General features: G+C 33.4%; 3 protein-coding genes across 3 annotated transcripts; all 3 read right to left on the bottom strand.

Moving 5' to 3' along the window:
* Positions 1–3,776: 3,776 nt before the first annotated feature.
* Positions 3,777–8,063, bottom strand: LOC133291676 (sugar transport protein 5-like). The gene is made up of 4 exons (XM_061489980.1): positions 7,931–8,063; positions 7,203–7,522; positions 4,322–4,951; positions 3,777–4,220 (listed from the first exon to the last, which is right to left on the bottom strand). Exons 1-4 carry the CDS (start codon positions 8,061–8,063, stop codon positions 3,777–3,779), a joined length of 1,527 nt encoding a protein of 508 aa, XP_061345964.1.
* An 11,030-nt stretch (positions 8,064–19,093) lies between these two features.
* On the bottom strand, positions 19,094–21,892 carry LOC133291655 (sugar transport protein 5-like). The gene is made up of 4 exons (XM_061489955.1): positions 21,760–21,892; positions 20,867–21,186; positions 19,653–20,282; positions 19,094–19,528 (listed from the first exon to the last, which is right to left on the bottom strand). The coding sequence occupies exons 1-4, from the start codon at positions 21,890–21,892 to the stop codon at positions 19,094–19,096; spliced, it is 1,518 nt and encodes a 505-aa protein (XP_061345939.1).
* Positions 21,893–53,722: 31,830 nt separating this feature from the next.
* Positions 53,723–58,081, bottom strand: LOC133291653 (putative pumilio homolog 7, chloroplastic). Its single transcript, XM_061489954.1, has 5 exons — positions 56,727–58,081; positions 56,462–56,624; positions 55,168–55,331; positions 53,917–54,172; positions 53,723–53,827 (listed from the first exon to the last, which is right to left on the bottom strand). Exons 1-5 carry the CDS (start codon positions 58,079–58,081, stop codon positions 53,723–53,725), a joined length of 2,043 nt encoding a protein of 680 aa, XP_061345938.1.
* Positions 58,082–72,089: the final 14,008 nt, after the last annotated feature.

The raw sequence follows: 72,089 nt of genomic DNA, 5'->3' as shown, positions 1-72,089 counted from the left end.
CTACTTGAGGGAAAAAAGCAATAATAATAATAATAATCCCAACGGTATTAGCTGGATCCTAACAGAAAACAAATAAACAAGTTATTTTATGAGCATACAATAAATGGCCGGATCTCTTGTTGAAGGGGATAACAAAAAACGGTTGCTTTAAATGTCATGATTTTTTTTTTCTTTTGGAATAGATAACAAACGAGATACCAACATCTGAACACTTAAACAGGGAAGGAAGACCCTGTCATCTAGCAATCAACTTATCGATGCATTTTGAGTTAAAATTTGAGTCTCAAAACTCAATTAGACAGATAAATCTCATCATTATTTCGATTGATTAGGCCCGGCCCAACTAATTTAATTCGACAAATCCAACTAAAACAGAATGCCAAGCCTACCCATGTGTAATATTCAAAATAAAAATAAAAAATGTGGTTATGTGTGTGCATGCGCTCACACACACATATATATAAAATAATAATATGGTAAGACCACGTGTAGTAGTAAGAGATAAGGATACTTAAGATTATTTTACCTATGTAATGATTAGCTAATTATGCTTTAGTTAGTTTTGTTAAAACTTAATTATATGTAATTATTAGATAGATTTTTAGTCATTTTATATATATATATATATATATATATATATATATACTTGACGAAGAAAGAAAGGAAATAGAGAAGAGAGAAAGAAAATTGAAAAGAGAGAAAGGAAATCGAGGAAAGAAAAGAAAAGAGACGAGAAAGGAGAGAGAAGGAGGTGAAGGCAAAAGAAGAAAGGAGAAAGACAGAAAGAAATAAAAAGAGAAAGAAAAAAGAAAATGGAGGAAATAAAAAAGAAGGAAATATTGGGAGAGAATTTCATTCTCCTATTTTCATTCTTCTTCACCTATTCTATATTTTAAGTTAACATTTTGAAGTTATTTCTTTAAAAACTGAGAATGTGTTTTTACTCTAGCAAACCATTTTTTTTTATGAATTTCTTCTATTCTCTTGTGTATCTTCTGTCTTTGGTTTTGTAGATTAATGAATATGCTCATATTGAATATAAGAATTATATTGACAAGACTATAGAACTAATGAATTCCTTTGGTACCAATTGAATATTGATAGAATATGTAATTTTTAACTAAATGATATTCTGATGTGAATTTACCCATAAATATTTCACATACAGAGACGTACAAAGGTTTGGGCTTTAGTAGTTTCGATTAAAGGTTATATGTTCATTTCTATGTTTGTTACTTACGTTATTATTTATTTATCATAAATATATTGAGTGATTGATATTTTTCGCTAAAACGGCTGCACTGGTTATAATTTGAAAACTCCAATATTATTGAGATTTATCTCACATGTGTTTATGTTTATGCTAACATTTCCAGAAAATAAGCATACCAGTATGTGTACTTTAGGAGTAGGATGAAACACCACGATTAAAGATTTTGAGTACCGTACAGAGTTCAGAGCGAATTTGTGTACCCGTAGAGTGACTTTAGTTTTCAACCCCGATATAGTAGAAATATTTTCTTTCAATTTAGATGATGATGTAATTTAGTTAATTCCAGATGTACTAGTGGACTTGACTTATTGTTTAATATATAATCAAATTTTAAGAGTATTTCTTTTATATCCACTACTTTAGAATCTCGTTTTCTTTATTGTTTTATAATTCTCATTCTTTATTTAAAATAAGATTTAAGAAATAATATAATATCATATATGCTAGCCAGTTATAGAGAATGTTACAGAATCATTTGCTCGTGAACAATTCAAAATAATTAGTTTAAAGATGGAGATTCGGTCCAAAATTATTATTGGTAACAAAACAACTTGCATCCTAATCCAATACGAGAAATTGGGAGTGGACAATATATTTAGTTACATACAATTTCCTCCCCTACTGCTCACCAGCACATTCTATATTAACCTCAGAGCCAGCCAGCCAGATTATGACTCACGAGCTTATTGTTCTTTACTTATTTATGTTTTATTTTGTCATTTTTAATACGCTATGGCTCGAATTCTTATTATTATGTATTTGTTAAGTTTTATAAATGAAAAGATGAAGTTTGATGAGTTAATTATTATGCTCCGGAGATCATTCCGTTGATTTTTTTTAATATTAAATAATGTGTAAATACGTAAGTTAAAAAAGCATAAATGATTTATAGGAGAATCTGACCTCCGTCACACTTTTTTTTTTTGGTTGTTTAAAATCATAGGGAAAAAAAAATCTTATTGCCATCTTTTTCATAAAAAAATTACGAATATATATTAAAAAGATGAAATATAAAAATTATTAATGAGCCTTATTTCTCAACTTAATATTCCATACTTTAGAAAATATTTTGTAAGATGTCATGTTTAAGTTTCTCTCACTCCATAAATGGGATCATCTTTTCACAATGTGACCTCCGAAAAAATTTAATATGCTCCAGGCTCATTATTTATTCAGTGGTATTTTTATTTTAAATGAATTTTTTTTTCTATTTCTATCCCTATTTTTTTGATTTTTTCCTCTTCAATTCGTCTTTTTTTTTTTTTTTTTTTTTCTATTCTGGAGAGAAACTACCATGGACCAAGCCCAAAAAAACCTTCTCGTGACCTGGATAGGCAGTTGAGAGTTCTGTTGGCGAATCTACATGCCACCTGCATAACCGGTCATGCAAACTTAGCCAGCGCGACTTGTTGAAAGTATTTCATGCAATCAGCGGATGTAAACAGGTTATGTGGTCAATTAAAATTTAAAGCATATGGCCTGATTTACAAAAGGTCAGATTTAATCGTATTATATTTAGTAAAATAGAATAGGTTCAAATTTTTAAAAAATTTATTTAGAATAAGCTTAGAGATTGACTATATTATATTATTTATTTTAAATAAAATTAATAAAATTATTATTCAAATATTTTTGAATAAAAAATAATGTTTCAATTATTTTTCTGACTCAAGCTATGTTAGATTCATATAACGGGAGAGTCACATAAAGACATTGAGTTCATGAGTTCCCTCACTTATATATAATTTACTTAGCTCATTATCAACTAATGTGAGATTCATCACACTTGAATATCTCAACACCAAACTGGTATCCCATATGGAACTGGACAATGTTATTTAAACGTGTTTAGTTACATTTCACATACTGGTTACGGGGTGGGATCTGATTTATCTGAATAACATGTAGGTCGATTTTTAATTTATAAAAAAAAAATTTAACTTTCATTTTAAAATTTACCAATATAATTTTAAACTGTAGACCCTCCGGCATAAAAAGTTCAACTCCTCATTTAGATTTTGATGAAATCGTATGTATGCATAATAATGAAGTTAAATTCGATTGACACAAACTTATACATAATATTGGAAATTATGAAAGGGAATTACTTTTCTTATGTTACATAAAATGTTTTTTATCTCCTACACTCACATTTTTCAAATGGATCCCACAAGATTTTTTTTATTTTACTTTCAACTTTTTTCTCTCTCCTAATTTTTGTTTGAGCATGAGATAATACTTCTCTTATGAGAAGTATTACCCATTATGAAATGCTTATAAACCTGTACCAATAAGGATTCAGTGCAGTAAAGAAAATCAGATGCAAAATTAATAAATACTACAAAATTCCTTGATCAGTGGAGCAGTGCCATTCACATATATATATACTCTATGATATGATCGGACAAGCGTTTATTGTGATAGAGCTTTAGGAAGGGAAGAGCCAATAAATTTCATCTGAATCTCACTTACAAACAACAATATACCTAAAGTGATATTTACTTCATGGAAGATTATGTTGGTCAATTTCTCCTTTAACAACAAACCTGCGCCAAAACCAGTGTTTGCCCCATATGGTGTACATAGACTCCAAAGCAATTCCTTTGGTCTCGGGCAAGAAAAATATAACAAAGACGGTCATCACTGCAATCCAAACCGCATAGAACAAGAAGGCGGCGAACTTAAAGTGACATAGCATTGTCAAGAATGTCTGTGATAAAATAAATATGGTTATCAACTGCACAGCAACAGCTATGCTTTGTCCAGTTGTTCTGATTTTTAAGGGGAAAATTTCACTTGGAATTAGCCACGTAAGAGGACCCCATGACCAACCAAAACCTGCTGCGTAGAAACACAGTAGCACCAATACCAGCACAGCATTGCCCTTCGATAGGTGCTTCGTACCATGAACACCAGTTTCCACTGCTAGCAAAACTGACACCGCAATCTTTATAATGGTGATACAAATAGTTATTAGTACAAGCCATGTGTACGTATAAGATATGCAAATAAATTTTATATAATATATATATATAGTTGCTTAATTACCTGACATAAAAACATCAGAATGCCACCCGTAATGAACAAGATTCTTCGACCAAACCGATCAACAAAAGCAGTGGATACGAGGATAGAACCAAGGTTGACGAGTCCAAGTATAACGGCAGAAAGTAAAGCTGCATCGTGTCCTAAACCCACAGACTGAAAGATGTTGGGTGAATAGAATGCGACTATGCTGATCCCTGTAAGTGTTTGAAAGAATGGGATTGCAAATGCCATGACCAAGTGAGGTCGATACTGCCTCTTGAATATGGTCTTAAAGGGCTCCTCCTCCACAGATTTTGCAATTTCTGACAATCTAATGAGTTCTTCTAACTCAGGTTCAACATCGATGGTGGATCCTCTGACTTTGTGCAAGGCTTTTCTAGCTTGGTCTATGTTGCCACGTTCCACCAAGCTGCTGGGAGTGTCAGTTATAAGAAAGGTTCCAAATGTCATTACTGCTGCAGGCACCACGGCAAGGCCAAGGGAGAGTCGCCAACCCCAAGTGTGCTTGGCTGTGCCATAGTTTATGCAGCTTGCAGCAACCACTCCAACTCCTATGAAGAATTGGAACCCCGTGTTGAATGCGCCTCGCCATTTGGGTGGAGCGATTTCAGAAAGGTACAACGGCGCAGCCTTTTTCAAATGCAACATGCCAACGTCATACGGTTAATTAACAATACCAATACTAATACTAATCTGTTCGGTCGTCATTTAGGCTGCTTAAAACTGATCAAACAAAGTTGGGTACTTGGGTTGGTACGGTTTTTTAGGGCTTTTTGACCTTAGTAGGTTGATTTTTATAAGGTTTTACCGGAATAATTTCTTGATCAAAAGTATTACCTATATAATGCATAACGACGCGATACCATGGGAATCACGTTAGGACGTGGCACTTTAGCAACCGCGTTCTTTGCATTTGTTCCTGACGACTGGAACGTGATACCCTGGCAATCACGTCCTATTCCCAAGACTACTGGAACGTGATACCCTGGCAATCACGTCCTATTCCCAAGACGCGGTACACTCTCAGCCGCGTGTCATTGCGTCTCATCCCAAAAAAAATTCAATAGAAAGCGGTAGTGTATATGCCGCGTTCCAAGTTACAAGTCAAGTCGGAGTCAAGTACATATATATGTTTCACCTAAAATGTAGGCATATTGATATATTCATTGTAAAAGAGTCCATAAAATCCAATAAATCAAATAGTACCCAATCTTATACCCCTGTTTTGTGTTTGGTCTGCTTTCCCGATTTCCCACATGTGAAAGAAACAATTTAATCCAAAATTTTAACGTGATGAGTGAGAGTTTTTTTTAATGATTTATATTAAGGTAAACAAAAAAAATAGAATCTATGCAAAATTCATACTTCAAACCCAAAGGGCTTTCGTATGAGTGAGTGTGTAAGTGAATAACTTGTTGCTTTTATTGGATTTTTGGAACTCTTTTACCGTGAATATATCAATATGTCTAAATTTTAGGTGAAATATATATATATATGTTTGACTCTGACTTGACTTGTAACCTGGAACGCGACTTATACACTACCGCTTCCTGTTGAATTCTTTTTGGGATGGGACGCACTGACACGCGGCTGAGAGTGTACCGCGTCTTGAGAATAGGACGTGATTGCCAAGGTATCACGTTCCAGTAGTCTTGGGAATAGGACGTGATTGCCAGGGTATCACGTTCCAGTCGTCAGGAACAAATGCAAAGGACGCGGTTGCTAAAGTGTCATGTCTTAACGTGATTCCCATGATACCACGTCGTTATGCATTATATAGGTAATATTTTTGATCAAGAAATTATTCCGGTAAAACCTTATCAAAATCAACCTACTAAAGTCAAAAAGCCGTTTTTTAGGCTTACCATGTTCACATTGACTTTTCTTATTTTGACTTTCTTGTTTTGCTTAGTAATTTACCATGCATTGTATATGTAGGGGGTATAAAATATAAATCAACTAGGTGGTCTATCGTGCCTACAACCGCGCCTGCTTCATGTCAGTCCTAGACAATAAACTATATGTATACTCTTAGAATGTCTAACTTACAATTCTATAGGTCCGGTTATATGATATTATTTATTTCAATTAAAATAAAATAAAATAAACAGTTAAATAAGTTAATTAAAAAATAATATTACTTTATTTATTTCATATAAATTTTAATATGAATTAAAGGTTTAATAGATTTAAATAAGCTAACAAGTTTAAGTTAATTTTTTTTTTTTTTTACAAGAATCAAAATATTTTATATATCTGTAACCTATTTAAATTGAAGCTTTGCTCGCCGGCTTGAACTAAACTATTTACACATATGATTCTATGCTCTGATGCTAATAGTACAATAGAAGGTGGGATTCAATCAGACTTTTTTTTTGGATGTTAACTTGGAAGGTGATGCAGCTAGTCTAAATATAATATATAGTTCGTACATGTATCGATATTATTACATTTGGATGATGGTGCAAGCTGCATTAGCCATTTTGTATCAATATAAAAAGGAAAATCAACATTTAAATATAATTCTTTTGAATTAATTATGCATATCTTTTCTCATAATTTTAAATATTTTTTAGTTTATATTTAAATATTCTACTCAAAATGTACTCTTTCTACTTCATTTATAATTTTATGTTTTTTACATTTATCTAAATTTAAAAATATCCGCTTTAAATACTAGTTAAAATTCAAAATAAATATAGAACAACGGCGAGCGTTTGCTAAATTTGATAGGGTATGAAGCACGCGTGCAATGTGGGAGGAATTGGATCCCCTCCCAATCCACGACCAATGTGACCAAATACCAAAAGAAAAAAAGAAACACTGAACGCTACATAAATTAATAACAAGTAGAGGTATGATTTAGATTGCGTTGACTCACTTGATTAGTGAAACCGACCCCAAGGCCAAGAAGGATGCGGCCCAAGATGAGCATAGCAATATTTTCAGATCCTCCATTAATGGCACCACCGGCAAAGAAGATGGTACCACCCAACATGATGGTGTTTCTCCTACCCAACGCCGCCGTGACTCGGCTAGCTGCGAGAGATGAGACTAACCCAGCTAGATAGAGGGAAGATGTGAATAATGTCAGCACTTGACTGTCATACACACAGTACATGTTGACTTCGGTACCAGCAGCCTTTCTCAGTATTTCTGGGAAGAATTTCTTAAGAAACGGTACCATCGTTGTCACACCTCCTGTCATTTTATAACATTTTCATTAAAAAAAATGGGAGACCTTTACATATCCAATTTAATTACCACCTTCAATAATCCTTAAATTTATGCAAGTAATTGTTTTCATAAAATCGTAAATTGCAATTATAAACAAAATGGCATGTTAAAGGTCATTGCAAACTTGGAAATGTAAACAGAACAAGCATCACATTTATGCAAATATCTAAAACTACTATATTTTTTATGTACCCTGTTCTTTATTTTTTATGCACCGGAGTTAAGTCATCGTTAAGCAATCAAAGCAGAAGCTTATTGAAAGCAAATATCATGCTCTAATTAGATGCTTTTAGAAAGGTTAAGAACAAAAGATAAGAAGAAGAACAAAAAGGAGGAAAGAATTTGTACGAACAGGAAAAAAAAGGAAAAGACCTGAAACTCCGAGATCATATCCAAAAATGAGTCCACTGGATGCAGCAACGATGCAACTGAGCACAACTGAGATTGTTATTTTGCCATTGTAGCCAATGGCTGGGGCATCAATGGAGAATCCCCCACCGGCCATTTCAAACCTTATCTGTGGATCTTCTCCTCAGGTTCGAAGCAGCAGTTCTGCTATACTTTATATGTAGCTAATTAACTCTATCTCTGTGTAAAGACGCTCATAATAAGAGCGAGACAACTAATTTATAGGTCAAGGGGTTGTGTGGACTTTGTCTTTTGCAAATGGCCCCATACTTTCTTAAAAGAAAAAAAAATGTCATTATATAAGCTGATTATCTTGTTAATCGTGCACGGCATCATGAGTTGAATTTGTTTTAGTACTTGTTAACTATGACACATTCTTTTAGCTAAACTTGACTATACTATTTCAGTACAGCACATATATGCAATGCAATGCTATAATAATTGCTCAATCTTTACTTTTTTATTTTTATTTTTTTAAATTGTTCCAAAAGTATCCTCGGCCGAAAGCCAAGACTAATTCTCTCGAGGCAGAGAGATCACGTGATCGTAGGTATAGTCTCTTCCAACAAAATTTTTTTTATACACGCGGTTAGGGATCAAACTCCTGTCAGCATACTTAAATGATGAGCTATCTACCAACTGTGCTGGGCTTTTTTGGTATCTTTACTGAAAAAATATACTCTTATGTTATAGGAGAGTATTTGTATCTCCTACATATATATCGATTTTCGTATTATTTTTTTATCTTTTTTCTTTTTCTATAAGTGGATGGGTCCCACACATAATTGTCTCTATAACCTGAGAGAGTTTCCTCCTATTGCATAGATTAATAAAGCCCCTTTTTTTTTTTTTTTGATAACAATAAAGCCCATTTTTACTTCTTCCAATATCAGTTTTTAGGCTATAACTAATTAACACTTCATTTAATAATCACGTGATGTAGAAATCCTCTCTTTCACAATGCAAGGATGTTTTAAAAATCAAACCAATATTAAACAACAAAACTTTTGGTACATATTACTGATCAGTTGAATACCAGCAAGAACTACTTTAATTTTACCAGACGATCCCTGAGACTAGAACGATTTGTAAACAAAACAGCAATAAATGCAAACCAGTAAGTCGCGGTTTTAAAATTAAATTTAGCTAACTTTTAACTAGCAGTTCACTTTATACACATTCGTGACTAAAATTAATTTTACAAAATAAAAAAATATTAAAAATCAAGTTTACGTACACTCAATCACTTGGTAGGTTTGTAAAGCTAATTAAATCATTGAATATATGGGCGATTCAATGTGGGATTCAATTTTAAAACATTGCAATGCATTTATAAGGATAAAGCCTTCTGTTACATTGTGAACATGTTAATTCTTCTACACCAAAATATGCTTTAATTAAGTACAACATTAATGCTTTATGTTTTTGGGAAACCTACCAAGTTTGATTAATCTTTTATTGTTTGGTGTATGTCTGATAATATTATTCTTCCATTTCCATAATGTATTGCAAATGGATCAAAATTATGGGTCAACTCATTATACTTATCAATTAATGATACTAAACTTTTTTGTTTAGTCAGTAACGTATTATCATTTTGTGTTTACAATATTAACGTGAACAACAGCCAATCCTGATCACATTCCATGCGTTCATTATTTTACAAAACTAGAATTGAAATGAAAACTCCCTTGATTGGTCTTTACAAGAGTTTGTCTCTTTTGCAGATTGGATGGCATCTTTTGCCTACTCCTTTAATTGGTCTTTACAAGAGTTTAGCTCGCCTCCTTCTAGTTGTCGTGACAAACTTAAAAGGGACTATGTAGGAGTAGTTTGGTCTAGGACGCGTTCCTAGTTCTTTTTTGTTTTTTCTGTTTTCTGTATGCTTTTCTAAAAAAAAATGAAAACTCCCTCTTCCAGGCCTGATACATGCAGTAACAGGGGACCATCAGTTGCCCTTTTTTATGTTTTTGATAAAATTTATTATTTATTTTTTAAACCTTATGCTTTGATTTATCGCCTTTTTTAGTTCTTTATTGAATTCATAAATTCGTTTACAAAATATTTGGTGATCAATGCATTAATTTTTTTAAAATAAAAACTTCGCTATAATTCCTTTTTTTTTTTTTTTGGAGTTACCCAACCCTAATTATCTCTTTGAGACGAGTTGGCTCCCTCCGGTATCCCCACGAGTTTCGATTCTTTGAACCGGTTATGGGACTAATCCGGAGTGCAGGGGAACAGTGATGGCTAAAGGTTCAGCCCCCTCCCCAAGAATGCATTCAGCGAGAATCGAACACATATCCAACCCCACTAACTCAGCGCCAAGTTATCAACTGAGCTGCACCATTGGGTCGCTATAATTCTTTAAAATTATAAATATCGATTATATATTAATTTTTAATTATTGGACTCGTTTGTCCAACATCAAAATAATATATTTTTAGACTAATGAGTTTGTCGTCTAGTGTGCCGTCTTGAAGGACAGCGTGGAGGCTGTGACCGCGTCTTCAGGGCTTTGAGAAGCGAGGACTTTGGTATCATAATCGCATGTGCAGAGCGGGTTTGTTTTTTAAGGTTGACATTTAGCATATCATTCTTCTAATATCTTTTAAGTTTTTGGATTAAATTATGGAAAATAATTATCTCATGATACATCAGATAATTATCTCATGCAACAGAAATAAAGTAGTGAAGTCTAGTAATTTTTTTTAAACTAATGGACCTCATTATTTTGTCTCTGTTGTATGAGATAATTATCCCATGCTACATGAAATAAATAGATGCCCTAAATTATTTGCTCTTCATGGTATAGAAATTTTGTGACTAAATGCTTTTTAGGTTGAATGGATTGTTTTGTATGCTAACATATTTTATGATGCATCATGAGATAATACGAGTCTTCTTTGAATTCCAGAAGAACTACGATTTCAACTAACATGGTCTATTTTAAAATTCAGATGAACCATGAGTCGATTTTTTTTTTCTAAGGGATTAAATTGGGCCCATGATTTTTTTGAGGACCCAAAAGGTACTTTACCCTTCTTTCTCCCAAAAATTTATGTTCGCACTTGCACACATTTGCAATAACGTAGGTCTGCTAGTAGATTAATTTATCTCCTTCGACTATTGTTGTCAAAAACTAGTATAAAAACGTAAAAATTTATGTTTTTACTGAAGTGATACATGTTAAAACGCTAGGAAAAACTCTTATCAGTAAAAATTGCTAAAAACTCTGTGTAAAATTGCAAAAGCACAGGTTTCTATGTTTTTACTTAAACCAAAAAACTTAATCGGGTCATATCCACACAAAAAAAAAAGCTGAATCGAGTCAGCATTTAACCAATGACCCTTTTTTTATATAAAAAAAACACTATTTTCAATTCCCCCAAATCAAAATGCACAACATCTTCTTCTAGCTATCTGGAAAAAAAAACCCTAGCGCGAGCTCATTGTTGCAGAGAAAGAAGAAGGTGAAGTCACTGGTAAAAAATTGAGTACAAGTTGAGGTGGATTTTGAATCAATTTATTACGTTTTATTGCAAATGAACTTGTTATAGGAGAAAGAGACGAAGACATGCAACTTACGTAAAATGATGTGTTTCATTTGAGTCAATTGATATAATTCAGAAGTTATTAAACTTTATTCATTTGATGTTTTGAAACTTGGTTGTACGAGTTGTTAAACTTTTTTTTTATGTTTTTGGACTTATGTCTTATATAGTTATATGACTTATATAGTTTAAATATGAAGTTGTTCATTAAATTTTAAGTAGTGACTTACGTGATATATATATATATATATATGTGTAAAATCATTTCTGCAGCCGCTTTACGTACAACAACGACATGTGTATGATTATGATTCTCCACATTTAAAGCTTTCATCCTTTGTATGGTTATGATTCCCCGCATTTAATACTTTCAAGTATATATATGGCAAGTATTTGATTGTTACACGTACAACAGCTGCAGAAATGTAAACCCCATATATATATAGGATTTGATTTTTCTACAGCTGTTTTACGTGCTACAGTGACAAATTTTCCATATATATAGGTTAGAAAATTTCATGTGGGGAATTATAACCATACAAGTATTAAATGTCGGAAATCATAATCATACAAATGTCATTACTGCACGTACAACAACTTTAGATATGTTAATATTTTGTACAGGTACAAGCATTAAATTCCACTACACATTCTCATTCATTTTTTTTCAATCTCAACTCAATGTATGTTAATATTTTGTTTGACAGTATTTAGGAATTCATATTTTCCTCAATATACAAATAAACTTCACTACAAATAAAGTATTTTTTTATTCATCTTTTGTGGAGGATAAAACAACTCATATTAGCTAATAAGCTAATTAGAATATTAGTTATGAGAAAATTTAAAAAAAATCATAATTACTAAAATCTCTATATGATTAAGCCCTAAAGATTAAATGGATAAGCATTATATCCCACTTTACCATGACCATCATTAAATTATAAAAGTGGGCTTCAAGTCACTAATGGGTGATAGGCAAGGATGTACTTATTAGAATTAGTGTTTTAAATGAGTCTTAACCTATTCTTTTCCTCTCTTCTCTCACATAGACACCACTCTTCCTTTTTCGTTTTACTCTCTTGTGCGCCTCTACCCTTTTTACAAGTCTAGAATTTTTGCTTACTCCTTTGGTGAAGCAAGGTAAGAATTGTTCAACTCTTAGAATTTTATGATAAAAGCATAGTGGGCTACGTTTTGAGATTAAATAATGGATCATCCCTATTTTATTAACACCCTTATACTTTATTTTTCATAGAAAATATTGATTGGATGTGAGGATTTTTGTTTGGAGCATTGAATTTGGGAAATCACATATCAGGTAATTCTTAAGACTTTTGAGGCTTCGCCCTAATTGTGTTCCACCATGATTCAAAGGAATTAGTCTTGCATTTACAGTGATTGAGGGCATTTAAGAAATAAAGTCATTATGTATATATGCATGAGTAACAAGTACAAGAACAAGTAATTGCCTATACTATGTGATATAGATGATAAGCAATTTACTACATGTTTTGGGGCATTTACAATGTATTTTGAATTGTTTGTGTTTGTGATTGCTAAGAGACTTGGCCAAGCATGGGTCTTCCCTTGAGGAATTAAGCCTAAAAGCAATGGCTTTTGGAAGTCCCGAGATCATATATGAATTCTCCAATAGGTTAGCTCAAGGAGTAATCTGAGAGGTTTGAGACACCCTTGAGCGGTGATGGTTGTTATTATATTGTTGTGATAATCTAGAGATGCTTATGTTGATTATGTATATATACATGATGATTTTTATTTCGTAGAATGCCTAACATTTTGTGTAGGAAAGTGGAGCATGGCAAGAATAAAACCTCAAAATGCTTGGAATTAATGAGATCATATCTCACCCATTTGGAGATATATTGTAGGTTCACATGGTGAAGATAGTAGTCATACCCAAGACATAGACTTAGCTTCATGAATGTGGAGAGTGATTCATAGAAGACTATTTAGTTTATTTTAAGTTTTATTATTAGTTATGAGGACACATAGACCTTTCACATTTTATGTTTCTATATGCTAATATTATTGTTCAATACATTTTGCTATGTTTTATTTAGTTAAGAACATGTTTGATCCATAAATGAGAGGCCCTGGTAAAGAAACCCTTGAGATAGAAACTAAGATAAAGAGAACGAAGAACATAGTAAAACTAATCTGTTTGTATTAAATTTGTGAATTACATGAGGTTCTGTATATATACGAAACTGATCAAGTCAGAAGAATTGAATTTGGAGAATACACGTAAGCAAACTGTTATAACAAACTAACTATGGTTCTAACTAATAACTAATCAGGATTAGTTTTCTCCACATGTTTAGTTGAGATAGAGATATCATTCAATAGCCCCCACAAGCTGGACGATGGATATCCAGCAGACCAAGCTTGGTTAAATTTGAGGAAAATTGTTGAGGATGTAATGCCTTTGTAAAGATGTCAGCAACTTGAAGAGAGGTGGATATTGGCAGCAAATGAATTAAGCCATCATTGATTTTCTCACTAATTGTGTGGCAATCAAGCTCTATATGTTTAGAGCGTTCATGAAAGGCAGCATTGTGAGCTAAATAGACAGCAGATTGACTGTCACAATACACAAAAATAGGTTTGGAAAGATGCAAACACAAGTCCTTGAGAAGATAAGAAATCCATTGCAATTCACATGAGAGGCTAGCAAGGGATCGATATTCAGCCTCAGTTGAAGAACGCGAAATGGTTGGCTGCTTCTTTGATCTCCATGATACAATAGCAGGACCAATAAAAACACATAAGCCAGTAATGGAACGCTTGGTGTCTAAACAACGACCCCAATCAGCATCAGCAAAAGCTGAAATATGTAGATCATTAGTGGATGGAAATAATAGACCTTTTCCTGGAGAATTCTTCAAGTATTTAAGAACTCTAGTGGCTGCAGTAAAATGAACCTGCATAGGGTTAGCCATGTATTGGCTTAGCTGCTGTATAGCAAAAGAAATGTCAGGTCGAGTTATGGTGAGATACAACAAGCGACCGATTAATCTACGATAGGTAGAAGCATTAAGATAAACATCTCCTTGAACTCTTTGAAAATGGACAGATGGATCCATTGGTGTGCTAACGGGTTTGGAAGCTAACAAGCCACTGTCTTCCAGTAACTCCAAGGTGTATTTTCGCTGATTGACTACAATGCCTTGAGGAGATCTGGATATTTCTAATCCAAGAAAGAAACGGGCTGAGCCAAGATCTTTGATGGTAAACTTGTTGTCCAAAAACTGTTTTACTCTATTTATTTCAGCAGAATCATCACCAGCAAGTAAGATATCATCCACATAAACCAATAAGGCAGTAAATGAAGATGAAGTCTTGCGAACAAAAATGGAGTGATCTGTCTGGGATTGCTGATAACCAACAAAAATTAGAGAGGAAGAGAGCTTAGTATACCATTGGCGACTGGCTTGTTTGAGGCCATATAGGGATTTTTGAAGTTTACACACTTTGTTGGAGGAATCACATTGTAAGCCAGGAGGGACAGTCATATATACATCTTCATGTAAGTCTCCATGTAGAAAAGCAGTATTGACATCAAGTTGTTGTAGATGCCATCCGCGAGCAGCAACTAAAGATAGAAGAACACGAACTGTTGTGATTTTGGCTACAGGATAGAAGGTGTCAAAAAAATCAATGCCTTCAAGTTGTGTATACCCTTTTGCTACTAGACGAGCTTTATATCTCTCAATAGATCCATCTGCTTTGTGCTTAATTCGAAAAACCCATTTGGAACCAATAGGTTTGACATCTAGTGGGAGATCAACTAGTCTCCATGTTTTGGTTGAAACAAGAGCATTAAGTTCATTTTGCATGGCATTTCTCCAACAGCTATGTTTAAAAGCCTCAGAATATGATGTTGGCTCAGTGTGTGTGCTTATGTTCAAGCAGAAACTCTTATAATCAGGGGAGCAATGATCAAAAGAATAGACAGAAGATAAAGGATAGAAAATACCTTGGGAGTTATGGCTAGATGAAGAGAGAGAAAGGCTGTAATGATAGTCATGTAGATATTTTGGTGCTTGTCAGGTGCGAGAAGAACGTCTGGTGGGAGCAGAAACAGCAGTAGATGAATCAATAGGAGATGTATGATCAATAGCAGTATCATTGGTAGTATCAGAGGTATGGTCAAGGTTGGTATCAGTAGGAGATTGGTGATAAAGATGGTCATATTCAAAGGCTTGAGGTAGAGAAGAAAAACAAGGTTGAATTAAAAAGTTGTCTAAAGTGGTATCTGAAGCAAGCTGTTTGGGAAAAGGAAGATGTGTTTCATATAGGATGACATGTTGAGAAATAAAAATGGAATGAGTGGAGAGGTTATATAAGATGTAACCTTTTGTGTGAGGATGAAAACCAATGAAGGCACATTTATGGGCACGAGGATCAAACTTGGTACGGTGAGAAGGAGAAGTAGTAGCATAGGCAAGACACCCGAAGACCTTCGAATGCAATAAGCTAGGTGGTTGGTTATAAAGCTTTTCATATGGGCTCTTGTTTTGGAGAAGAGAAGTGGTGGTTCTGTTTATAATGTGGGCAGCATGTGTAATGGTATAACTCCAAAGTTTTGAGGAAGGTTGGCAAGGATGGAAAGTGCCCTTGCAACATTTAATAGATGACGATGCTTTCTTTCTACTACTGCATTCTGCTGTGGGATTTCAACACAGGAACATTGGTGTGTGATGCCTTGTTGTGCATAGAAATCTTTCATGTTAAATTCTTGACCATTATCAAATCTAATGGTTTTAACTTTCTGTTGAAAAAGATTTTTCAGCATACACAATGAAATTTTGTAAATGAGCTCTGGTTTCATATTTTGCAGTCATCGAAATGATCCATGTATAGCGGCTAAAGTCATCAACAATGGTGAGAAAATATTTGTGGCCATGTAATGAAGGAATCCAATGAGGTCAGTATGTAAGATTTTAAATGGAAGGCTTGTAAAAGAAGAACTAATGGGAAATGGCAATTTACATTGTTTAGCAAAATGGCATATATCACAAGGAGAGATGTTCTTTGCAGAAATAAAAGGAAACTAATTTTCCATTTCAGACATTACAGTGTGGGATAAGTGTCCAAGCCTATAATGCCATAACAATAAAGCATTATTTTCTAAAACAGTAAGGTTACATTTCGATTTGGTAGAAGAAAAGTGGTCTTGATTTTGACAAGTGCCTGTGGGAGGTATGACTATCTTGTACAGTCTTTCCTTTTCTTCAGCTGAACCAATCACTTCTTTGGTAATTTTCTGTGTAATGAGACAAGAAGATCTGTCAAAAGTTATTAGACAAGGCATAGTTCTTAAAAGCTTAAGGACAGATATAAGGTTTACTTTGAAACTAGGCACAAAAAGGACATTGTATAAAGTAAGATACGGAGAAAGTTTCACTGTTCCCGAAAATGCAGAAGTAACCGAATGACCATTGGGTAAGAGAATAGTAATGGGAGTAATTGTTTGAAAAGAAGAAAAAAGGAACTGACATGAACAAATGTGATCCGTGGCACTAGTGTCCAAGATCCACTGGGTATGTTACCTCAGTATTAACAGATGAAATCTGAACAAGGTTGGCCGAATGAGAAGGAACATCTTTAGAGGATTGCAAAATGCTACGTAGCTGTTGTTGCTCTTGGATTGTGAAGGGAAAATGATGCTCTTGATTATTTGATACTGCAGAAAAATTATCACTAGAAATGGAATTGATAGATCCTTGAGTTCGTGGTTTATAACCAGGGGAAACCATGCTTGAAGAAACATGTCTCAATAGTGTGATTAGTTTTCTTGCAGTTGACACAATATTTTGTTCCAGACCTCCCTGTGTTAGGCTTCCATTTGGCTTGGCCAGTACCAGAAAAATTCCTGTTGTTCACATTGAAGTTACTAATGGTTGAGAATTATGCAAAAGCCTTAGGCTCACTTGAAGCATCATTGAGAATAACAGCACCACTGTTGATCTGTCTCTCTGTTGCAATATGAGTGAGAACACCTTGTTTACCTCGAGAAGAGGATCAAATAACATGATTTGAGATCTGACAGTGTGAAATTGTTCATTTAATCCCTTGAGGAATCGAATGACATGATCACGATCTTTATATTTTCGCATTTGATTAAGTGCAGAGCAAGAGCATTATGGTAGAGGCTTTAAAATCTCAAGTTCATCCCATAGAATTTTTAATTCAGTAAAATAATCATCAACATTTCGTTCACCTTGTTGCAGCTTGTAGATATCCTCCTGAAGATCAGAGATTCTAAAGATATCAGCCTGAGAGAATCGATCTTTGAGATCCTTCCAAGCATCACCAGCCTTATCGATCCAAAGTATTGATTTGCTTATAGAATCACTAATTGATTTGTGAATCCAGCCAAGAACCATGTTATTACATCTCTCCCAAGCTTGATATGAAAGATCTGTTGCAGTAGGAATCACCATCGATCCATCTACGATTTTGAGCTTGTTTATGGACATTAGAGCCATCTTCATAGCTCTTGACCAAGCGTGATAGTTTGCACCATTAAAAATTGATGAAACAAGAAGGTTTGAAGGAGTTTCACTCGGATGAAGGTAAAGAGGATTTCCTGGATTTGTGAGAAAATCAGGCAACGAAATGGAGTTTTGTTGTGGAACTGGATTAAGAATCAGAATTGGATTAAGAAATGGAACTGGATCAGGAACTGGAATCGAAGTTTCCATGATTGATTACCAGAGCTCAATTTGAGCTCTGATACCATAAAGAAACCCTTGAGATAGAAACTAAGATAAAGAGAATGAAGAACATAGTAAAACTAATCTGTTTGTATTAAATTTGTGAATTACATGAGGTTCTGTATAAATACGAAACTGATCAAGTCCGAAGAATTGAATTTGGAGAATACACATAAGCAAACTGTTATAACAAACTAACTATGGTTCTAACTATTAACTAATCAGGATTAGTTTTCTCCACATGTTTAGTTGAGATAGAGATATCATTCAATAATGGTGCCAAGTTTACTTATTTATAATTGATTCCGAATCATTGGATGTTGATAGTATGCTTTCTGTAATAATAAAGCTACTTCTGCTAATGCACGCCTAAGCGCCCAAAAGGGGCATTAAAATGCTCAAAGTTATGCTCTCAAGCGAGAGAGAATAATTCTCTTGCAAATTGAAGGGCCTTGAGCACCTGAGGTTTTGGGTTTAAGGTTTAGAGAATAATATAAATTATTAATAAGACTCTTGTCCAACACTTTGAGGTTTTGGGTTGTAGTGGTTCTTTATAATGATCCTCCAACACTTACATGGAGTAATAAAAACAAGATCCAAATCCGAAACTAATGTTCATTTACTAGGCCAGTGCCTTACATATAATTTCTACTCCTATGTATATATATAGTGTAATCTACGATACGATCAGACAAGCGTTTATTGTGGTAGACTTTTATACGTACAAACAAACATTGTAGCTATAAAGAGGGAAGAGCCAACAATTTTCATCTTTTGCCTACAAACAACAGTACCTGAATTGGTATTTAGTTAATGGAATTGAAGATTGATTATATATCTGAGTGAACTTCTCCTTTAACAAACCGGCGCCAATACCAGTGTTTGCCCCATATGGTGTACATAGAATCCAAAGGAATTCCTTTGGTCTCGGGCAAGAAAAATATAATAAAGATGGTCATCACTGCAATCCAAACTGCATAGAACAAGAAGGCCGCGAACTTGAAGTGACATAGCATTGCCAAGAATGTTTGGGATAACACAAACAGAATTATGAACTGAACACCAACTGCTATGCTCTGTCCAGTGGTTCTGATTTTTAAGGGAAAAATTTCACTTGGAATTAGCCAGGAAAGAGGACCCCATGACCAACCAAAACCTGCAGTGTAAAAACACAGTAGCACCAATACCAGCACAGCATTGCCCTTCGATATGGCCTTTGTACCATGAACACCAGTCACCGAAGCTAACACAGCCGACACCGAAACCTTCAAAAGTTGTGACATAAATAATAATGATTATTAGTGCCGGCCATATGTGTATCAGAAGCGCAATAAATAATTTACAGAGACACATTTATTACAGCAAATAGTTGCTTAATGATCTGCTTACCATGCAGACAAGCATCAGAATGCCACCCGTAATGAACAAGACTCTTCGACCAAACCGGTCAACAAAAGCAGTGGACACGAGGATAGAACCAAGGTTGACGATTCCAAGTATAATGGCAGAAAGTAAAGCTCCACGGTGTCCCAACCCCACAGACTGAAAGAGATTAGGTGAATAGAATGCGACTATGTTGATCCCAGTAAGTTGTTGAAAAAATGGGATTGCTAATGCCATGACCAAGTGAGGTCGATACTGTCTCTCAAATATGGTCTTAAAGGGCTCCTCCTTCACAGATTTTGCAATTTCTGACAATCTAATGAGTTCTTCTAACTCAGGTTCAATATCGGTGTTGGATCCTCTCACTTTGTGCAAGGCTTTTCTAGCTTGGTCTATGTTGCCACGTTCCACTAAGCTGCTGGGAGTGTCAGTTATAAGAAAGGCTCCAATTGTCATAATGGCTGCAGGCACCACGGCAAGGCCAAGGGAGAGTCGCCAACCCCAAGTGTGCTTGGCTGTGCCGTAGTTTATGCAGCTTGCAGCCACCACTCCAACTCCTAGGAAGAATTGGAACCCTGTGTTGAATGCGCCTCGCCATTTGGGTGGAGCGATTTCAGAAAGGTACAATGGCGCAGCCTTTTTCAATTACAACATCATACAGTTAATGACAGTATTTAAAAAAAAGATTGTTGAATTCAAAATCAATCCCTGTTATTTCTTTATTGTTTTGATTGTTAAATATTGTAAGTTTATACAACTCTTGAAATAAATAAACTAATAAAACACTGTATAGTTTACTTTTTGGTTGGTACTTTGTACTCACATATAAAAAAAAAAAATTTGACTCGGCCTTATGTGTATGGCTACATTTGCGTGACGGTGCAAGCTATATATGATGGGCAATTTTATACTAATATAAGAAGAAAAAAAATGTGTATCATCTTAAAGCATATAAAGTTGTGTCATTTTAAGTGAAAGAAAGAGATAAATAAAAAAGGAGAGAGTTGACAAAAAAAAAATATAAAAATGTGAGTCTCACCTTTTTATAAAACTCTTTATAAAAATAAAATGACATAAATTATATCATTTAAATTAAAAAGACAAACAATTTTTCCAAAACAAAAATGAATGGCCTATTGTCAGAATTCAAAGTAATTGACTAGAAACTAAACAAGTAGAACTGTAGTACTAGTATTTGAATTATGTATACGTTGCCTCACTTGATTAGTGAAACCGACCCCAAGGCCGAGAAGGATGCGGCCCAAGATGAGCATAGCAATATTTTCAGATCCTCCATTAATGGCACCCCCGGCAAAGAAGATGGTACCACCCAATATGATGGTGTTTCTCCGACCCAACGCCGTCGTGACTCGGCTAGCTGCGAGAGATGAAACTAACCCAGCTAGATAGAGGGAAGATGTGAATAATGTCAACACTTGACTGTCATACACACAGTACATGTTGACTTCGGAACCAGCAGCCTTTCTCAGTATTGCTGGGAAGAATTTCATAAGAAACGGTACCATCGTTGTCACACCTCCTGTAATTTTACAACATTTTCATTAAAAAATGGGAGACCTTTACATATCCAATTTAATTATCACCTTCTATAATACATAAATTTATGCAAGTAATTGTTTTCATAAAATCATAAATTGCAATTAAAAACAAAAAACGCGTGTTAAGCTAAACTTTAGTTTCTAGGCAAACATATAATTAAAGGTGATTGTAAATTTGAAATGTAAACAGAACAAGCATCACATTTATGAAAATATCTGATACTACTATATGTTTTTTTTCGGAGGAGGATTACGTTGATAATTTTTTTTTTACAAACTTATAAATTACATTATGTTTTACTGGTAAAGACTTCATTAAAAAGTCTCATCAATAAGATATAGTATAATTTATAAGCAAAAAATTTGTAATTATAACCTTGAGTACCCTGTTCTTTATTTTTTATGCACTAGAGCTAAGTCGTCATGAGAACCATTTTGAAAGCAAATATCAAGCTCTAATTAGATGCATGCTTTAGAAAGGGAATAAGAACAGAAAATGAGAACAACAAAAAGGAGGAAAGAATTTGTGTAAACAGGGAAAAAAAGGAAAAGACCTGAAACTCCGACATCATATCCAAAAATGAGACCACTGGATGCAGCAACGATGCAAGTGATCACAACTGAGATTGTTATCTTGCCATCGAAGCCATTGGCCGGTGCATCAACGGCAAATCCCCCACCAGCCATTTTGAACCTTGTATGTGGATTTACTACTCAGGTTCCAAGTAGCAGGTCTGCTACATATATTGCTCAGTCTAACTCTCTGCAAAGACACACATAACAAGAGGGCGGCAACTAATTTATAGGCTAAACTAAACCCTGTGTGGACGTTGTCTTTGGCAAATGGCCCCATATGCAAGAAACAGTGCTCAATGATTTTTTTCCCCTTATTTCTATAAAAAAAAAATTATGTCATTATCTATGTAGATCATACTAATAATCATACGCTGCAACATCAGTTAAAATATAATTTAGCACAAGTTGACTGTGCTTCATATTAGAATATACACTTTTATTCTTTTTCTCTTAGTTAGTTACTGATGTATAGGATATTGGTTATCGGCTCATGTGCCACATATGCCTCAGTTTGTTATTTTCTCTCTCTTTTCTGTTAGTACACGTTTTGCTGATATAAGAGCAATGCTCTCTGTACACTTGACACCAAGTTTTCACAGAATGAAATTTGTTACAGTTCTTTCCAATTTCTTCTTCTAATATGGTATCAGATGATTTTTTTTGACCTCCGAGCCTTTTTCCATGGCTCGTGGTGGCAAAAACACCAACCCCATTCCATCCTCTTCTTCTACATCCAACGTTGCTTCCTCCTCTGCTTCCATGGAGGACTCTGCAAGCCCTTACTATCTTCAGAATGGTGATCATCCTGGTCTCATTCTGGTCACTCATTCCCTCACTGGACCCAACTTCAATTCCTGGAATCGAGCAATGCTCATTGCTCTTACTGCCAAAAACAAAGTGTGTTTTGTTGATGGCAGTCTCCTTCGTCCTGATCACTCTGATCTTCTCTTTGCTGCTTGGACTCGATGCAACTCTATGGTAATTTCATGGCTTCTCAACTCTGTCTCCAAAGAGATTGCTGATAGCCTTATGTATTTTTCCACGGCTTATGATCTCTGGGATGATCTCCGTGTTCGCTTCCATCAAGCCAATGGACCGCGTATATTTCAGTTGAAGCAGCAAATCTCTTCATTGCATCAAGGGAGTCTGGATGTCAACACTTATTATACAAAGCTGAAGATTCTTTGGGATGAACTCAAAGATTATTCTCCCAACCTTGCTTGCACTTGTGGTGCTCTTCGGATTTTATCATCCACCCAACAACAAGACTATGCCATGCAATTTTTAATGGGGTTGAACGACTCATTTTCTTCAATCAGGGCCCAGATCCTTCTTATGGAACTAATGCCTCAGTTATCTCGCGTCTTCTCTTTAGTCATACAAGAGGAACGCCAAAGGCAAATCACGCCTTCCTTCCCTCCATCCCTTGATACTCCAATGATGAACACTGCCTCTACCGTTCCTGCTGCATCTGTTATGGCTTCATCGCCGGTTACTGCCGCTGTCTCCGCTCCACGCCGCCCTCGTCCTTACTGCACCCACTGCCAGCAATTGGGCCATGTCCGAGACAAGTGTTTTAAGCTTCATGGCTTCCCACCGGGTTACAAACCCAGAAGCCCCAAAAACCCATATGGCCCACCTCCACATCAGGCCCAAATTCACTTAGCCACTACTCAACCCTATTCCTCTCCACCCCCACACGATCCCCTCACCCCCACTCAATCTCATCAGCTAATTTCCCTGTTCCACAAAAACCCTGATCCCACCATCACCACACCTTCAACTGATTCATCATCAACTACCTCATCTGCTCCAAATCCCATGATCGCAAGCTTCAGTGGTAAGATTTCATCATCTATTCCTTCAAATCTTTGGGTACTTGACACTGGTGCCACTCACCATGTCACTTACCTCTCCTCTCTTCTTTCACATCCTTCCTTCCCTTCTTCATCTGCTTCTATTTCTCTTCCTAACGGTTCTAGCATTCCAATTTCCTCTGTTGGAAACGTTTCCCTTTCTTCTTCTTTAACATTGCATCGCGTTCTTTTTGTTCCATCTTTTACATTGAACCTCATCTCCGTTAGTGCTCTAACCAGAGATTCTAACATTCTTGCTTTTTTTTCTGGTTCTTTTTGTATGCTTCAGGATGCTACAACTCACAAGACGATTGGGATTGCTAGGCGCACGGGTGACTTGTATTTTTTTGATTCCTCAAATTTCTTCCCCATTTCTGATGTTCCCCGTCCCTTTTTTTCGGCTACTATTGTTCCCTCTTCTGTTTTATGGCACTCTCGGTTAGGCCATCCATCCCCCTCCCTTTTACATTCAATGAAAGACACTTTGCATTTTACAGACACTATTTCACACACACCTTGTTCTGTTTGTCCTTTGTCTAAACAAAAAAAATTACCTTTTATTTTGAATCCTCATATGTCTGCAAATGCTTTTAGCTTGATACATTGTGATATCTGGGGACCATTTAACCCCATTTCTGTTTATGGTGATAAATATTTTTTGACCATTGTGGATGATGCCACACGTTTTACATGGGTACATTTTCTTAAAAATAAATCTGATTTTTCCACATTTTTTCCTTGCTTTTATAATTTGATCCTTACTCAGTATTCCTCTCCTATTAAATCTATTCGGTGTGACAATGCCCCTGAGTTTAACATCACTGATTTTTATTCTTCTAAAGGCATTCAAATTTTTCATTCCTGTGTTGAAAGGCCTCAACAAAACTCAGTTGTTGAGCGCAAACATCAAAACATTCTCAATGTTGCCCGTGCTCTGCATTTCCAATCCCATATTCCCCTAGCATACTGGACTGATTGTGTTGTCACTGCGGTTTATCTCATTAACCGTGTTCCTTCTCCTCTTCTTCATCGCAAAACTCCTTTTGAACTTCTTTCCCACAAACCTCCCTCTTATACTCATCTTCGTAATTTTGGTTGTTTATGCTTCTATTCCACACTTTCTCGTGACAAACACAAATTCTCTCCCCGTTCTTCCTCTGTTGTCTTCCTAGGCTATCCTCCTGGATTTAAAGCTTACAAGCTTCTTGACTTATCCACCAATCGGATAGTTATTTCCAGAGATGTTATATTTCATGAGTCTATATTTCCTTTTGTTTCCTCTACTCATTTCTCCACCCCTCTGACTTCATTACCTTATAAGTCACAATCTGTTTCTCCTAATGTTACCACTGAAGCATCTGATCATCTCACCACTAGGCCTTCACGCACCAAAAGACCTCCACCACATCTTTCAGATTTTGTTTGTTCAACCTCTACCATACATCCCATCTCAGCCCATTTATCATATTCCAAAACCAAACCTTCACACCTCACCCTCATTAATAATATATCTTCTCATTTTGAACCCTCATCCTATTCTGAAGCCTCCCAATTACCCGAATGGTGTGATGCCATGAATGCAGAAATCACTGCTCTCAAAACCAATCAGACATGGTCCATAGTCTCTTTGCCTGAAGGAAAACATCCTGTTGGTTGCAAATGGGTGTATCGGGTCAAGTACAATTCTGATGGGTCTCTTGAGCGTTATAAAGCTCGCTTGGTTGCTAAAGGATTTACTCAACTAGAAGGTTTGGATTACATGGAGACTTATTCTCCTGTTGCAAAAATCACAACAGTTCAGCTTCTCCTTGCTCTTGCAGCTATAAACAATTGGCCTCTCATTCAACTAGATGTCAATAATGCCTTCTTACATGGAGAGCTTGATGAGGAGGTTTACATGTCTCTCCCACCCGGTTATCCTACACAGGGGGAGTCTCTCCCATCCAATGCTGTATGCAAGCTTCATAAGTCACTATATGGTTTGAAACAAGCTTCTCGTCAATGGTTTGCTAAGTTTTCTTCCACTCTTTTATCTCTTGGGTTTTCTCACTCTCAAACTGATCATTCCTTATTCACCAAGAATTCAAATAATTCTTTTGTTGCTGTCTTAGTGTATGTTGATGATATTTTAGTAGCCTCCAACAGTTCTGAACAGATTCACCACCTTACTTCGTTCCTGGACAGCAAATTCAAATTAGAGAATCTGGGTTCTTTGAAATACTTTCTTGGCATTGAAGTGGCTAGGTCCTCAGTAGGTATATCTATTTGTCAACGCCATTACACATTGCAAATTTTGTCTGATGCTGGTTACCTTGGCTGCAAACCAAAATCCACACCCATGGAGCCAAACCTCAAACTTTCATCCAATTCAGGTGATCTCCTCTCTGATCCATCCCAATACCGTAGACTGATTGGCCGCTTATTGTATCTCGCAATAACTCGCCCAGATATTTGCTACACTGTTAATCATCTCAGCCAATTCATGTCTGCCCCTAGAACTGTCCATCTTGCTGCTGTTTACAGGGTCCTGTCCTATTTGAAAGGCACTCCAGGTCAAGGTTTATTGTTTTCTTCATCTTCCAAAATTCAATTCAATGCTTTTTCTGATTCAGATTGGGCTTCTTGCCCTGACTCTAGAAGGTCCATCTCTGGTTTTTGTGTTTTCTTGGGCAATTCATTAATCAGTTGGAAATCCAAAAAACAAGCTACTGTTTCAAAATCATCAGCTGAATCTGAATATAGGTCCATGGCTGCTGTCACTTGTGAACTTATTTGGTTATTTTCTCTTCTCAAAGATTTTCACATTACTCATTCCACTGCTGCTCACTTGTTTTGTGACAATACTGCTGCCCTTCACATCGCTGCAAATCCTGTGTTCCATGAAAGAACAAAACACATTGAAATTGACTGCCACTTGGTTCGACAACAAATTGTGAAAGGCTGTCTTCAAACTTTTCCTATTGCATCTGCACATCAGTTGGCTGACATCTTCACTAAAGCACTGCATCCGGCTCAGTTTTCTTCTCTTCCTTCCAAGATGGGAGTGCACAATATTCACTCTCCATCTTGAGGGGGAGTATTAGAATATACACTTTTATTCTTTTTCTCTTAGTTAGTTACTGATGTATAGGATATTAGTTATTGGCTCATGTGCCACATATGCCTCAGTTTGTTATTTTCTCTCTCTTTTCTGTTAGTACACGTTTTGCTGATATAAGAGCAATGCTCTCTGTACACTTGACACCAAGTTTTCACAGAATGAAATTTGTTACAGTTCTTTCCAATTTCTTCTTCTAATACTTCATTCTTTTAACCAACCATGACATTAGTACATCTGTACAGCACTCATTATGCAATGCAATGTGATAATCATTGTTCTGTCTTTACTTCTTGCATGATCATTTATTAGGTAGTAACTAACTATCAAGTTTCTCTAAAATTAATCAAAAAAATTCAACTAATATTGCAATGGATCATTCCTTTTCAAGTTCGTTAATTCACTAGTGATGAATAAAATCATAGATTAATTTATCATTAGTTATCATATTTTATCTAAATTATAAAATACCTTGAATGAAACCACCTTTCCCTCAAAGGGGATAAGTCTCACCCTTCCTCGAGTGATAATGGTCAAATGCACCATCTGTTTCAATGAGTAGCTAGTCTTAGGGGTCGTACTCTGAGAATAAGATAATTGTAGGAGGTTGTGTGGAGATACTCCGAGTAATATATATATATATATATATATATATATATATATATATGTGTGTGTGTGTGTGGGTAAAGCATTTCTCCAATCAATGAAGATAAATTATCTTCGATAAACACAAAAGAAGTAATTTTGTGGTGGAAATCAAGGTTTTTTTAATTATAATTTATTGTAGGCTTATATTAGTCTTTATTATTATAATTTTTTAATCTTATAACCCTAAAACGACGTCGTTTTGGACTCACCGGAGATAATTTTATTTCCAATGAATGGAGAAATATTTCTCTATATATATATATATATATATATGGAATTAATGTTTCTCAAATTGTAGGAGATAATTTTATCACACACATAAAAGTGTGTGGGGTCCATTTGGGGTCATGTGAGAAGAAGAGAGAGAAAAAAATATGAACTCCATACACTTTTATGTATGTGTACATATGAGATAAAATTATTTCTTAAAAGATGAAAAACATTAAACCATATATGTATATATAGACAATATTGTTTGTCATGTGACTATAACATAGTTATAACTACGTGCTTCAAAAAATAAATAGTTATAATATTAAAATTACTTTTTTTCTCTCAAAACTTGTTAGCTGACGTGAAGAGAGTAAAAAAATAATTTTAATATTATAATATGAGAAATGTTATACTTACAATCTTTTGTTTATAACATCTTACAACTATATCTTAACATCGTTGATTTCCGCCAATCAACGGTTATCATTTATTGTGAATTAATAATTAATTAATGAGTTTAATTTGAGAAAATCATAACCGTTGATTGGCGGAAATCAACGGTGTTAAAATATGGTTGTAAGAGGTTGTAAAAAAAAAGATTATAAGTATGACCTACCTCTTATAATATTATAATTATGTACTCTCCGAAATACATAATTATAAAGGGTGAGTGACAAAATCTTATCCACTGACTAGACATCCTATGGTTCCATATATATTGACGGAAATAAATTTAAAAAAACAAAAACAAAAATTGATCAGAAACACCACTGTGAACTGGGTGGACGAAGGGTCACCATGGTTAAGAACTGTGATGCAAATCATATAACGAAACCTGAAACATCTTTTCCTTTTGGGCATATCTTGAACATGTAAAAAAACCATATCTCCATATTAATTGGGCACTCAGGCACACTCTCTGATTAGTCAAGTTCTTCCTATTACTGGATCATCCGTATTACTGTTAAGGATCTCAACCTTTCTTTCTTTTTTAGTATTAAGGATCTCAATCGTTAACCCCAAAATATTTTTTTTTGTTAACCCCAAACGATTTTCACTAATAAAAAGAAGAGAAAAACTATTCTTACGTTGCATAAGATAATTTCTCTCTCTTACACACCTTTCGATAACTGTGCTACCTTTTTCTTTTATTTTTTCAGGTGGTGGAGCCTACAAATTTATCTTTATGACATGAGATAACTATCTCCTTTAACATGAGATTAATAAAACCCTAAAAAAAAAGGTTATAAATTAATTACCACTAACGAAATTTATCACATCCTGTTATTTTTTCATAAACAACTAAATAGAGTAGAATATTATATAAAGATGAAAATGAAAAAGGGAGTAGAGAAAGTGATTCAAGACAGAAAAATTTGTATGAAGTAACGATTTTGATTTGATATTATCCAAGGTAATAAAGGGCGATAAACTTAATGTTAAGTACAACATCTCCCTCAAAAAACTTATCAACATAATTTAAAAAAAAAAATTAAGTTTAAAAACTTCTCATGTTATATGGCAATAATACTTTTTTTTATACACACAAAAAAAAAGAGGTAATTAAAAAGAGGTAAGAAAAAAAAAACTTACATATTTTTATATATGTGTAAGAGAAGGAATTCTTTTGATATAATATAAGAAGTCTTTAACCCAAAATTTTAAACACGAAAATACAATTCAACGTTGTGCAGTTAGAAAACTACTTGCTCAGTCACAATCAGCATCGAACTGTTAATGTTAATGGTGACGTAATGCCACCGTTAATGTTCACATCCTCCTACTTGTTGCAGTCTTGAAAGGACATACAAGGGAACGGAGCAACAGGAATCGAAACAATTTAACGGCGTTGAATAGGCGAACAGGTCCATTCCCCTCAAATCATGGTGTATCGGATCATCATGCTTTTTCAATTGATCTTCAATTAAAATGTTTCAAAAATTACATGAAATAAGATACTCAATAATAAATTAATTAAAGGCTTTGGGAGTTTGAAGGCGAAGGAAAGGAAGGGGATCCAAGGAGAAGGAATGGGAGAAAATTGGAGGGTATCCCCTTCCTTTGTTTGGGAGTCAAAAAAAAAGAATGAGAGGATAATGAAGAGTCAATGAGATATTTTTACTATTTTACCTTTTTTTTTTAAATTAATATAATTATTATACTTTAGAAATTTAATTTAATTTAATTTAAAATTTCTAAAAAAAATTATTTATGTACTTTTCATAACACCAAAAAAGATCATATTTTAATTGAAATTTTTACGTTGCAAACGATGAATCAATACTTTTCGTCGAAAAGCGACGGAATTTTTAAACCGATGACAACTTTTATAAAAATAATCAAAAGTTTTGACGAAAATGATTTCATCCATCAGATGTTTTAAACGAAAAAAGAATTCTTTCAAACATTTTGACGGAACATTTTTCGTTCAAAATTTCGATGGAAATGTGTTTTGATGAAAATTTCGAGAGAAATTGTTTTGTGAAAAATTTCATCACTATTTTTTATGAAATATTTTTCGTCAATATATTCTGTCGGTATTTGAGACTTTTCTAACAATATTGTGTTTAAAAATGATTCACAATTATGTACTTTTAACATTTTAATGCTAAGGGTAGATAAGTAATTTTTAATATTTTTCTCCTCAAACCCTCCATATTGGGAGAATTTTAATTTTAAGAAGAATGAGGGTTTTGGAGGGTTTAGAAAAATCCCCAAACTCTTCCTCTCCTTTTTTTAAACTCACAAACAAGGGAAGGGTTTACTAAAACTCTCATTTTCTTTCTTTTCCCCTCCTAAAACCAACTCCCAAACAAACGGAAGGGGAAGAAATTAAAGGATATTCCCTTCCCTTGTTTGGGAGTTAAGAAAATGGTAAAGGAAGATTAAGGAGGGTTAATGAGATATTTTTATCATTTACCTTTTTTTTTAAAATTAATTTAATTATTATATTTTACAAATTAAATTAAATTTAAAATTTCTAACAAAATTATTTATGTACTTTTCACAACACCAAAAAAATCATGTTTTCGATGAAATTTTTACGTTGCAAACGATGAAAATTTCACCATAATTTTTTTTTTTCGTCAGAATATTTTTCGTCGAAATTCGACGGAATTTTTCAACTAATGAAAATTTTTAAAAAAATAAATTTTCTATTGAAATTTTCGACGAAATTTATTTTCTATCAAATGTTTTAAACGAAAAAAGAATTCTGTCAAAAATTTTGACGGAACGTTTTCCATTCAAAATTTTGATGGAAATGTGTTCTGACGAAAATTTTGACAGAAATGTGTTTTGTAAAGAATTTTAACAGAATATTTTTCCTGTCAAAATATTTTTCGTCAAAAATTTTTATGAAAATATTTTTTTGTCAAAATTTTTTGACAGAAATGCGTTCCGTTGAAAAATTTGATGGAAATATTTTTTATCAAAAAACTTGATGAAAATTTTTTTCGTCGAAATTGTTTTAAGGAAATGTGTTTCGTTAAAAATTTTGACATTTTTTTGCCAAAAAGTTTAACGAAAATATTTTCGTCGAAAATTTTAGGAGGAATTTAAATTCTATTAAAAATTTTGATGAAATTTTCTTTGTCAACAATTTTCGATAGAAATGTGTTTCGTTGAAATTTTTCGTCAAAATTTTTGATGAATATGTTTTTATGTGAAATATTTTGGCAAAATTTAGATTTTGTAAAGAATTTTGACAAAAAAAAAAATATCGTCTACATTTTTTACAGAAATATTTTTTGTAAAAAATTTTGACGTAATTGTTTTACGTCGAAAATTTTCGATGGAAATATGTTTCATCAAAATTTTGTACGAAAATATTTTTGTTAAAATTTTCGACGCAATTTAGATTCTATCAATAATTTTGATTGAATTTTTTTTTTGTAAAAAATTTATGTTTGTTATTGTGGAAAAATCTGGTTCCGTCTCTAATTTTGTCTTTAGTTTTGACGGAAATTTCTTGACGTATATGATTTTTCGTAAAAAATTTCATCACTATTTTTGACGAAATATTTTTCGTCAATAAATTCTGTTGATATTTGAGACTTTTCTAACAATATTGTGTTTAAAAATGATTCACAATTATGTACTTTTAACATTTTAATGCTAAGGGTAAATAAGTAATTTTTAATATTTTTCTCCTTAAACTCTCAAAATTGGGGGAACTTTAATTTTAAGAAGAATGAGGGTTTTGGAGGGTTTAGAAAAATCCCCAAACTCTTTCCCTCCTTTTTTTAAACTCACAAACAAGGGATGGGTTTACTAAAACTCTCCATTTCCTTCCTTTCCCCTCTTAAAACCAACTCTCAAACAAAGCCTAAGAGTCTAAATTTAATATAGATGAAAAGATGTGATCAATCTACCGTTAAATTTTATGATACTAAATTTAAAAGACTAAATACTTGAAAGAAGTTTTAATATACTTCTTTCTATTATTTATAATCACGTATTAGTGTACAATCAAATGATGATAGTTCAGTTGTCACATGAGAACTAAGCATGTAGAGATGAAAGTATGTGTTTAATCTTCTCCAATATTATCTTTGAAAAGAGTTTATATTCTTAATCATGAACTCGTTCCAAACAGAATTGATTCTTGTGATTTATCCAAAAAATGATAACAATAATCACGTAGTAACGTACAAATCTTATCTTACGCGACACACCCAGAAAGAATAAAGTCCTTTGTTATATTTCAGAGAAGGGTTATATTGATAAAAAAAAAAATTACAAATTTACAAATTACACTATATAGTTTGTAAACAAAAAGTTTGTAAATATAACATTTCCTTATATTTCAACATATTAATCCTTTTTTTTTTTTTTGTAAATCAACATATATATTAATTCTTGTATGGTAAAAGAAATGACATCAATTGTTCTGCAGCAAAATATATGCTTTAATTGATTATTAATATTACACAAGTATTCAACGCTTTGGGAATTATACCAAATTAGATTACTCTTTTATTCGTTGGTGCAAGATCCTTTAATACCTATTCAATAATATTGAAATAGCAATGGATCGTGGGTAAACTCAGAGCACATATCATTTAATGATATTATAAATCTGTGCTTGCTTAGTCACGTAATCTCATTTTTTATTTGTATTTTGAATAAGGAGCTTCAATTTGCATGTACTAGCTAACAGCCTAACAACACTGACCAAACATTTTCTTCCAAAGGGTCGGGCCTACCATATTTATATAAACAGCCAATCCTGACCAAATTCCATTTGTTCATTATTTTTCAAAACTATAAAGGGAAACGAGAACTACCTCATGTTTACGAGCTCATTTTGGATGCAGTTGGAGCATCAATTTCTTTACCCAAAAAGAAAAAAATATGAAATATGAATGAAAATAATTATAAAAATAAGTATAATATAATTATTTTACTTTTTATCATATTTAATAAAGGGTTCGTTTTTTCTACAGTCAATGTAGATAACTTATTTACAGTGAGCCCAAAACTACGTCGTTTTGGGACAGAAATCAAGGTATTTTTGTAATTATAATTTATTTCAAGGTTATAATAGTCTTTTTTATTATAATTTTTAATTTTTCTACCCAAAACAACGTCGTTTTGGAAGTGAATGTAGATAACTTATCTACATTCACTTTAGAAACATTAAAGTCTTTAATAAATGATATACGAAATATTCGATACAACAGAATTAACAAAAATATTTTTCTTATTTACCTTTGGAGCGTCTACTTTTCTTTTCTTTTTTTTTTATAACATGGAGCGTCTATTTAGAAGTCCAAGAATGGGTGCCATGATACAGACAGACACTACATCCCAGATAGAAAACGATCGATCAAAGCAAAACCTGTTTGTTATATAACTGACCAATAAGAAGAGTGCCTGTTTTTGCGGGCAACAGTGGAAGTCTAATAACGATACTCACTAAAAATAATAATAGTTTGTTTTTATGCAATTATTGTAGATAAATTATTTGTAATAAATCTAATACGATATTATTTTGGAATGAAAATTATAGTATTTTTGTAATTTTAATTTATTTCAGAGTTATAATAATTTTTATATTTATAATTTTTTAAAATTTTAAATAACTGGAGAAATATTTTTCTCTAAAACAATTGCATTCCTCATTTATGCCGTGGAAAAGTTATAGCAAACATATTTATATTAATATATGAAGCTCGATTTTGGAATAAAAAAAAAATTAATATAAGGAACCAGATTTTGATAGAAATTGCAAATTTTCTGATGTCCAGCAATAATAAAAATATTAAAATCAAAAAAGTTATTATTCAATCCCCTTGTTCGGGCATCTGATCAAGCATAATTTTTATGGTATTACCAATGTGTTATTTAATATTCTTTTTTCAACATTTTTTTATTATTTATTGGGGTCAACATTGAATTTTATTCATTAATTAAAAAAATATTTAAAAAATGTCAAAAACATTTTGATGATGGAAAGACTGATTATTGGCATTATCTTTGTAGTTTGGTGGGAATTTTTAAAAAAACCTCAACAACCAAATTTAATTGCTTAAATAAAGCCAAGTGTGATATAGTGTTGAATAAAGAATCTGAAACCCAACTAAAGCCAGCTTACGCACACTTACAGACAACGACAAGAGCAAATGACTTGAAAGATAAGACAAAAGACAGATCCTTAAGGTGTTAGGAAAGCAACAATTTATAAGAACAAAATTTACCCACAACACAACTTAAAAAATTTAACAAAATCGACAATATTAACAATTCCCTCAAATTTTTAGCTGTGAATATATTATTGATAACTTAGTATTTATTAAAATCCAAAATGTTGATTTTATGCCACCATGAAAAATACCGGTGAATACACCTTAAAGTATATTTATATGTTGGGGGTGTGTTCCTCTGATTAATGTGGGTGGCTAGACATGCACCAAATTTATGAGTGTTTGGCTTAATATCTGAACAATCACCTCAATGAGTGCAACTCACTTCATTATTGATGAATATTTTAAAAGAAGGTACAGGGATTCTCTTCACTTTTATAAACATAAAAAAAATATTTTTGTAATATGTTAGCCAAGATTATTTTGAGAGAGAATTTTCTGAAGAAAAGTTTGAGTATAAGACTTCTTTAGAGAAGAATTTTGTAATTACAATTGTTGATGAAGTTTGAGTGTATCTTCAGTATGACTAGGGAAGTTTGAATCCTTTTATAACCCTACTATTCATAGCGGAAGATTTTCGACTAGGTGTGATTTTTACTTCTCTGCACTCGAGAAAATTTTCCATGTGAAAATTTGTGGATTTTTTACTCTCTCCATATTTCACTTCTTCATTTTTTTCTGCATATTGACCGACTTAGTGATTTCAGATCGACCTTGAAGTGTCGAGCTACTCGATGTGTTGACTTGTGAATCGCTTCCACGCGTATCGAGGGACCCCTTCCAATATTATAATCTTACATTATTTTATATAAACACTACTGTATACAAAATGAAGAGCATAATAAAATACAATTGAGGTTTAATTAAGTAGATAGGTAAGTCATGTCAATAAGAGTATCTTAACTTATTAGATCTAAAAATAGTTCAATTGGGATTTAATAACGTGGATGATAAACAAGATGAAATGAACTTCTAATATATATTAATAGGGGAGATAAGTTATCTCTGGTGAGTCCAAAACGACGTCGTTTTGGGACAGAGATCAATGTATTTTTGTAATTATAATATATTGCAGGGTTATATTAGTCTTTAATATAATAATTTTTTAATCTTATAATCTCAAAACAACGTTATTTTGAGCTCACTGGAGATAACTTTATCTCCGATGACGAGAAATACTTTTCCCATATTAATATCTTTTTAAAAATCATTATTTCCATATTTTATTTTAAATTTTAAAGTATACCATTAGAGCCGGCAAAACGGGCTCGGCTTGGCGGGCCAACCCGCCCAACCTGCCAAACGGAGCGGGGATGGGCTGAGTTTTTCAACTCATCTCAAAAGCAGGGCGGGGCGGAGCGGGCTCATTTTTTGGCAGATTGATGACGGGCATAAGCGGGCCGAGGTGGGTTAGTGTAAAATAGGTTCGGGCTGGCGGACCGACCCGCCAAACGAAGTGAGGCAGGCTGACTCATTTTTTGACGGGTGGGAGCGGGGCGGGCCACCCACTTTGCTACCTCTATATACCGCCCACTTTGCCACCTCTATATACCATACACAACTTTAATAAATTGTGGGACACAAATGTTGATAAATTTACAAATAAAACCAGGCATTGACATTAGATACTTAGGGAGTTTGAGGATATGCATTCCATTAATTTTTATTTTTATTTTATTTTTCAGTCTAACGAACATAATTAATTACAAGCTATATTTAATAAAATTTTATTTTTCTATTTTAGAGAATAAACTGATAGCACACGAATAAAAAATAAGAAAAGATATATATTTTTTCATTCTCAAGCACACTATTTATTAAATACACACGTGAAAGAATGTGTTAACAGGATTTGAAAATAAAAATAAAGCAAACTCTTTTTATTTATTAACTACTCATATTGTAAAATGTGCACATTAAAAACTCTTTTTAAATAAAGATAAAAATTATTTATTTATTTTCAAAAATAGAGCCAGGAATGCACATGCTGAATGGCCGAACCTAAGATTTAAACAAAGGCTTTGGTTAAGAATATTTTTTAATAATACAGTACAGGCTAAATTATAGAAAAAAAATTAGAAGATTATTTACACCGTTTATCAAGCCTGAACTCTAGAATGTTTACTAAAAAAAAATGAATTGGAGGAAATAATAGTTGTATTTCACATAATCTTGTCCAAGGGGTTCAATGCATGCAATCATCCAATAAAGTTGAAGCCACCACTACAGGGGTTATGACTTCTAACAAAAACCAAAAACACGGTTTGATTAGAAGCATATACAAAAAATTAACCGCATCTCCAAACACTCAAAACAAGCCGTTCGAATCCAATAGCTCTGCATATGGCCAATAGTTTTCTAATTTTCCTTAATTTTTTTGGGGAAACAAATTCACTCTTCGAATAATAATATTTGAAATGTTGAAAGGAACAAGTGGCGGATGGCAAGACCAATTCCTAGCCGTTGTCCCGGGTCTTGCGTAATTACTGTTTGCTTCAATGTCAAGTGATGAGGTAGGAGCTGATGACTCGGTCAATGAGTATTATAAACTGTCAAATCAAATGATAAAGTCTTAGTGTCGCTTTGTGCACTCTTTTTTTTTTTTTCTTCTTTAATGTTCAACTTTTTCACATATATAATAGAGAGTATTTGTCCTTAATTTACAACAAATTCAATTCACCAATTCATTTTGTGCGAAAATTCATTTCTTTTAGTTGTTACTTCAATATTTTGTATCACGTTATAAGTTTAAATTTTAATATTATTATTGTAAAATAAAAACAAAGTAATAGTACAGGATTTTTTCAAGTTTCCCATCAAGAGCATGCTTTAACTTGATTTGACTTATTTATCATTTAAACTACTGAGAATTTTTAAAAATATTTGTTTAACAATGTAAAATGACTATAAACGCAAAATAGTCATGTACACGTGGGTACAGAGTTTCTGTTATAATGATTTTGGTTCCTTTCATACCAATATCGTTTTGGAAAGAAACATAAATCTTTATTATTGCTTCATCTGCATATGAAATTAATTTTATAGCCGATTTAAAGAGTCAAAATTTATAAAAATACTCAAAAAAGCCTACTTGCCTAAAAAAAAACAATTAAGGTTGATATCTAAAAAAGAGTACATACTATAACAATACATTAATCTTGTGTATCTATATTGTTTTATGGTTTTTTAAAAATGTGAATTTTGTTTATCTATATATAATTTTTTAATTTTATACATAATACAGTAATTTTTAAAGGTTATTTAATCTAAATTAAGTTCGTGTCCTGTGTAAAGTAAAATTCAAATTTTGACCAAAAATTAATTAATATTTTTAATTATCAAACATTTTAAAAAAAATTAAATAACCACCGATGACCAAAGTTTTAATAGGGCGGCTCATCTCAGTTCGATGATATAAAATAAGCACACTTGAAAGGGTAACGCAAACGTAGATAAACAAGGAACAGGATAGAAGACTTCTAACTGTTTCAACGGTCCAACTTACAAGGAATTGAAGCAACCAAAAGCTCTTATCTTAAACTGCATTGTGATGTGAGTAGTCATTCCATTTTTTTTTTCTTTGGGTTGTTCTAAACATTTTAAAAAGAAATTGTGATAATTTTATAACAAAACAATTACATCTTTCAAAGTGGCAACATATTTTCTTTAAAAATTATGATATAATTTTAGTATTGGTTAGGTTCTTAAAAATAATACAACATAAGCATTAGCTGTATTTTACTAGTTGGATCTTTTAATACTGGTTGAGTCTTTTTTCTGACTTGGCCACTGATCTTTCATCCGTGCCATTAACATATACGAAGCAATATGACCTTAAATCGTCAATATCATAGGTTCTTAGAATCGCAAATGATGCATCTTGATATAAAGTAAAGAATTATTTGAATCCAAAAACTTAAGTTTTTAAATTATTGACCTTCAAAGCTTAATCTTTTGGGTTGAAATAATTCTTTACATAATGTCAGGTTAACGTGATCACAAGTTACAAGTTCAATCCTCATCGTAGATAGAACCAAAAAAATGGACTTGTATAATATTCAGCCTTCAAGCAGCCCAAAGGACTCTAACGTGAGGTGATGTGTTAGAGAAATATAATATAAAATTATCAACTCCTTAAACTTTTGATTGAAATGATTATTTACAATATAAATTTTATTTATTTATTTATTTTACTTAAGAAACCGCCAATTTTCTTATCTCATGTACTTCTGAAGTAAGATGTTTGATGATATCCGAATTTCACATAAATTTTTAAAAATAAATACATGTTATTCGATTTTATTTTTTTCAAAAGAAGAAGATATGTTCATTCTTTCGGTCGATATATTTATCAGCTTCCTTAATGATCAACTGACTTAGCCACAAGATCAAAGTCCTTAAGAATATCTGATTCTCCTTGGTTCTTCAAAGTTCAAAACAGAAAAATGGGTTCAAAGTTCGAACCACGTGAATTGGGATTGTGACAGGCTGACAGCTAAGAAAAATCTTCAATGACTGGATACTATTTCCGTCTCCTCTTTACTAAACAATTTACTTAGTATTTAACCATAAAATTGTTAATGGATTCAGTTGACTGATGAAACTCCATGGATTAATTAAGAGTAGGAATAGGGTTGGTAACAATGTTGTTAAAAGTGGTTGGGAGTTCCAACCACAATTTTTGTGAATGGAAAGCATTTCGTGGCCAGTTCTTTACCGTTTTGTGCGCTGACCCGGGGCGAGGAATTAGTCTCATGGCCATCGGCTGTGGGGATACCCGGATGTAATCCAAAAAAATTGAGATTTTAAGTAAAATCGAAAGAGAACTAAAAAATCGTAAAATGTAAAACCGTAATGTAAAAAAATCGTAAAAATATAAAAGCGTTTGGAATATTGATAAAATCGTTTTGATGAAAAAAATAATAAAAATGTAAAATCGTAGTGATAAATCAAAATTTTAACAACTATAATTGGTAATTAAATTGGAATGGGAATGTTATTTTATTTTTTTTGGTAAACGGAATCATATTCCAATTCCTAGGTTTGGTAGGATGTGATACAATATAGAATGGATAGCAATTTCAAAATTTGACGTTTGAGACATATATAATAATATAGCATGATCTTTAAATTAACTTAAATGACATAATTACCGTTAATTAATGAGGATTTTTTCATACATACGTCAATTTCCATTTTTTAAAACAATATTCAAAATTAATTTTTATGATAAAATTTGATTTTTTTTTCATCCATTATGATATGTGCTCTCTTAAACTCCGCTTACGTGTGCTTGTATGCATGGCATGTCCCAAGCCAAAATAAAGAGGAAGGGTTGGTATCAGGCGCAGCGAGCCGACCATATAAAGTAACTATTTATAAGATGAACCCTTATTTTTTTTCGTTGAGGTGTGCCATTCATAGCAACATGGTGCATTGGAACCCAGATGTAGCGATAAATAAGTTTGGGCACTTGTCACAAGGCAAGCACTACATCAGTTCCTGAGTGTAGTGATAAATGACATAGGGTCCTTGTCCCAAGGTAAAGGGCCACGTGTTCCCCCGAATTTGGTGACAAGTATGTTAGGGTCCCAACACGCAGATGAGCGAGCGTGGCGGGCAAGCAAAGCCTAGAGGTTAAGGATGAGATTGGAAAGCTGGAACATAGGAACCTTAACAGGTAAATTGAGAGAGTTAGCATATGTCCTTGCTTGAAAGAAAATAAATTGTGTTTGCTTGCAAGAAATTAAGTGGGCTGGAGAATAGGCCAAAGAAGTGGAAGGTACTAGTTTTAAGTTGTGGTACACAAGTATAAAGAAGAGTATAAATAATGTTGGGATTACGATCGGTAGAAGTTTCAGAGATAAAGTTATTAATGTCAAAAGGAAATGCGACATAATTATTTTGGTTAAGATTGTAGTGGGTGATTTAATTTTGAATATCATCAACGTGTATGCCTCCCCCTACCCTAAGTTGGATTGCAATTAAACGAAAATAAACAAATTTAGGGGATGCCATAAGAGGATAAGATTTTCATAGGAGGAGATCTAAATGGGCATGTTGGTAAAAGCAATGGAGGTTTTGGCTATAGGACGAAAAATGAGGCTAGAGAAGATATCTTGAATGTTGTACTAGCTTATGATTTGATGCTAACGAACACTTTTTTCAGAAAATGGAGTCACATCTAATCACATATCACAGTGGCTATAATCGTAGCCAGATTGATTTCTTTCTGGCAAGAAGAGAAGATAGAATCTCTTGTGTTGACTGTAAGGTCTACGTTGGAGAATATGTCGCTACGCAACATAAGCTAGTAGTCCTTAAGGTTTGATTAAACAAACTACATAAAATGCAGAAGAGTGCTCATAGCCTAAGGATAAGATTGTGGAAGCTAAAGGAGGAAAAAGAGGTAGAATTCAAGGAAAGAATGCTCCATGAAAGACCATGGGAGTTAGACGGAGGAACAAATGAAATATGGAATAAGATAGCGATGTGTATCCAAAATGTGGGAAGGAGGGTGTTTGGAGAAAGTAGAAGGAATGAATGTCAAAACAAAGGAAATATGGTGGTGGAATGAAGATATGCAAGAGAAAATTAAATAAAAGAAGGAATGCTTTAGATATTTGCATAAAATTCCTAATGATGAGAACTTGCAAAAGTTTCAATTGGCTAGAAAAAAGCCAAGAAAGCAATGAGAAAAGCTAAAGGCAAGGTTTTCGCCGATTTGTATAAAAATCTTGGGAGCAAGGGCAGTCAAAAAGGTACATATAAACTTACAAAATTGAAGGATAAGAAAAGTAAAGACCTCACCCAGATTATATGCATCAAGGATGAAAATAAAAAACTTTCAGTAAGAGATATAGACGTAAAAGAAAGGTGGATGAACTACTTTAACAAGCTTTCTATTGGAGCAGGCGATAAAAGTGAGGTGGATTTAGAGGATGCTTATGATGATTTGAATAAGAGATTTATGTGCACAATCACAGCACATGAAGTTAAGGAGGCTTTAAAGAGGATGAAAACTAGTAAAGCTTTTGGAATTGATGGTGTCCCTATTGAAGTGTGGATAGGCTTGGGGGATGTGGCAATAAAATGGTTGACCAATCTTTTCAATATGTCTGATATATGGAGAAAATGTTTGCTTGTGCCTATTTACAAAAATAAGGGAGATGTTCAGAATTGTTTTAACTATAGAGGCATTAAGCTTATGAGCCATACAATGAAGTTGTGGGAGAATTATTAAACATCGCTTGAGGATAGAGACAAAGGTCTCTATAAATTGATTTAGATTTATGCTAGAAAAATGTACCATGGAAGCCATTTTCTTGATGCGACAATTAACTGAAAGATATCGAGAAAAGAAGAAGGACTTACATATGGTGTTTATAGATTTTGAGAAGGCTTACAATAGGATCCCAAGGAAAGTGTTATGGTGGGTTCCTGAGAAGAAAAAAAAGTATCATCAAAGTATGTAGATGCAATCAAGGATATGTATGATGGTGTTACTACATGTGTGAAAGCTTATAATGAAACATCAAGTTATTTTCATATCAAATAGGTGTACACCAAGGTTCTGCGCTAAGTCCTTATCTTTTTGCTTTAGTTATGGATGAACTAACAAAAGATTCCAATAGGAAGTGGCATGGTGTGTGCTTTTTGCAGATAATATTGTGCTTACTAATAAGATCAAGGCTGGTGTTAATAGAAAACTAGAATTATGGAGAAGCACGTTGGAGTCTAAAGAATTTACGTTAAGCCGGAGCATGACTGAGTACATGATGTGTGAGTTTCCTCTGGTAAGAGATGGTGATCAAGATGTCGTGTAGCTACTTGGACAAGAGGTACTAAAGAAAGATTCTTTTAAATATCTGGGATCAATTTTGCAAAAAGGTAGAGAGATTGATGATGATGTAAATCATAGAATAAAAGCAAGGTGGACAAAATGGCATAGTGCATCTGGATTTCTATGAGACCACAAAACTCCCCTTAATCTAAAAGAAAAATTATATAGAACAACAGTAAGACTTGCAATGTTATATGGAGTTGAATGTTGGTTAGCACATAGGCACACATAGGCAACATGAGCAAAAAATGGGAGTAGCAACAATGTGGATGTTAAGATGGATGGGTGGTCATACGAGGAAGGACAAAATAAGAAATGAAGTTATTTGACGAAAGGTGGGAGTAGTACTGGTGGTGGAAAAGACGAGAGAACTTCGATTGAGCTAGTTTGGGCACGTAATGAGAAAACTCCAGGATGTCGTTGTTAGAACAAAATTTTGTTACCAAGAGCTTGATACAGAGATGTAGAGGTAGACTGAAACTTACTTAGGGAAAGGTAGAGCATGACACAAAAGTTTGTCACCTACATTTAAATCTTCCAAAACTTCATGTTCTTGGCAACCTTATAATTCTCTCCAAATTTACTTAGGTATTTGGCTACCTCTCAAACAATGGGTTTCACAACCTTTTCAACTTGAAGGTACAAGAAGAGAAATGTTTGGAAATGAATATACATTCTCAAAGTGTGGATATACAACTTGAAGCACTATGAGTATATAGATTTTGACAATATGAGCTCAAATATGTTTGATCTTTGAAGGATATAAAGAATATGCAAATGATAGTGTAGAAGCTTTCATAGTATGCTTAAGATGTGTTGGAATGGTGTTCAATCAATTTTAGGGTCGTGAGGAATGTATATATAGCGAGTTTTCCCAAAACTAGTCGCTTATAGCCGTTATAGGCTTTCTGTCCCAGTGATAATCAATTACCACTATTTGTTAATCAATTACCTCTAAGGTGCAGGTAACCAATTACCATGTGCAGGTAATTGTAAACTTAATGGTAATCAATTACCATGTGCAGGTAATCGATTTCCAACCTAACAACAAGAATATTGTTTTGTGTTTTGGGCATAACTTGAGCTATTCTTGTCAAATTGATGTGATCTTGGCCTTTTTGGAAAGATAAGAGAGAGTTATAAAACTTATATGAATAACATAGAACCAAATCCATCATCTTGGATACTAAAATTTTTCCGAAAGACAACAATAAAATTATGCAGCAAATTTTAATTTCAAATGTTTTCTTGCTTGCTTCCAACCACTTTTTATGAAAGATCTTGACTTGATAAATATGTTTTGAAGTTATAAAACATGTCAAGGATCTTTTCCAAAAAATTTAAAATATCTTTAAAGTGTTTAAAGTTATGGATGAGGCAATTTGAAAAACATGATTATTTTGAGAAAAACTTTGAGCTCATGCAATGTAATATGCCATATACCCTTACATATAAGTCTAAGTCCTAAAGAGATATTCTAAATATAATTTTAGACTTAACTTAATGTCTTGTATCTTGGATCTTTACTTGAGCTTATCTTAGATGTTGTCCATGGTTTGTTGTCTTTGACATTGGTGTTGCTCTTTTAATTATTCTTTGTTGCTCTTGATCCAATAATCTTTCCACTTTGATATGTCATTACTCTTCTTGTGTGGCTATATCATACATCTTCAATATCCACATATGGTTGATGTATTTTGCTCTTGATCAATGCTTTTCTCTTTTTGTCATTGTCATTTTGTTATCATCAAAACATATCTTGTATCTACAAAGGACACCAACCCGATGAAGGATCATCACAGTTTTGCTCTGCAAGAGGTAATAAAAAATGATGATGATTTGTTGTATTCTAAACTGCAACAATCTAAACACTTTCGCAGATCCAATTATGTTGGAGTTGTTGGAATAGGACTTGGTGGAGGAGTTTGATCATTTCCTTCTTCATCTATTTTCTCCTTTGAGTCATCATCATCTTTAAAATAGCCTTCCAGCTTCTTTTGTTCATCTCCAGTAATCTGCTTCATCAAACTCTACATCTCGTGAAATAATCACCTTTTTGGTTAGAGGATTGTAGAGTTTGTATGCTTTACTTCTAAGGTCGTAGCCTGTAAAAATGCATTTCTCCCCTTTATCATCTAGCTTCTTTCTCCTTTGATCTGGAATGTGGGCATATGTTATGCAACTAAAAATTCTTAAACGGCTTACTTCTGGTTTCTTGCCACTCCATGCTTCATTTGGAGTCTTGAATTGTACGCTTTTTGTTGGGCACCAGTTTAGTAGATAAGTAACACATTGAACAGCATCAGCCCAAAATATTCTTGGTTGTTGCTTTTCCTTTAGCATGCTCCTCACCATATCAAGAATTATACGATTCTTTCTTTCTAAAATGTCATTTTGTTGTGGAGTGTAGGCAGCTATCAATTGATGAATTATACCATACTGTTTGCAAAAGTTATCAAACAATTTGAAAGTATATTCACCTCATCTATATGTTCTGAGTGTCTTTAGATATTGACCACTTTGCTTTTCCACTGTTGCTTCAAATTATTTGAATTTTTCAAGAGCTTGTGATTTTTTTTTTGATTATATACACCCGGACTTTTCTGCTAAAATCATCAATAAAAGTTATATAATACATGTTTCCTCCAGGTGATGGAATGTCAAATGGACCAGCAATATTTGAGTGAACCAACTGCAATGGTCATCTAGCTCTCCATGATTTTCCAACTTCAAAGCTTTGCTTGTGCTGCTTTCCTTTCACGCAACTTTCACACAATTGATCTGGATGATTTATTTGTGGCAATTCGTTCACCATCCTTGCTTTTGACAATAGCTTCAGGCCAGTGAATCCAAGATGATCAAATCTGAGGTGCCATAACCACGAAATATATTTTGTGATGGACTTCATGCATCTTATTGCTTGCGTTTGGATATTCAGCTTGAAAAGGCAATTCCTTGTCATATCAACGTTCACAATCAACTCTCCCTTTTGATTTCTTATGTGAAGAGAGTCATTTTTCAAGTGTATATCATAATATTTCTCCAAAAGTTGGCCAATACTGAGAAGATTGCTTTTCAAAGATGAATTATAATACACGTCTGAGATATATGCCTTACCTCCTTTTTTTTTGTAAAAATCATAATTTTTCCCATGCCTTTAACTATAACCTTTGATATATCTTCAAAAGTGACTTTTCCTTGAACTTCTTCTTTTAGCTCTGTGAATAACTCCTTTTTGCCGCATATGTGATTGCTTGCTCCTGTGTAAAGGTATTAGACATCCTTACTACTATCTTTATCACCTTTGTACGTGAACAACATGGCCAGTTCATCAGTTTTCTCATCATTTGCGGTATAATGACTTCTCTCTACCACTTTAGCAACATCTCACATTCATAGCTGAGATGACCATATATGTTACAGTTATAACACTGTAAGTGAGATTTATCACCTTTTTCTTGAAATCTTCCTCCTACTCGAGCCATGAAACTACGTCCTCGGCCACGATTATGTGCTCCTTGACCATGTCTATATGTTGTTGCATCGATCTGAAGTCTTCTATTTGTTTGGGCATATCCACCATGTCCACCACGACAACCTTGAGTGTTGAATCCATCTTGGGTGTTGAAGCTTCCTCTCTATCCTCCATGATTTCCTCTGACAGGTACAAAGCTATTCCTGGCTTGGTTTCCATCAAGAGACAACTTGATTTGCATAGCTTGCTCTAAACTGCTAGAGCCTTCATTCAACATCATTCTTTGCTCGTGAGCTTGAAGAGAACCCACAAGCTCATCAATAGACATAACTAACAAGTCTTTGGCTTCTTCAGTGACAGTGACAATATAATCAAATCTTCTTGATAATGAGCGTAGTACTCTTCATTATTCTGACATCATCTAAAGCTTCTACATTTTTTTCATCTCCTTGGCCACCTTTTGCATTCGTGAGACATAATCTGTGACTGGCTCTCCACTTTGTTTCTTCAAATTTTCAAACTCATCTCTAAGTGACTCGAGCCACACCTTTTTGGCTTTGTCAGCTCCTTGGCAGGATTTCTGCAAGATCTCCCATGCTTCATTGGATGACTTTGAGTCATATATTTTTTCAAAGGTTGATTCATCAACACCTTGAAAAATTAAAATTAGAGCCTTCTTACGTGTTTCTTTAAGTGTCCTTTTTTGTGCATCTGTCATGGCTGCTTCAGCGGCTACATCTACAGGCTCCAAGTATTCGATTTCAACGAGCTCCCAGACATCTTGTGAATCTAGGAGCGTCTTCATATGAGTGTTCCAGTTTCCATAATTTGACTTTGTTAATTGTGGAATTTGAGGTTGAAATATCTCAATCATGTTTGATCGACCATAGCTCTGATACCACTTGTTGGAAATTTATAACAAAGAAACACAAAAGAAAAAACACACTTGAATTATATTAAAGACTTCCTCACAAATTCACTCACCGATTTCTATTCACAAGTGCTACGACACTTTTACACACACACACACTTGTTTTTTTTTTCCATTACAATAGCATACTCACTTCACAATCTATTTTTTAGAAACGACAATGTTCTAATTTATAGCTAGAATAGCCAACTTTGTTGGCTAACTTAAATATATTATAATACCTACTACACATAATTATTCAAAAGATGTTACCTACTCAGACTAGTGTTGTCCCACTTTCACAATAATCACAGCATTATCTAATAAATACAAGTATAATTGTCCAGCATCCCACTTCCACATACAATTATTTCCAACTAACTCCCTTTCTTTTATTTTGCCACCCTATCATCCAAATTATTCTTATCTTTAACTTAATAATAGCTTGCACAAATCACATTGTCTTGGAGCTTTCTAATTATTATTTGCAATGAAGCTTCAAGTTGTCTTTCAATCATAGCTAAGATGGTGGAGACTAAATCAAAGTTGAGTTTATCTTCTAACAGTTCCACCAAGCTGCTTGGAGTGTCACATATAAAGAAGGCACCAATTGTCGTAATGGCTGCAGGCACAACGACAAGGCCAAGAGAGAGTCACCAACCCCAAGTGTGCTTTGCAGTAACATAGTTTATGCAGCCTGCAGCCACCACACCAACTTCTACAAAGAATTGGAACCCTGTGTTGAATGCACCACGCCATTTGGGTGGAGCGATTTCAGAGAGGTACAATGGAGTAGCCTTAATCAATTGCAACACATATATCATAATCTTTGTATGTATGTCAATACTGTAATAATTTTTATTAGGGAAAGATCTGTTTATAATTTTTTTTACAAATTACACTAAGTATGACCAGTCATACACTCTTGATTGAAATATGACCGGTTAGACATAATATAGTTTGTAAATAAAAAGTTTGCAAATATAACTTTCCCATTTTTATTATATTCAATAATCATGTATAGGATGTAGGACTCAATCCGTGGTTTTATTTCTTTAATCGTAATATATAATCTAGTTAAAAAAAATCAACACTACTACTTTAATTTTTATTTTTTTTATTCACACAAAATATTGCTTGAATAAAAAATGTATGCATTGGGCTTACTTGATTAGTGAAACCGATCCCAAAGCCGAGAAGGATACGGCCCAAGATGAGCATAGCAATATTTTTGGCACCACCGGCAAGGAAGATGGTACCACCCTCTCTCTTAAAAGGTCTGCCATTCCATTTCTTTGGTAAACAGGCGAATCCCCCACCGGCCATTTTGAACCTTCTTTGTTGACGATCTCCTCCTCAGGTTCCAAGCACCAGGATTGCTATTAAGCTTATTCTGACTCTCTGCAAGGACGCTCACAATAAGACCGTGCCAAATTGCCCATACACAAAGGTGCTGGTTGAATTTCCTTTTACTTTCAATTTTTTGTTTTATTTTTACTCCATGTAGGTGTAGATGTTAGAAAAAAGTATTTCTAGTACAGGTCCATGTCAAAAATTATTTACTAATGTGTCAAACTTATAATGCACAAAATTACAAAATTTAAAGAATTGATAAATATCAATATGCTTCTTTAATTTTTGGAAAAAGTTCACCAATGTTCCTGTGGTTTGCTTCAGAATCATTTTTGCCCCTATGGTTTTTTTTCTATCACATATGCCCCTGTGCTTTGTAAAAAATAAGAAACCACAGGGATATATGTGATAAAAAACATACCCTTTTACAAACCACAGGGGCATATGTGATAAGAAAAAAACCACAGAAACATAAGTGATTCTAAAGTAAACCACATGGGCATTGGTGAACTTTTCCTTTAATTTTTATATAGGCAAATGATCGTTATTCTATATGCACCGAAGAAGGCATAGATATATATATATATATATATATAAGGCAAAAAGGACTGAACTTTTAAAGGAAACAACGGTGTATTTTATTAGTTATAACTATATATTTCGAAGAGTATATAATTATAATATTAAACCTTCCTTATATTTTATTATGTCTTCACCTTTTTTCACTACCTCGCTTGTTTCTTCTGTGTTGCTTTGTTTTTATCAAACCTCATCTTCAAACTTGGAAACAGCTTCGGCAATGGTTTACTCCTCTACACTCACTGGGAATTACAAATGTTACCAAATGCACCGAAAGAGAGAAACCTCATGAAACAAATTAATCCAATAGACAGAGAGAATTATGTAAGGCAACAATTCAAAAATCTTTTTGAAGGGACCAGCAAAATGAAAAATGCAAGAACAGTCTGTGTCTCAAAACGTAAACAAAGTTGAAGGAAGAAGAACAACGAAAGCAAAAAAAAAAAAAAACAGGCAGGAGATTACAAAGAGAAAAGGTTTCTTTGTCTTCTAGCGTTTTTCTGTGGCGGGTTGTTCCAAACTTGAGGAGATCAAAGAAAAAAGACGGATAGAAAATTAGTCTTATGAGGCGTACAAGAAAAATAAATTATTTATGGATCTGAGTCAGAATAAAATCTAGTGTAAATCTCTTTAACTTTCTTGTCATGTTATAAGAAATTATGTTTCACTCCAATTTTTATATAAAGTTATACTGGATGCTATCAATCTGTTTTTGATTAACGCGATCTTCTAAAATAAAATAAAATAAAATATTAACTTAAGTATATTTTTAGTTTATATGAATGTGAAGGTGGAGTCGGAATACATAATAGACCAACAACTGTCGGAATTTGACTACAAATTTGTGATGGGGTTCTAAATTTGAGGTTAATGAGTATCTTTCGTACCATTTGGGATAAGCTGATTTCTTGAGATGGTAGAATTAACAATGCTTCAGGTGGTGGGCTCTTGTAAAAAAAGCAGAGGCCACGAATTTGAGGGCTAAAAAAATCGTTTGTAGTTTAAAAAATTAAAAAACTAAATGCTAAAAAATATACAAAATAACTAATTATCAATGTAAGACTGTCATTTATACAACATGATATTTCTGGTGACGTCTTTTAGCAAGGTAATTAAAATCGAGATTTTACATAAAATTAAAAAGAAATAAAAAATAATAAAACATAAAATTGTAATGTAAAAATAATCATAAAAATATAAAAGTGTTTAGAATATTGATAAAAATATTTTAATGAAAAAAAAAGTTGTATAAACACAAAATCATAATGATAAATTAAGATTTTAACTACCCTACTTATAAAACAACCCCTCGAATAGGAAAAAAAAAATCTTTCATGCTAAGAATGTTTGATACATCTGCCCAAAAGAAGAAACTTTTTGAGCACTCAAGTTTTGCTCGTGGAATAGCACAGCGCATATGGAAAGTGTTAATTTATGTGATATTTTTCAATTTCATTAATGGGTGGGGAAGGAAAAATCAATTAAAATGGCCTGATTAATTGCCCATCAACCACTATAATAAAAATTCATTGATGGATAAATGTAATTGAAAATTCATTGATGGATGGGGAGAAAATAATTCCATTAAAATGGCGTGACCGAATGTCTATTTATAACTATAATTATAATTCATTAATGCATAAATGGAATTTGTAATCACAGCTGTAACGGTTGTTACATGTCCATTAAGTTTCCCGTCCGAATTGCAAATTGCAACAAACGTTCAATTTCCTTCTAAATATGAATGAAAACCGTATCCATTATTTAATTGCGTTTTTATACACATAAAAATCGCATTAACTATTTTGGGAATAAGTTTTGATAGTTAACATTTGTCATTGCGAAAGTTAAAAGATTCATGTATTTCTAAAATGTAACGTTATAGAACATAGAAGGTTTAATTGTATCTAAGTCCCTATTCCCACCAAATGCATCTTTGTAGAGCGACGAAAAATTCTATTGTCGGTTCAAAGAATTGAAACTTGTAAAGATATCTAAGATTCAACTCGTCTCAAAGAGATAATTGTGATCTGCATAAAAAAAACCACCACCTTTCACCAGTGGGCTAATCGTGTGACACGATTAGCATTTTTTATAAGGGCTAAGTGTTTGTCATTTTAAATAAAATAAGTTATGTCATTTTAGGAGAGAGATAGACACAAGAAATGAAAATCATGGGGGAGAGAGTGAGTGATTTTTTTTCTAATTTAAATTTTAAATAAAAAATGATATTTTATGTCTGTCTTTCTCTTCAAATGACATAACTTTATGTCATTTAAAATGATAAACACTTTTCCCTTTTTATAAATATAGTTATTCCATATAGCATTTTTATTCATGCAAGTGTTATATGAAATAACGTATTCCATATGTGACGTGTGCAAAATAGTCTTATACTAATATTTAGTTAGGAAATGAACTTCTTCCATATATGAAAAAATTGCAAAAAAAAAAATGTTTTTACTGCAATCAATTACAACTATGTATTCCTGAAAATACATAGTTATAGTCAGAATTTTTTTTTCTTTCTCCATGTTAGCAGACAACTTCAGACGAGAAAGAGAAAAAAAAAGCTATAAGATCGTAATTATGTATTCTCGGGAATACATAGTTATAATCAGTTGCTGCAAAAAAAAAAATTGATGAGAAACTTATTCTGCAACATTATTATAACTATGTACTACGAAGAGTACATAGTTATAATATTAAAGTTGTTTTTTCTTTCTTTCTTCTCAGTCACTTCTTAGAACATGTCGACTGACATGAAGAGAGAAAAAAAAAACAACTTTAATATTATAACTTTGTATTCGCTGAAGTATATATTTGCAATGGGGTTGAGGGACAATTTTCTCATTATGCAACATGACAAATGTAAAACCCTTTAATTTTTCACAAAAATAACCACAATAATTTTTAAACCCAAATTTGAGGGTCTAAATTAAGAAGGAATAAAACGTGTGGAGAATAGACAAAATCCTCGCAACTATGTGTCCATCATATACTCTATTCTCATGTTTATGAAAAATTTGTGTTATGGACCTGAATAAGGCACATATTCTAAAAGATCCAAAACGGGCTAACGGGTAAGAGAGAATTCAAGAAAGATTAATTAATTATACTAATATTACTACGGCATCAATGGATCATGGACTGGACCCCAAACATTTCTAAGAGACCCAGAATTTCACTATTGTCAGGTAACTCGTCTATAAATAAGGGGTTAAATTAATAAGATATACTAAAGACTTTATTTTGATCATACCACATCACTTATTTTACTGGATCTTACGGAGCCTGTTCATGCAGGATAGGATCGAGTCTGATCATAGAAAAGATTCTCTTCACTTCAAGCGAACCGGCCTATCTTCTATAGAGGACTTGCGCAGTGGTTGGAACAAAGACACATTTAATTGTAAATTCAAACGTGGCAGATAAGAAAAAAATTATATATTTGCGCGGCCCAGTTAATAGTTCAAGTCACACACTCCCATAATCCATTTTTTTCTAAACTCTTTCTTAGCTATCATTGTTCACACACCACATCATTTGGCTATGTCATTTATTATAGTGCACAGTGATCCGTTGATCTCTCTCATAGATACCTGAAAGAGGGCACACAGATTTAATATTAATATACTAGTCACAAAATTGGATATATCTATCCCTAGGACAGAAATGTTGCAACAGAGAAAAGGGAAAATAATATACTTGGGGAGTGGAAATTTTTTTCAAGAGTATCAAATTCGGTCTCCCTCTTTTCCAAATTGAAATTTTTTTATCTCATTTAAATCCATGTCTTTATTCATATTTTCCTTCAAGTTCTGATACTTTACTTCTTTTAAAAATGATGTAGATACTACAGTAATATCAAAAAAATTCTATGGGGAGTGGGGACGTGATAGTAACCCAAAATGCTCACCTTTAAAAAATAAAATAAAATATACAAACTAAAACTTAAATTTTGGAGAGATTAAACCCAAAATTTAGTATATTCGTGAGAACATGATACATATGAATTAATAGTCTGTCAGATCTAATAATAAGGTAAAGACCAAAAGTGTTCACTTTTAAAAAAACTAAAACAAACAAATCAAAATCCAGGTATTTAAAAATCTAAAAATAATTAATTAATATATTTATAGAGATGAAAATATACTTAATTAGCCCTAAAACATTTTACTTGAACCAATGACTAATCATAATATACTTCTGACTTTGCTTTTTTGTGCTAAACGTGATAATACAATCTAGACAAGGGGACGTATCATTAGTTCAAAAGTTTTAAAAGTCGAATACTTTGAGGGAGGATATATTGATTACTAAAAGTTTCCACTACCACCTTACTACCTATCTAATCATCATTGGATTAACATTTTCTCTCTCTTCAAAAACTTTTTAACATTTTCTCTCTTTGATGCAATTGTGATTTGATAGGTAGTAAGATGGTAGTGGACACTTTTGGTAGTCACAATATCCCCCCGAATACTTTACCTGTAACTCTAAAGGTGGCCCCTCTCGTACAATCTAGAAAATTTTGTCATTATGTATTTGATTAATAATATATAAAAAAAGCATCGTTTCATTAATAATTGCTCACGCTTTCTCCTTCTTTTATAAGTACATAAACAGGCCTTTCAAGAACCTTTTTTTTATTAATAAAAGTTTAGGTGCGGATAGACACCGATCTCCTACCACGGTCAGAACAGATCTCCCAATTTCTTTGAAATTTTTTGAGAAAGATTACAGATCATTCACCAATAAAATTCTCATATCATCTGCTTGGATTCGAACTCATGCCCTTGTAAAATATGATTCAAATCCTTAAATAAGTGTGACCACCCTTATTAGCTTTCAAGAAACCCTTTTGATTCCAGAATAAAAGCAACAAATCTCTGAATTATTAATATCTAGAATGTGAAAAGACAATCTAAAGTCGAAACAACAAATTCCAAAAGTGAACATCCAGAGCATGTACATACGATCTAGAAACTTAAGAATACCATGGAGGAGGTACCTTACGTCACAGACACAAGATACGACAACAGAATAATACAAGACAAGATGCACCCCAATCATTAGCATCTCGAAACAAAACTCGCCTTCTGCAACTTTCAGACTCTCTAGGTTTGAAGATCACCAAACAGTGAGGGGTTTCTTTGCCAACTTATTGGGAGTAGTAGACGAGCCCGAAACTCTGACAAACATACATGTACTAGTGTCTAGTGGTTGAGTAAAATATAAAACAAAAGACATTGATCCGGGAAATTGTAGCAACTCTAATGAAAACAACAACATGTCTTGTCTAACAGTTATTTAAACATCACTTCTTGAAAACGCTTCCCGAGAAAATCTTCTTGCAATATGGGCTGGTGCGTAAGATTTTGTAAGGGCGAACTGCTTCAACCAAAGATGCATGCAGAGAACCCTGTGTCATGCACAATCCTTGAATTAATACATCTACCATAGCATGCTATAGCTGTGCTACAAGAGCTATATAAATGAAAATTTTCAAACCTTGGTCACTGCAAGAGCACATTGAATAACATAGTTGGCAAATGGGTCTTGCAATAACTGTTCAAAGTGAGGAGCAGACAGCAATTCTCGAACTATCCTCGATCTGCTGTCTCCAACATGCCTAAGGCATTTTTCAACCACGTGACTGCTACACTTTTGTTTAGAGAGGTTTACATAATTCCCTTTGAACTGACCAATCAGCTTGGTTGATGCAGTTTGGGTCTCCATCTCTATAATATACTGAACAACATAATTTCTGCTAGATAATTTGTGTGTTAGAAATTTAGAGAAAAAGGTAAGAAAACACTAAACCCAAGAACAATCATAGAAGTATGACCATTTCCACAACATGTTTCAAGAACCATGGTTTGAAATATGTGTTCTAAATAAACCTCAAAATGTTCACCTCCAACCCCAAGATCTGTGTTGTTACATATGGAAAGCAAACCAAGCAGTAATAACTCGCCTCAGAGCATAGAAAACAGTAAAGAAAAAAAAAATTATCGGGACATCATTAACAAAATTCGTTAATGTAAGGATGGACATAGCCGCAGATCACCTATAAACAGAGTAAAAGAGAAATCCAATTTAATTCTTTGTACAAAACATTTTCCAGTTCAAATTTTATAATTGAATAATCAGTAATTATTACATTTAGTTAACCTCATTTTATTGCAAATAGAACTGTGGGTTTTATAAGAGTTGTGTTGTAGGAAAAGTGATTCTGTAATGTTATAGAAATTCGTTTTGCGTGCCGTAATTTTTTTTTTTTCCTTCAAAAAATGTGAGCCCCACAAAATATTGTATGTGTAGGAAAGTTTGTTGTGTCATGTTAAATGACAAATGCAAACCCCTAGAAGTATTTCAAAAACCATGATATACATTAGAGTTCTTCAAAAACCACTGTGACTACTACTCAAGGATTAAATGCCTGCATGTGAAATTTAGGATAGCTAGTGAAACTCTAACATAATTACAAGAATCTTTGCGACAAACAAGCAAAAGGACCATCTAATTAACATTTATGTCTCCCAAAAGGCATGGATATACTGCTAGAAGTACTACATCTAGTCTCAAAATTAAACATTGAGAAGATATATTAAATATAAAACTCGAGGCATCATTAAAATAGCACCAAGTATTGAAGGTATAGCTTCAATTAATTTGGGCTCTCAATAAGATCTTAAGACCTGTTGTCCCGAAAAAAGTAACAAACTATTAATTACATGCGCAAGATCAAAAGAAAATTACCCATATGGATCCTGAGCGAGGAGAAGCCCATGCTTGCATATTTCTGTGACCAGCTTATCTCGATGCTTTCCCATGGAGTGATCAATGCAACGTTGCAGTACACAACATCCATGTCGATGAGTAGCTATGTCAAGACAAAACTTCTCGGCAGCATCAAAAATAAACTGGAATAAATCAAAAAGAGAAACAAGAAGCATCTCCATAATTTTGTTTAAATGATCAGGTCCAATGAAAAACAGACAACGTATCACATATTAAGGCATGTGTACAGGCTCGAGATTTTTTTGAATTCTACAATCAAAGAACGTCCTCAATAGATAGCAAACTTTGTTCTACAGCTGACTTACCTTTGCAAAATCTCTGATGATAAAGACCAGACAAATATAGACTTCTAAATAAGCAAATCCCAGAAACAAAATATTGATCAGAGTGGTAAGCACATAATCATTATTTTAAAATTTGACAGAATGATTATATAACATGATATGCGCCATCATCAGACATCAAACTCTAACAATGACATTTTGGAGTAGAATGTATAAAATAAATTGAGACTCTCAGAGCAGTAACATTAACTTCCAACAAGTGATAGACTAGAGAAACTTTCCAAAAATATAAATTCATTAAGCTAGCACTGAACCAGTTTTTAAGTATGACCGTATGAGATAGAGAGATCACACTATAAAAAATTGTATTAAATCATGATTAAACAACTTCGTACTACTCCAATATAACATAGATGCTCTCGACTCCGTGTGATGTTGATTGAAGATCAGTTTGTACCAGGCTGTTGATGCTAATGAAGATTTAGACTGATGGCTCCATATAACTCCGAATAAAAGTGGAGATGAATTTGAAATCTTAATTACTTGACTTCTTGTAAATTTGATGCATTTATGAGGAATGATTAAGAGACCAAAAGCATACCGACCTATTCCTTATGCCTTTGATATGCCCAAGGTATGAAAGCGAGAATGGAGATGCATAACAAATTCCCATGTTAGGCAATGTCAAGTCAAGGTTAGTATTATGAGAATATGACTGGTCGTCTCACAATTCTTTTCTTTGAAATGGAGATCTTACACTTGATCAGAAATGTCTAATAAGAATGCTACTAACAAGTTAGTTTCTCATCCCACTTTTGACGCCAAGAGTACTGCATTGTCATATAGTTGCATCATAATGTTCATTGAGCACCAAAGAACAAAACACAGATAAAAAAAAAATCTGAAGAATAGGATTAAATGTAAAAACTTAAAGGAGGGGGAAAGAGTAAAAGAGAGAACCGTTATACCTGATTATCTTGACAGCTAAGGCATTGCAAGCAACGCTGTATGACGTGATTTCCATTCAGATCCTTAATAAGTTCAAGAAAACCTGGTTGAATGGCAGACTTCACTAATGAAATTTGTTTCCCAGAGTTGAGGGTCTCAATCAACTTCTGTACCACGCGTGTGCTGAAGCAATAATACTATTAACTCAGTGACCAAACCAAATCAAATACATGCTTTATCCTATTTATAAAGAGAACAAATTCAAAATTAAATTGGAAGGTGTACCCGTGTGTATTCAAAGAGATTCGAACAAGCTGCCCTGGTTCCTTAGTCAACATAAGCACAATCTGCAATCTTTGATCTTCATTGCATACATCCAGCAACTTCTGCACAAGGTAATTCCCAAAAGGGTCCAGCATAAGTTCAACAACATTATGAATGATTCCCTCAAACACCATACACATGTCTTCACAGGTTCCCTCATCAACCATCCGCTGTAGGAAGCGACAACCATTCTGATCCTTTGCCATATTGTGAATGTACGCACGCACCTCAGCCAGAGAATAAAAATTCAGCAGCGGGGGCAGAGGTAAATGACTAGCCAGAGTGCTATTATTCTTACAAATTTGATTAGCAGGAGTACGAGAAATGTGTCTAGAAACATCATCCCCCACAATGTGAATTGCAACCTCATCACGGGAATTCTTTTTATAGCCCCTCAAAGAATTGTACCCGTTTTCAATGCAGTTTTTCATATCCTTCCCTTGTATAATAATACTATTATCACATCTAAACGGCGCAGGATCCCCACCAGCTCTTCTGGGAGAGAGACAATGGGGAAGTTCATTGTTGGCAGATGTCACAGGACAGTGATGTGATGAACCATTGACATTGGGATTCAAAGCAATTCTGGGATGCATCATCTGAGAGAATTTAAAGGGGTTTCTGAGACCGCAGCCAGCTTCACAATTCATTCCGAGGGGCTGTGAACCCACGAAACGATCACAAAGATAAGGGTTAATAAAAGATGGGTTCTGCAATTGAACTTGTCCATCACATTCACCACTACCCGTCCCCTGCATCTGTCTCATGTGATGATATACTTGGTTGGTGTGATCATGAGAGAAAGATGACTCCGTTGGGGTACCAAATGTGTAACCTTCGTCGCAGAAAGGTAAACTTTGTGAAACTCCCTCATTGCTAACATGCTGATATTGGGTTCCTGTTTCATTGAAAAATGGAACATTTCCATCTAAGGAAAAAGCGTACGAGTTCATATCGTATCCCCTGGTTCTGGTTCTGGTTCCATCGATGACACTGATATTCATTCTGGAGAAATCATTGGACAGTACCAGATCATCGACCCAGTTATCACTGCGACTCGACGAGTCCTTTTCCAACCACAATTGAGTGGGACAGTGATCGTTTCGAGAAGGAGCTGATGATGCTGAATATGGAGAGAAACCAAAGCCATTGGAGAATGGGGTCGAGACCCTGCTGAGAGGGGACCCTACAGCCACGTTGTCAGGGTGAAGATGATGAACACGGACACTTGTTGGTGTTGGTGTTGGTCCATTGGGAATCCCAATCAACCTCGTTCCCACATCGTTCTCTGCGTTGTTCCTCGTATTGTTGAACATTATTTTTTACGATGAAGGGGAAAAGGGAAGGAGAATAAGGATTCAAGAAACAAGATTCAGTTTTTTTTTTTTTTTTTTTTTTTTTTTGAAAGAACACGTGAAAGAGGATAGAATTAGAAAGGACACAAGGATGTGGAAATATTTGTAGTAGGAAATGTCAGAGCATTTGAATCAGGTTTTTGATTTAATGGGGATTTGTGAGAAGAATGAGAATATCTCTCTCTCTCACACACACACACTATCAGGAAAGGAACAAAGAGAATATCGCACACTCTCAGAGGGGATTCTGATTTTGGTACCGACTGTTTTAGCAGTGTGTGTAGTGTGTAGGGGAGGGGTAAGAGAGCCAGTCACGTTACAAATTCAAGGGCACTTTTGGGCACACGTATATATGTATCTCCACGTATCATTGAAAAAATAAAAATATATTCAATTCAAATTAACAGTTTATCATAATTTTGGTAACAAATTATGGGATAGGATATTGTGACACACGCACAATGTTACGATCATATCTTAACCGTTGATTTCCGTCAATCAACGGTTATCATTTATTACGAATTAATAATTAAATGAGTTTGATTTAAAAAATGATAACCGTTGATTGACGGAAATCAACGATTAAGATGTGGTCGTAACATTGTGCGTAACATTATTTTCATATCTTATCTTATATTACTTTTTTTCAATTCAAAGTTTTAAATAAAGATTAAAAACTATTAAAAGATAAGAATAAATTTAAAAAAAAAAACAATCAATATCTTCGTAGTTTACTGATATTACAATCAATTTAAAGTTTTTCAAGTGACAATTATTTTAAAATGAAGAGGATCATTTAACACTATTAAGTATTTAAAAAAAATGTGCTCTAAAGAAAAAAAATCTGTATGTCCACATATTTTCTTTTGTTCGTATAAAAGTAAAACAGAAAAAAAAATGTGTGATGGGATTTTGATTTAAGAAATTGTGTTTGATTTTATCGTACTCTTGTGTTTTTTTTCCAGTTATATTATGAATTTTAACAAGTTTCAGAGTTTTGTGCACTAAATAAGCGGCAAAAAATTTAATTTATTGCTTTTGTTAATAAAAAATTACGAATAAACAGTCGTTTTGAATTAATTACGAAAATGAAGCAGTCAAACACGCCCCATAGGGGCGTGACCGGTCGGAGAGAGACACGCTCAATGTTGGGCGTGACCTAAGCGTGACTCACGCCCACATGAGGCGTGACCAAGTTGGAGAGAAACACGTCCAATATTGGGCGTGACCTAGGAGAGAGACACGCCCATTGTTGGGCGTGTTTCACCAGGTGCTGTCATGTGTCACAAAAGTCAACAATTTGACCGTAAAACTTTGGAAGTCCATAACTTTTGACTCGGGTATCTGCATTAGGTAATTTTTTTTTGATTCCACATAACTTTTCGAGATCTACGTAATGAAACCTAATTTGACCTATTTTGTCTCTCACAAAAAAATTTGAATTTACAACAATAATACCATAATTATTAAAAATGACATGACTTTGTTACCTTATAATTATTACTAAAAATAATCTAACATTTTTATAATCATGAACAAAAACTTAAAAATCAAAATAAAACGAAAAGCACTCACTTAACTTTTTAATATAAATTATTCAATATTCTGTCACCGACAGATGTTAACTTTTATTAATTATAAATTTCATAAAATTCTTCATTCAAAATTTTAATATATATCTCAATAACATACATAATTAACCTTATCATAACTTACCATAATCATAAGGATCTCTATTATGAATGTTTCTAATCATAACAGTGGTTTTCTGTCCATTAATTTTTGTTTAAACGTTCTTATGGTTTCATTATTGTAAATTCAATTTTTTTGTGAGAGACAAAATATGCCAAATGAGGTGTCATTACGTAGATCTCGAAAAGTTATGTGGATTCAAAAAAACATTACCTAATTCGGATACGCGAGTCAAAAGTTATGGACTTCCAAAGTTTTACGGTCAAACTGTTGGCTTTTGTGCCACGTGGCAGCACCTGGTGAAACACGCCCAACATTGGGCGTGTCTCTCTCCTCGGTCACGCCCAACATTGGGCGTGTCTCTCTCCAACCGGTCACGCCCCTATGGGGCGTGTTTAACTGTTATATTTTCGTAATTAATTTCAAAACGACTACTTATTCGTAATTTTTTATTAAAAAAATAATAAATTAATTTTTTTGCCCTAAATAAGCCCTAAAAGATTCTTCCAACCATTATCTTTTCATCATGAATTTTTTTTTGAACAATTACCTTGGTCAGGATTTAAAATTTTGATCCTCCCACTATGAGTGCACTGATAAACCTTTGGTTTATAAGGTTTTAAAACATGAATTAGCTTAATTTATGTGATTAAATGGATGGAAAAGAGAGTTAATGTCCTAGAAAGTCCTAAATACAAGTTCTGAAGCTTATGTTGAAAATTTACATTGTTCTTGTAGGAAAATGAAGCTCATGAAGCAAAAAGAGAAGGAAGAAGATTTTGAAGAATGAAAAAATTCCAAGTGTTGGGCGCTAAAACAGCCAAAGTCAAGAGTTTTAGCGCCCTACTGCAAAATGAAGTCAAAAAGTGCTGGTACTGAGCGCTAAAACGCCCAAAGCAAACGTTTTAGCGTCCTGCTGTTCACAAAGATACTGGTGTTGAGCGCTAAAACGGTAAAGTCAAGCATTTTAGCGCCCAAGACAGTTAAAAGTGGTTAGACACCCGTCAAAGTTGGGCGCTAAAACGTCCAACAGTGAACGTTTTAGCGCCTATGTCAGTTTTTGGTTGTTATTCAGTTGTAATTTGTAAACTATAAAAGGCAAAAGGGCCTTCACATTTGACATATCCTATCATATCCTATTATCTCTGACACTAGGAGAGGGGAGATCTGATCTGACTCCTCATTCTCTCTGAATTTCCAAATTCCTTTGACTTAGTATTGTATTAGTTTAGTTCATTCTATGTAATTGTACTTGAAGATTGAAGACTCAACTATCATGACAATGGAATTTGATTTTTCTTCTTCTCTTGTTTATATTTCAATTATGTCTGAGTAGAGTCCTTTGTAGTCTGATTCAATGGAACTCAAGTGTGAATTTATGAATGGTTAATTGAATATTTTGTTTATCTCTTATGTGATTATATGAAGTTGTCTTGATTAATTCTTTCTATCAAGGGAATAGTATAGAACAGGGATGTTTACATTGTTTCTGTAATTGACAACTTCATCATCAATGTTCTAGTAGTCAAGGGATTAATGCTAGGATTCTGATGTGATCTTAAGATCTTAGTATTTAATGCATGTATTAAGAAGGGAATCACCAAGACATTGGGGTTTCTGATTAATGTTTCAATCAGGGTAGTAAGGGATTACATCTTGATGATAAGAAAAAGGTTGATCAACATCACATGGAAGATAATTCATCATAGAAATTGGTTCATCCATATATTCATGCTTGAGGGAAATTGATGTCTGACTACTTGTTTACATTATAACTCACATTTTATTTGCTTATTAAGTTTTAATACAATTCAATTCAATTTCAGGTGACAAGAAATCAATGCAATCAATAATCTTTTATTTGTTTCAACTTAAGTATATATAGTTAGTCGGTGCTTGAACACAAATCCTCGTGGGAACGATCTTTACTCATCATTTTATTACTTGTGTGACTAGTACACTTGCTAAATCCATAACATGCACTCACCGTAGTTGGTATACACAACACAACTTAAATTAAAATAATTTTAGTCGAAATATATATATATATATATATAAATATATATATATATAGAGAGAGAGAGAGAGAGAAAGAGAAAGTTTAGCGGATGTACAGTGACTGCACCTAAGGATTGGTGCAGTTATGGATGTTAACGAGTCGAGTCGAGCCGAACTTTGGTCTTCAAAGGCTAAGTCTGTGTTTAAATGTGTTAGCCTGACAAAGTCTGTTACCTGTTATAAATATAATTGTCGGCTTATGGCCTGACTTATTTATAAAAAATAAAAGCCTGGTTTAGCCTGTTTAAAAAAAATAAGACAACAAAAATTTATCTAAACCAATGTTATTAAAACCGGCATGATCAATGACTCGGTCGAGGTATTGGGTCACTGGTTGAACCGCATGACCCGGTGATTATATATAAATCTATAATTTATATTAAAAAAATTATAAATATACTCGAATAGTTGAAAAAATAATATAAATTCTAAATTTTTAATACAAAAAATAATAAATTATACATTATTGTCATATAAAGGATCAAACAAACACGTAATGCTTGTTATATTGGTGTTTCAGGTTCGGTAAATGACATCTTTAACTATCAAATCAATAATATATTAGGACAGCCTGAGAGGCTCTTAGGCCGAACTTTTGAATTGGAGCCTGAGCCATTTTTAATAAATGAGCTTTTATACAAGTTCAAGCCTGGTGCCAATAACCAATTTTAGACATGTAAGTTCAGGCATTCACGAGTCGAGCCAAAGGTCCCTGGTTCGTTTAGCACCCCTATACACAACACAACTTAAATTAAAATAACTTTAGTTGAATATGTATTGTTTATATGTGTGTGTGTGTGTGTGTGTGTCTATATATATAGGGGCAAGATCATTTGACACAGTGCTAAACTAAAAAGTTTGAGAACAAATCTTGACCGTTGATTTTTGTCTATTTAACGGTTATAATTAATTAAAAATTTATAATTAATTAATAAGTGTGACCCAATAAATTATAATTGTTGAATTTACGAAAGTCAATGGTTAAGATTTGGTGTTAAATGATCCTGCCCTATATGACACCGATGTCAAACTAAAAAGTTTAACACAAAATCTTAACCGTTAATTTCGTAAATCTAATGATTATAATTTATTAGGGATAGGTTATTTTGCCTACTTTTATATTACCTATCCTTTCAACATCGTTAGATTACAATCTCATTCAATGGTGGATATTTGCGGAATAAAATAAATCATTCCCCCTTCTTTCTCCTTACTACCTCCTCACACACCCTTTCTCTCTCCCCCAATTTTTCTCTCTCCCCCAATTTCTCTTCCTTGGCTACCTCAATCATCAGAATATTAGGAAAATCAAAAGCATGATTACATGATATCATAAGTTGCTAAAAAAACACCGACATCAGTAAGAATTTCTCTATTCAACAAATATAAATCTCTCAACAGTCTAAAGAGTAAACATTCAAGCTGTCAGTATCACTTCATTTTAACTTCGTATGTTTGCATATAATGGGGGAGATATTTCGTTGTCTACATCTTGAATGCGTTACATAACTTTTCTGAAGGATAATGAATCTCAATCCATGATTTCTCAATTTAGGGTCTGTTTATTTTTAGATTTTTTTTTAGGAATTGATTGTAAAAAAATTAATTTGTGGAATTTGAAAAGAATTGATAAATTCTTTTTCCTGTGATGATAAAGGCCATAAATTCTTTTCATGTAGCTTCATCTTGTCTCGCTGAGGAAGAGAGAAAGGGGAAGAGAGAGAAAGGGTGTGGGAGATAATGAAGAGAAAGAAAAGGAAAAAAAGGGTTTATTAATTTATTTCATTCTGCAAGTATAACACCTCGTAGATTTTAAACACATAATTATAATTAAAATAAGGATTAAAGGGTAGGATTAGTGAAAATCCTGAGTTCTTGGTCAAAATACGTAAAAAGGATAAAACAGTCATTTAACAAATACGCAACCCTAAACAGTAAAATGATAGTATAAGGTCTCAAATGAGAAAGTAACCCTGGAAATAGATTCAGAACAAAAAATTGAGTGGTTAGGCATGTTTCTGGAAATTTGATGAATAGTATTTTTATTAGATGAAAATACAGTGGTACAGTTGCACCGAAAAACGTGCTGAGTGAAATTTGTACTCTAGATTTGAATATAAGTCGAAAAAGATACTTATGACTAAGAAATATAATTGTTGATGAAATTTAATGGATTTTATGGTTTTTGGGAAAACGTGTCAATAGTGCAAGTATCAGGCTCAAACAGTGATTTCACCGAATGACCGAAAAACTCTGGATTCATCTGATCAAGTGTAATTAAAATACTTTAGTGAATATTAAACTTTGGATTTTATGGATGGTTTTTGAATTAATTAGAGATTAGTGGTTTAAGTGGGAGATTTGAAATAATTTGAATTGAGTGATGTGTCAAGTGGGACCCACCCCACTTAAGCAAACATAAGACACATGTGTTTAGCACTATTCAATCACCATCTTCTCTCCTCCAAGCCTTCAAACCCGCGGCCTCCTCGTGCAAAAGGGGAAGTTTTGTTCTTCCTTGAATACTCATCAAAACACTTAGAGTTTTACATGAAACATCAAGTAAATCATCCAACAAACCTAACCCACACCTCCATAGCTCTTAGAAACACCTAGATATTAAGATAAGCCCTACCCATTCTTGCAAAAATTTGAAGACTTTGCCATATTGGAGCTTGTTGGTTGAGCCATTGCTTGAGTATTATTCTTAGGGGTCTTGGACCTTGATTCTTGGTAAGTTTCACTATCTATTGTTGGTTAATTTTTTAGATCAAACTTGGAAGACCTAAAGCATATGTGTCTTGATTGATGTAGTTGGGGACCTCAAATGGATTTTGTGAATTAGATAAATGTTGTTTAGAATGATGAATTAGAGTGATTGAGCTCATAAAATTTATTGAGAAAAATTTTGGTTGGACGAGCATGACTTTGTGAAATTGGATTGTTGGATTATTATGAAATTGACTTGTGGGTTAGTTGTAATAGTTAATTATATGATGTGTGGTGCATTAGATGTGTGAAAATGAGTTGAAAATCCTTTGGTTTATGGCTATGTGCAATTCAGCCACTTATGAAATTATTGGGCAAGATGATGCAAAAATTATATAATTAAGTTGATTGATGATTTGAATCAAATTTAAATGGATTGTATGAGTGTGCGATGCTTGGAGTTTGTGAGAAAAATCCATTGGTCCTTAGGTGTCATGGATTCGACCATATAAGGGAATTATGGTGAAATTGTGCAATTGCGTGATTGGTTTGATGAATGGAGTTGTTGAGAAATTGGATGAACTAGTGTAGGCCTAGAAGTGAACCTTGAACCTTGTGAACACAAGAAAAATCCCTAGTTACTTGGTTGTCCACCATTCGGCCATAATGAGGGTTATTGGGAAAATTTAAGCTAAGCATGATTTAAGGCAATTGTGAGCTTGATATGGTGTTGTGGGTGAGCAAGTAAACCATTGGAAAGGTTGTATACAATTAACAACATGAATCTTATAAAAATGGCCTTAAAGGCCGAATTGGTTATATGTGGGGGGGAGTGCATTGTCTTGAAATATGACTTGGGTGACAAGTTGATTGATGATCTTATGTTGTGATAATTGTAGGTTGCCTCCCACGAACGTGGTCCTTGAAGATTAAAGCTTGGAGCTTGTGGATTGCCTTTGATCCTTGACCAAAAAGATACTGGTAAGCAATTGAATCACTTGTATGCATGATCGATTGGATGACCAATTGAGTTGTCTTTGTGGTACTAAATGTTGTGGAAATGACCTTGTGTGTAGGAATTTCCTATATAAGTAAAGCTTAGAGTAACTTGTGATTGAAGCTACTTAGCTCAGGAGCTTCAAAAAGGTAATCTCTTGGTACTGGAGTTAATCCCCGTGTGTGCTCCACCATGCCCATTAGGATAGTGGTTGAAAGTTGTTTGATGTAATAGTGTAAGTATAACATGATCATGCATGTGTTGTTGTTTGGGTACACAGAGTTGTATCGTATCTCTAGGCAATAATAGTTGCCGTATACCGTAGGGGACTTCCACTGGAGAGACCTCCGTAGGGAGTTCCAGTTGGCCTGGGGCCATAGAGTTGTGATCTGTTGATAAGCACTCTAAGAATGTTTCGGGAGTTATAGTTGGGGGCACCTTAAAAAATATCTCGGGGATACATTCTTGGATGAGAGTCTGTATGATATGGCGTATGCCGTATGTCGTAAGCCATTGGGACGTGTGATGTTGTATGATGTGTGTATGGTTATATTATTGTCGGTTTACATCTGAGTGAGCCATGGGGCGGAGTGATCCTCCAGAGCCTTTGGATTACTGGGATATAGTCGTATATCTCACCCCGAGTTATGGGGCAATGTTTCAGGTGGTTGTAGCGGTGCTGGAGTCTTGTGCAAAAGGCCCACAGGTTGAGGAGGTGGAGAGCATATTGGAGAGCATGCCATTTTGAATTTTGGATTATTTGTATAGGTTAGACTTAGAGCATGAACATATTATATTGCATGTGTGACATGTACCAAGCTTTTGTTGTTCATGTTGTATTTTGGCTAAATCTAGTGATTATGTTATTTGTATTTGAAGTATTTTATTTGTAGTTATATTTGGTATTTGGAGAAATGTAATTTAAAGAATTATGGACCTTGTGTAAAGTTATGAATCATGTATGTGATGGAAGGGCAATAAGCCTATTCTAGGGTATGATGATATTCAATCATGTCCAATGCATGTAATTGGAATTATGTGATTGAAATGAGTACTAAGTTGTAAGTTGATTAAGAAATGGATTATGAATGAAATGAGAAATAATGTAAATGTGTTGTGGGTTGTAAGAGCACCTAGGTTTATTGATCTTTGTGTGCCACCCTTGTCAATTAAGTACCAATTAATGATTTAGAACACATTTTGGTAAAGTGGGATTAGTTAATAAAACAAATGACATGTCGTCGAATTTTCTAAGAAATGATCAATTTTTAGGCCAACTTTGGGAGAGCATATCTCCCTCCACATAAGTCCAAATGGGACGTGACATACACAATTTTAAAGGTTGAGATGTCATCTATGTTGTCACCAAATTTGGTGCCATTAGAGTTGTATAGCATTTTGTAGGATGAAGAGAACACGGACTGCCCAAACTGGACAAGTGTAGGGGTTGTTCGGGTTCCCTGTTTCTAAAAATCATATCTCCCTCAATTCTTTCTCAAATTAGAGTTATGATATATCAAATTGATGATCAAGGTATCTAGTATTCTGTATAAAAAATTAACAACATTTGTTGGAGTAAATCGTTCAGAATGGCAGAAATGGTGAGGGAGGTTTGTTGCTCTGTTTGGAGTTGGTTGGCAACTTTGATTGTCCAACTTCAAACAGTTATAACCGGAGCTAGAGAACTCCAAATGAGGCGTGTGATATCTTGTTAGAAAGGTAATAGAGTCTAATTTAACATACTAAAATATGGGAACTTAATAACGTGTAGATCATGCCCACTATTAAAAAGTCAGTAGCATATTCAGATTTGGAAAAGTGGGAAAAGTAAGATTTATGCTAAGTGGATTTATGGAAACCTCTTAGTATCTTAAAATAAGTATTGTATGATAGTTAAGCATGTGTAATGTTAATTCCGCGTATCGATTTCAGTTATGATCACAACTTGTATCATTACGTTTTATATTATTTGCAAATGCTTGCGTAATAAAAAGAAAACAGTTTACTCATATTTTAGATAAACTGCTATGATTGTAACTGCGCTTAATAGCATAATCAATGTTAACAATACCAGTACGTAACGGGCTGTTACAGCAAACATCCACTGTTGGATGAGATTATAATCTAACAGTGTTGAAAGGGGTAGGCAAAGATAGGCAAATATAAGAGTAGACAGAATAACATATCCTAATTTATTATGTTATATTTATCAATTAATTATTAATTTCTAATAAATTGTAACCGTCAGAAATCAACGGTTGAGATTTGATATCAAACATTTTGTTTTACACCGATGTCAAATGATCATGTCCCATAGGTGATGGCAATGACACATGTCAATTATTGGTAGTTTTTGTCCCTCCCATTTATACTACTTACCATGTAGGAGTTGTCATAAAAAAATTTCATCTAATTTCCATTACTTTTAATGAAGTTTTGTCATTAAAATATTGATTTATCTGTCGAATTTATTATCAACTGAAATGATCTATTACCCAAATTTAATCAAATGAAGAAAATCATCTAATTTACCTTCATATTCCAATCAAATAAATAGTTTGATTATAACTCGTTTGAATGAACTTTAAAAAAAGTTTTATGTATTGTTTTTTAAAAAAATTAAAGTTATTTTGTATTTAGATGTAATATTTAAAAATCACATTCAACTAAAAAATAATTATTTGGATATTAAAATTAAAAAACAAATTTTATGTGTAAAATTATTAAAAAAGGATATGAGAAAGCAAATTGTTGAAGCAAGATTTGGCGGTGGTTCAGGGTGTAAATGAGTCAAGCGGCTTGTCAAGAGCACAAGGCTTGGCTTGTTTTAAGCTTGACTTGACCTTACTTGTTTAAGAAATAGAACGGGCTCAAGCTTTAAAAAAAACTTATTTAGCAAACAAGTCAAAACCTAATTTAATGAGATTGGCTTGAAAGCCCCTAAGTTGGCCCAATATATTATTTTATTAAATAATATATTTTTATGTCACTAAATCATTAATCCTATTTTTATATCAAATTGCTCATATGAAGGTGTTGATGGACTTTGGGATAAGTGCTAAATTTCCCTAGAGAAAGATGAGGTCTGGTAGTAGTGCTAATAGGCAGTTTTTTTCTTTGGTTAGGTGTCGTTAGTGGATATTAATTGTTAACCTCTATATTCCAATTTGAGGATGGGAATGATGGTGACATGAGATGAGATGAGGTTCAATTATTTGTCGAGTTTGTTTGGTTATTTTAATAAAGGTCATAGTAACTGTTATTTTTTATTTTTTTAATATTACAAACTGTTATCATTGAAAAAATTTAAAGGTTAGTCTATATTACATACTTTTCTTAAAATATTTTTTTTCCACATTCTCTATTTCAAGAGCGGGATCAATGTTTAAGAAGAAATTGCGGAACTCATTATTCAATCTTAAAATATATGTGGACTGAGTAGGTTCTATGATTGTTTTTTCTCTAACGAAGGAATACAGAATTTGATACATTTATAGTCTCAACATTTGGATGTATATGAGTTTGAAAAAAATACATTTTATAATTATAAATGAGTTAAGTCAAGCTCAAGCCAAGCCAAGCTCAAGCCAAGCCTTTAATTTTTTATAAACAAGTCAAGTCAAACTTAGAATTTAGCTCGTACCAAGCTAATGAGCCAAACCAAGTTCAAAATATTTTTCATAAGCTTGACTCGGCTCATTTACACCCCTAGCGGTGGTGGAACTGATGAAAAAATATTTGGCTTTTAACTCTTATATATTTTATAAACCTAAAATTTTAGGTTTGATTATATCTCGTTTGAATGGACTTTAAAAAAAAGGTTTATGTATTTTTTTTTTAAAAAAATAATGTTATTTTGTATTTAGATGTAATATTTAAAAATTACACTCAACTAAAAAAATTATTTGGATATTAAACTTAGAAAACATATTTTATGTGTAGAGTTATTAAAAAAGGAAATGAGAAAGCAAATTGTTGAAACAATATCTGGCCGTGGTAGCACCGGTGAAAAAAATATTTGGCTTTTAACTCCTATAATTTTTATAAACCTGAAATTTTAGGGTAAGATTTTTTAACGTTTTTGTGACTTATAATTTTTTTAAAACCTGATATCCAAACGCATAGAGTGAAAATCATTAAAAAAAACTTCTAGAGAATAAAAAGCCATGAAAATATGTTTTATATCTATATTTCAAACTTGTTCATGGAATTGGACAACACCACAATGGTCCTGCTTCGAATGCTGGTAGAGTCCAAAAAACATAAAACACTTTTTCATAGAATTTAAGGAGAGCACCTCGGTTATCCTATAGGCAAATCCCTATTGCATATCTATTAGTATCTATATATTATGAGTTTAGTACTTATCCTATCACAAAAGGGTAGGTGAAATGGAGGTTGGATCCTCGAAGTATTTGATGTTACTCATATTTTACAAGAGATAATTACTTATAAATTTGATCATATCATAGGGAAGGAAATGAGGTTGCAGATTGGATAGCCTCAGTCGCTTATTTTTTCGACTAGTCCTTACAAGAGTTTGTCTCACCTCCACCAAGTTGTCGTGACAGACTTGAAAGGAATTATGTAAGAGTAGCTTGGTCTAGGATGTGTCATGTGTACCTAGTCTTCTTATTTTTTTGCTGTTTTTTCTTTCCTATTTGTTTTTCCAAAAAAAAAAAAATTATCATATTAAAGCCCAACAAGAAGTATGTGAACTACAATCATTAAGGGAATAATACCTAAACCTGCAAATGTCCTGAATCGTTTCGATTGCTCATTCGAAAACTATGATCTTTGGCTCTAGACCTGATATATTTTCTTATGTATAAAAAGAACTTTCGGAAAAAAGTTATCTCTCGTAATTCAAAACAATATTATTTTGGAGTTTGAATAAAAAAATATTATACATTTTGAGAATTTTGGTTCTCTTTGGCAATATGAATTTCTCTAAATTCCTTGCATTTTTTTTTTCAAATTCCAAAATAATATTATTTTGAAATTGTAGTAGATAATTTTATTTCGTGCAACAAGAGAAATACTAGACTCATATATTATATGGGTTTAATATTTCTCTGTCAAGCTAAAGATAACTTTATCTTATATCACAATAGAAATATTAGACATGTTTATCATATGAATTTAATATTTCTCCTACAAGATAAATATAATTTTATCTCCAACAATATAAGAAAAAGATGACAATAAAAGTTAGCTAAACTAGATATTTCATGCATTGTCTTTAGTTTTTGGAAATTCACATAATCATTAAATTATGCGTATTTCATATATCAGTAAAAGAGTTTTAGTTTATATATAGGGATAGGTTATTTTATCCCTTTTTTTGTTTGTTTACCTTTGCCTACCATTTTCCAACATCATTATATCAGAATCTCAGTAGAAAAGACAAATGATAAAGGTAGTTGAGATTTTGGTTTGATGGTATTTGAGAGTAGTAGGAAAATGTAGGTAAAATAACCTATTCTTTTTAGGGGTTTAATGTTTCTCATGTTATAGGAGATAAAATTATCTTCTACACATACATAAAAGTCTATAACCCATGTGGGACCATGTGCGAAGAAAAAAGAGAAAAATAAAATAAGAACCTCACACCTTTTTTGGAATTGATCCTCTGATGTATTATTTAACGAGATAGGATATTCTTACTACTAATTTTTCTACTACCTCTTTAATCATCATTGGATTCAAAAGTTATTTTTCTTTTCTCTTTCTTCATTCAACTATTCATATAATCTGATGGTGATTAGAGTGGTAATGGAGTGGTAGTACAAAAAATTGGTAGTGAGAATACCCTACCTCTTATTTAATATAACATATGAGAGAATCATAACAGTACAAGAGTGAATCAATAATGATAAAGAAAAACAGAAAAAAAAAATATTAAGATAAATAGTTTTAAAATAATCATCATTGATTCACTCTTATATGATTACTATTCTCTCGTGTTAAACTAAAGCCGATTTCTAAGAACGAATAAGATGGAATGGGAAGATATTTATCGCTTCTTGAGTCAACGACCATATACAAATGCAATGCAAAAGTGCGAATAAATAAATGGTAAAACCATTTTTTTTTTTATTTAGTTATGTAACTTTGAAGTTAACCCAATTCTAAATCTCTAATTACCTCTTGAGGCGATTTGGCTTTTTCGTTATTTTTATACATTTTGATTCTCTGACCTGACTATGAAATTAATCTGAAATACAGGAAGGATCAAGAATGAAAATATTTAAATTCTTTCCAAATGTAAAAAACATATGAGCACGTGAACAATAATTTAAATTCTTTCCAAATTTAAATTCTCTAATAAATAGTGGTTATTTTACCTACATTAATCTGAATCGAGGCTTTTTCATTTTCAGTTATTCACGAATACCAAAAAATAAAAATAAAAAGAAGCTACCACTATTCGGTCATTTATTTATTTTTTGTGGGCCGGTATAGTAACCACTTTCAGAGCTCATGCTCCGCTAGGGGTTTGGGGTCTGCCGT

The sequence above is a fragment of the Gastrolobium bilobum genome, unplaced genomic scaffold (assembly GCF_033153095.1).
Source record: "Gastrolobium bilobum isolate Gb01-03AN ecotype WA unplaced genomic scaffold, APGP_CSIRO_Gbil_v1 utg1076, whole genome shotgun sequence".
NCBI lineage: Eukaryota > Viridiplantae > Streptophyta > Magnoliopsida > Fabales > Fabaceae > Gastrolobium > Gastrolobium bilobum.
This window is presented reverse-complemented; position numbering and strand designations above follow the sequence as displayed.

Excerpts from the sequence above, each read along its gene's own strand:
- LOC133291676 (XM_061489980.1), bottom strand. The coding sequence starts at position 8,063 with ATGGCCGGTGGGGGATTCTCCATTGATGCCCCAGCCATTGGCTACAAT. Across the intron at positions 7,523-7,930 it reads ATATGATCTCGGAGTTTCAG|GAGGTGTGACAACGATGGTA; the intron begins GTCTTTTCCTTT and ends ATAAAATGACAG. Across the intron at positions 4,221-4,321 it reads TTCTGATGTTTTTATGTCAG|ATTGCGGTGTCAGTTTTGCT; the intron begins GTAATTAAGCAA and ends ACCATTATAAAG.
- LOC133291655 (XM_061489955.1), bottom strand. The coding sequence starts at position 21,892 with ATGGCTGGTGGGGGATTTGCCGTTGATGCACCGGCCAATGGCTTCGAT. Across the intron at positions 20,283-20,866 it reads GGGTCGGTTTCACTAATCAA|GCTGCGCCATTGTACCTTTC; the intron begins GTGAGGCAACGT and ends TAATTGAAAAAG. Across the intron at positions 19,529-19,652 it reads TTCTGATGCTTGTCTGCATG|GTTTCGGTGTCGGCTGTGTT; the intron begins GTAAGCAGATCA and ends CAACTTTTGAAG.
- LOC133291653 (XM_061489954.1), bottom strand. The coding sequence starts at position 58,081 with ATGTTCAACAATACGAGGAACAACGCAGAGAACGATGTGGGAACGAGG. Across the intron at positions 56,625-56,726 it reads ATCTCTTTGAATACACACGG|CACACGCGTGGTACAGAAGT; the intron begins GTACACCTTCCA and ends TTATTGCTTCAG. Across the intron at positions 55,332-56,461 it reads TTAGCTGTCAAGATAATCAG|TTTATTTTTGATGCTGCCGA; the intron begins GTATAACGGTTC and ends GATTTATTCCAG.